This window comes from Schistocerca piceifrons, chromosome 11, assembly GCF_021461385.2.
Source record: "Schistocerca piceifrons isolate TAMUIC-IGC-003096 chromosome 11, iqSchPice1.1, whole genome shotgun sequence".
NCBI classification, from domain to species: domain Eukaryota; kingdom Metazoa; phylum Arthropoda; class Insecta; order Orthoptera; family Acrididae; genus Schistocerca; species Schistocerca piceifrons.
Genome location: NC_060148.1, coordinates 55,579,027 through 55,651,115, shown reverse-complemented (window position 1 = coordinate 55,651,115; position 72,089 = coordinate 55,579,027). Strand labels below are relative to the sequence as shown.

The following is a 72,089-nucleotide window of genomic DNA, read 5'->3' as shown; positions in this document are numbered from 1 at the left end:
CTCCTTTATCTCTTGTATACTGCTGATATGCCCAAGCCACCCCCACCAGTCCACCTTCTCCAGTATGCTGATGACACCGCCTTCCTGGCTCTCTATCCTACCCTTCAACGGTCTCAACGTACCCTCCAAACCCACCTTAACCAGTTCACCACTTGGTGTAACCAGTGGTTACTCCGTCTCGACCCCTCCAAAACCCAGGCAATCATCATAGGCTGCACCACTCGCTCCTTTCACCTCCATGATTTCTGCCTCACCCTTTATGGTTGTCCTATCCAGCACACCCCCACCCTGAAATACTTTGGCCACACCCTCGACCGACACCTCACCTGGACCCCTCATCTCCTGACCATCCAGCAGAAAGCCCATTCCCGCCTCCACCTTCTGAAACTCCTGTCTCGCTGGACATGGGGATTGCATCCTTCTACCACCCTCCGCACCTACAAATCCCTCATCCGTCCTATCCTCTGTTATGCCAGCGTCACCTGGATCTCCGCCCCCAGCCGCTTTTACAAGGCCCTCCAAATCCTTGAACGCCATGCGCTCCGCCTTGCCTTCCGTATCCGCCTTCCTTCCCCCACATGGCTCCTGTATGAACTGATCCCCTTCCCCCACCTCCTCCTGTTCCTTCAACATCTCCGCATCCTTTACATTGTCCGCAGGCTTGATCCCCCCCACCCTCTGGTTTCCTCCTTCCTCTCCACCCCCCGCCCGTTGCCGCACCTCTATCGCTGTATCCCTCCCTCTCTCCACCTCCACACCCTCCATCTCCTTCATCAGGGCAATGTCCAACGCCTCCCCCTCCCGGATGACGAACTTCGCCGTGACATCTACCCTTCCTTCCAACTATAACCTGGCCTTGTTCCCCCCCCCCCCCTCCCCAGGGCCCCCTTTTTCCTCTTCCCTCCTTCTCTGAGAGAGGATTTTCCTCCATCCCCCCCTCCCCTGAGACCCTGCACCCCATACTTGCCTCTTTCCTTCCCCCATCCCTCCCTACCTGGCCCTCTTCAGCGTGCCCCCCGCTCATCTCCCCCATCTCTTCCCCTCCCTCCCTTCTTCAGGTCTCCTTCCTCTCCTAGCGCCTGGCAGATCCTCTGTATTGATCATCATCAGTGTGCCACATCAGTGTTGTGTTTAGTGCTGTTTCTCCTGTGCGTCAAGATGTGTGATTTTAATTGTGTCCTGGCTTGAAGTTTGCCATCAGTGTTACGTTATGTGCTATGCCATCCATCGATACCTTTATGCTCCAGTCATACTGTGCCTTGTGTTCTTTTAATCGTCGGAGTGTGTGGCTTTTTGTGTGTGCTACTTTTACACACTTTTTTATCTCCATTTTACAGTCACCCCGTTTTTTGTCTATTGCCTTCCATGATGTTCCCCCTTTTTTATATCTATGTTCACCTTATTCTCTCCTTTGCTGTTTTTAAATGTCTTCTCTTGTTTTTGTTCTATGTCTTTCGGCTGAAGAGCAACGCATATGCTGCTGCCAGCCCGCCCCAATGGGGAATTGAAATACAATAAAGAAAAAAAAAAGCGTTCTCGCCAGTACTACTACAGTGGCATTCACCTGAGGATGGCCAGAAGACACTGCGCCGAAATGTCGTGGCAGGAAGTTACTGATATCCGGCTGTTCTCCCGTGTTTTTATGGATGAACCTGGATTAATCGGAAAAAATGACGTTATGCCATTCGTGCACCCAGGTTCGTCGTCGAGTACACCATCGCAGGCGCTCCTGTCTGTGGTGCAGCGTCAAGGGTAACCGCAGCCACGGTCTCCAAGCTGATAGTCCGTGCTTCTACAAAAGTCGTCGAACTGTTCGTGCAGATGGTTGTTGTCTTGCAAACGTCCCCTTCTGTCGACTCAGGGATCGAGACATAGCTGCACGATCAGTTACAGCCGTGCGGATAAGATGCCTGTCATCTCGACTGCTAGTGATACAAGGCCATTGGTATCCAGCACGGCGTTCCGTATTACCCTCCTGAACCCACCGATTCCAAATTCTGCCAACAGTCATTGTACACTCCTGGAAATTGAAATAAGAACACCGTGAATTCATTGTCCCAGGAAGGGGAAACTTTTTTGACACATTCCTGGGGTCAGATACATCACATGATCACACTGACAGAACCACAGGCACATAGACACAGGCAACAGAGCATGCACAATGTCGGCACTAGTACAGTGTATATCCACCTTTCGCAGCAATGCAGGCTGCTATTCTCCCATGGAGACGATCGTAGAGATGCTGGATGTAGTCCTGTGGAACGGCTTGCCATGCCATTTCCACCTGGCGCCTCAGTTGGACCAGCGTTCGTGCTGGACGTGCAGACCGCGTGAGACGACGCTTCATCCAGTCCCAAACATGCTCAATGGGGGACAGATCCGGAGATCTTGCTGGCCAGGGTAGTTGACTTACACCTTCTAGAGCACGTTGGGTGGCACGGGATACATGCGGATGTGCGTTGTCCTGTTGGAACAGCAAGTTCCCTTGCCGGTCTAGGAATGGTAGAACGATGGGTTCGATGACGGTTTGGATGTACCATGCACTATTCAGTGTCCCCTCGACGATCACCAGTGGTGTACGGCCAGTGTAGAAGATCGCTCCCCACACCCTGATGCCGGGTGTTGGCCCTGTGTGCCTCGGTCGTATGCAGTCCTGATTGTGGCGCTCACCTGCACGGCGCCAAACACGCATATGACCATCATTGGCACCAAGGCAGAAGCGACTCTCATCGCTGAAGACGACACGTCTCCATTCGTCCCTCCATTCACGCCTGTCGCGACACCACTGGAGGCGGGCTGCACGATGTTGGGGTGTGAGCGGAAGACGGCCTAACGGTGTGCGGGACCGTAGCCCAGCTTCATGGTGATGGTTGCGAATGGTCCTCGCCGATACCCCAGGAGCAACAGTGTCCCTAATTTGCTGGGAAGTGGCGGTGCGGTCCCCTACGGCACTGCGTAGGATCCTACGGTCTTGGCGTGCATCCGTGCGTCGCTGCGGTCCGGTCCCAGGTCGACGGGCACGTGCACCTTCCGCCGACCACTGGCGACAACATCGATGTACTGTGGAGACCTCAAGCCCCACGTGTTGAGCAATTCGGCGGTACGTCCACCTGGCCTCCCGCATGCCCACTATACGCCCTCGTTCAAAGTCCGTCAACTGCACATACGGTTCACGTCCATGCTGTAGCGGCATGCTACCAGTGTTAAAGACTGCGATGGAGCTCCGTATACCACGGCAAACTGGCTGACACTGACGGCGGCGGTGCACAAATGCTGCGCAGCTAGCGCCATTCGACGGCCAACACCGCGGTTCCTGGTGTGTCCGCTGTTCCGTGCGTGTGATCATTGCTTGTACAGCCCTCTCGCAGTGTCCGGAGCAAGTATGGTGGGTCTGACACACCGGTGTCAATGTGTTCTTTTTTCCATTTCCAGGAGTGTATCTCGACCAACGCGAGCAGCAATGTGGCGATACGATATACCGCAATCGCGATAGGCTACACTCTGTCCTTTATCAAAGTCGGAAGCGTGATGGTACGCATTTCTCCTCCTTACACGAGGCATCAGAACAACGTTTCACCAGGCAACGCCGGTCAACTGCTGTTTGTGTTTGAGAAATCGGTTGGAAACTTTCCTTATGTCAGCACGTTGTAGGTGTCGCACCGGCGCCGACCTTGTGTGAATGCTCTGAAAGCTAATCATTTGCGTATCACAGCATCTTCTTCCTGTCGGTTAAATTTCGCGTCTGTAGCACGTCATCTTCGTGGTGTAGCAATTTTAATGGTCAGTAGTGTATTATTCCTCTGTCACCTATCGTTCCACAAAAATTTGTCAAGGCAATCCTTTTTTCCAAAGTGGTGTTACCTCTTAAAACAAAGATGATAGATTTGTTATGGCTGTAGAATATTAATGTGTGAAACTGTTGCTCATAAAGGCACATTTGAAAACATGTTTTTAATCACATCATTTCCACCAAAGTCAGCAACATATTGCCAAAAATGTTCATCGTTGCCCCCCAACCCCCTTTTACACTGGCGACAAACATTTCTAATTATGTATTCGTATCGTCTGCACTGAACTGGCAGCAAACATTTCGTGTTGTGTATTTGCAATAGGGCAATGCTACAACGATACTGTACTGAACGATACAAATACATAATTAGTACTGGTACCGTAGAAGATGTGGCGGAAACGAAATGCTGTGTGAGCTGAATTTGGAAGTGGTTCTGATGGCTGTAAGGTGACTAAGATGTCGCCAACTGATTTCAAAATTCTAATCAGTATGATAGGGTCAGCTGTTCCAAAGAAAAACACAGATTTCAGAAAAGTAGTCCTGTGAAGCAAAGACATGTTGTTACTCTTTGGTTTTTGCCAAAACGAGGTTCCTATCAAAGCCTTGCACATTTATTCCAAACTTCAAAGCCAGTCATATTTTAAATAGTTTCTGCAGTTTGTGAAATACAACAGAGCATAAAGAAACACTATCTCTGCACAGTGAGAGTAGACCAGTAAAGTATTCTTTTGATCTCTACCGACACAGCCATGGACGACCGTTTTTTTGTTCAGCCAGGACGATGTGAATGTCACTAGTCCAGTACTAGCCTTGAACAATGTTCCAAACGTTGTTGCAGGATGTGTTTTGAACTCAGTGTAAACATGCCTTAATAATTCCTTGTATATCCTTTACAACTAAATAATGGATACACGTAAAGCAGTGTATTACTGGATGAGCTTTCAAGGGGTAAGACTAGCGCCAATGTACACTATGTAACCAAAAGTATCTGGACATCCCCAAAAACTTACATTTTTCATATTAGGTGCATTGTGCTGTCACCTGCTGCCAGGTAATCCATATCATCGACAACAGTTCTGATTAGACATCGTGACAGAGCAGAATGGGGTGCTCTACAGAACTCATGGACTTAGAATGTGGTCAGGTGATTGGGTGTCACTTGTGTCATACGAATGTACGCGAGATTTCCACACTCATAAACATCTCTAGGTCCACTGTTTCCAATATGATAGTGATACAGCACAAAAGCGTACAGCCGAACTTGTCTGTTGACAGAGACTGCTGACAATTGAAGAGGGTCGTAATGTGTAATGGGCAGACATCTATCCAGACCACCACACAGGAATTCCAAACTGCACCAGGATCCATTGCAAGTGCTATGACAGTTAGGCGGGAGATGAGAGAACTTGGATTTCATGGTCGAGCAGCTGCCCATAAGCCACACATCACGCTGGTAAATACCAATCGACGCCTCGCTTGGTGTGAGGAACGTAAACATTGGTCGACTGAACAGTGGAAAAACGTTGTATGGAGTGACGAATTACGTTACACAATGTGAAGATCCGATGGCAGGGTGTAGGTATGGAGAATATCTGGTGAACGTCATCTTCTAGACTTGAAGTTCCAACAGTAGAATCTGGAGGTGGTGGTGTTATGGTGTGGTCGTGTTTTTCGTGGAGGGAACTTGCAGCCCTTATTGTTTTCCGTAGCACTATCACAGTACAGGCCTACATTGATGTTTTAACTACCTTCTTGCTTCCTACTGTTGAAGAGCAATTGGGGGAAGGCTATTGCATCTTTCAGCACGATCTACCACCTGTTCATAATGGATGGCCTATGGCGGAGTGGTTACACGACAGTAACATCCCTGTAATCCATCGCCTCGCACCCGACGCCTGCTGTTGCTAAGGATCCTGAAAAACACAATATCATGCGGCGCAAAGCGGTACTTCTGCCCTTCCTTCGACACTGGATGCTGACGACAATGGAGCAGTGGCGATGGTCCATCTCGTGGATGCGACTAAAGGAGGCGAGAAACAGTTGCAATGCTTCATCCAGTGCAGTGGTTGATTATTTCCCCTTAGCCTAACAGAACAAGACAGCTTTCTGTCACTATGGCAATGTGTTGAAAGATTCTGACATTTACCAAGGTAATTCACTTGAGTAGTTATTTATGCAGTGGCTTTGGCTAACTTTCATAAGTAACCATTTAAACGGTGTTTAAGAGAGTTCACATTAATATAGAACATTCTCATGCAGCATGCTAGTCTTTTCTGTCTGATTTAACTTTTTGCTCCAGACGTAAATATTCAAATAATATATTGAGATTTTTATTAGCTGCTGCAACATTGTCCCATGCCGTATAAAAGTAGTGAAGTGTCTACGGTAACAGTCCAAAACTCACAACATAATTCAGCTCATTTTTGCAGCTTCACCTTCTGCTGCTAAATCTCCCATGTATTCTTGAAACTGCATACAGTTTGGAATAACTGCCTTAACTAGTACCACATTTGAAGCTGAAGAAGTTCCTCTGCAAACCTTCAATTGTTGAACTGGATTTCTTTTCATACAGTGTTTCTAATTTTTTGAGCATTTGATTGACTTACTTCTAATTTGCTATTTTCCTGGCTGTCTTGTTGCCGACATTCAAACCTGTAAAACTGTGCGAGACAAGATCTCAGTTAAGGACTTTACATGTTCTGTTCCTCCACTTGTTGGTTTAACTTCCTGTCCTGTTGCTACTGGATTCAATTTTTTTTTGACTTAAAGTTAAATCTAGTTTAAATCACCAAATCACATTTGTGTGGGGGGGGTCCTCTGACAAGTACCAGTAATGACTAAATAGAATCTACTGATAACACACAAATTTGCTGTCAGTGAACTTAAAGCACACAGCTGGTTTTTCTGATTGCTCTTTGACTGATGGCTGACAAAATGATTTTGCAACTTTTAATTTACCAATGCTAACTTGTCAGCTTTCCAACAGAGTGGAGCACACATATATTTGTACATATCCTGGAACTGGGAAAGGGCCCATCCGTGGTCTCTTCCCATTAACCTATTCCCTTGGCATGCATCTGTTCGGGTTGTCAAAGCTCACATGGAATGGGAGTTAGAAAAACATGCTCTCTTACCACAGACAGTATAGTTTTTGAAAAGGAAGTACTACCATAGATAATCTCAGTATCCTAACACTGGACATCAAACACACGTTTCTGGTAAAAGAATATCTAATAATAAAATTCATGAATTTACTGCCCTCCAGAAAAGTTCTGGTGCTCAAGTTATTCTTGGGTCCGAGAGCTGGCTGAAACCAGAAGCGAAGAGCTCTGAGATATTGAGGGAGCCACGGAACATATATTGGAAAGACAGATTAGAGGCCGTAGGGGGAGGAGTGTTCGTTACAGCTGACAAAAAATAGTGTGTCTGTTGAGGTCGAAATTCAGAGTGACAGTGAAGTTGCCCAGTTGCGTATAGCAGGTGTAGCTGATACCGACTTAATTGTTGGATGTTTTTACCAGCAACCCAACTGTGCTGTAACAGTTTTGGAGTCATCCAAAAAAGTCTACAATCAGTAGCACAGAAATACTAAGATGATGCAATCCAAGTTCGAGGTGACTTTAACCTACCAAGTATAGATTGTGTGTGGGGGTACAGACAGACAGTAATGCGAAATACCTTTGAGCATGTTTTCCGAAGACTGTCTCTAGCAGCTGGCTCAGCAGCTCACACAGAATGGAAATATCTTAGATGTTGTAACTACAAGTAGACCACATCTTACCCACAGTGTCAGTACAGAAACGGGGATTGGTTATTATTATAGCAATTATGGTTACAATTCCGTAGAAATGTTGGAACACGTGAGGCAGTACTGACCCTACGACTTATCTTAGAAACTAGATTAAGGAAAGGCAAACCTATGTTACTAGCATTTGTAGACTTAGGGAAAGCTTTTGACAGTGTTGACTGGAATACTCTCTTTCAAATTCTGCGGGTGGCAGGGGTAAAATACAGGGAGCAAAAGGCTATTTACAATTTGTACAGAAACCAGATGGCAGTTATGAGAGTCAAGGGAAATGAAAGGGAAGGAGTGGTGGGGAAGGGAGTGAGACAGGGCTGTAACCTCTCCCCGATGTTATTCAATCTGTATATTGAGCAAGCAATAAAGGAAACAAAAGAAAAGTTCAGAGTAGGAATTAAAATCCGTGGAGAAGAAATAAAAACTTTGAAGTTCGTTGATGACATTGTAATTCTGTCAGAGACAGCAAAGGACCTGGAAGAGCAGCTGAACGGAATGGACAGTCTCTTGAAAGGAGGATATAAGATGAACATCAACAGAAGCAAAATGAAGGTAATGGAATGTAGTTGAATTAAATCAGGTGATGCTGCGGGAATTAGATTAGGAAATGAGAGGCTTAAAGTAGTAAATGAGTTTTGCTATTTTGGGAGGAAAATAACAGATGATGCCTGATGTAGACAGGATATAAAATGTAGACTGGCAATGGCAAGGAAAGTGTTTCAGAATAAGAGAAATTTGTTAACATCGAGTATAGATTTAAATCCCAGGAAGTCGTTTCTGAAAGTATTTGTATGGAGTGTAGCCATGTATAGAAGTGAAACGTGGATGATTAATAGTTTAGACAAGAAGAGAGCAGAAGCTTTCGAAATGTGGTGCTACAGAAGAATGCTGAAGATTAGATGGGTAGATCACATAACTAATGAGGAGGTATTGAATAGAATTGGGAAGAAGAGGAGCTTGTGGCACTACTTGACTAGAAGAAGGGATCGGTAGGTAGGCCATGTTCTGAGACATCGAGGGATCACCAATTTAGTACTGGAGGGCAACGTGGAGGGTAAAAATCGTAGAGGGAGACCAAGAGATGAATACACTAAGCAGATTCAGAAGGATGTAGGCTGCAGTAGGTACTGGGAGATAACGAAGCTTGCACAGGATCGAGTAGTGTGGAGAACTGCATCAAACCAGTCTCAGGACTGAAGACCACAACAACAACATGGTTATGAAAATTAATAAGTACATCAAGAAGGCTTGGAGAATGTTTCTGCTAGACAGAGCAGGTAAGCAGTTATTAGCACCTCACTTAGTGAATAGATTTCACTTAGTTTCAGTATGATGGACATAGAGAAATTATGGGGAAAGTTTAAGCAGATTGTAAATGATGGTGTGGGGAGTTGTGTCCTTAGTAAACAACAACAACAACAACAACAACAACAACATGCTCAGTGAAAATACGGTTATCTGCATCAGCAAGGTGCCCCTTCTGAAATCTAAACTAAGTATCCCATGCCTACAGGATGAGTGACAACCCTTGGGTAAGTTATCTTTCCAAGTATCCATGGAGTGATACTTGGTGACATCTGTCGAGACCTTGTTCAACTTAGAGGCTTAACAATGGCATGTTTTAAGGGCTCTGGGGAAAAGAAAAAACAAAAATAATGAACCCACCAGAAAAAATGTTGCTCAGAAATTAGGTTGGGTCTCTCATTCAGGATGAGAACTGAATGAATCCAGTCTGGTTATTGTAAACAATGGATGTGCATTTACATGGGCCATATTTTATGGCAACTTGTGGTCACAATAGTGTTGTCATCAAAACTAGTGCAATACATGGCAATATTGCAGTATGGCTTGGCAATATTGCTGACAGAGCAGGCTAATGAGGAGGTATTGATAGAATTGGAGAGAAGAGAAATTTGTGGCACAACTTGACTAGGAGAAGGGATCGGTTGGTGCGGCATATTCTGAAGCATCAAGGGATCACTAATTTAGTATTGTAGGGCAGCGTGGAAAGTAAAAATCGTAGAGGGAGACCAAGAGATGAATACACTAAGCAGATTCAGAAGGATGTAGTTTGCAGTAGGTGCTGGGAGATGAAGAAGCTTGCACAGGATAGAGTAGCATGGAGAGGTGCATCAAATAAGTCTCTGGACTGAAGACCACAACAACAACATGGTTATGAAAATTAATAAGTACATCAAGAAGGCTTGGAGAGTGTTTCTGCTAGACAAAGCAGATAAGCAGTTATTAGCACCTCACTTAGTGAATAGATTTCACTTAATTTCAGTATGATGGACACAGAGAAATTATGGGGAAAGTTTAAGCAGATTATAAATGATGGTGTGGGGAGTTGTGTCCTTAGTAAATGGATAAAGGATGGAAGAGACCCACCATTGTTTAATAATGAAATTCAGAAGATGCTGAGAAACAGAGGCTGTTGCACTCAAAAGAAAACGCACAAATGACAACAAGCAAAGGCTAGTAGAGACTCATGCATCTGTGTAAAGATCCATGTGCAAAGCATATAGCAGCTGCCACTGTCACACCTTACCAGAAGATCTGTCAGAGAACCCGAGAAAATTCTGGTCCTATGTAAAATCGCTAGGCGGGTCTGAGGCTTCCATTCAGTCCCTCGACCAGTCTGGTGTGATGATTGAAGATAGCAAAACAAAAACTGAAGTTTTAAATTTCATGATTGAGAACTCATTCACGCAGGAGAATCGTACAAACGTACCATCATTTGACCATTGGACAGTCTCCTGTACGGACTACGTAGTAATATGGATCTCTGGCATAGAGAAACAATTTAAAGATCTGAAAGCAAATAAATACCAGGCTTTACGAAGTGTACTCTGTGACATTAGCCCTTTACCTTGCAGTTATCGCAAATCTCTTGCCTAGTACAAAGTCCCAACTGGCTGGAAAAAGATTAGATGAGATTCAATTTTTGTTCCATTGACCCAGAAAATGAGATGATTCTCATGGGTGTGGAACATGTCGGGAAGTATAACATAAAAACACAAAACATTGGAATATGAGGGCTATGCCGAAAGATTTTAGCAGAATGTGTGAAAAAAAAATTATTTGCAAAAAAACGTTTACAACTTTTCAAAATACTCTCCATTAGCATGTATACATTTTTCCAATCTCTTAAACCACTTAGAAAATGTGTCAGTCCAAGCTTCTTTTGGGACTTCACTTAGTGCACTCTCGTATGCTGCAATGGCCTCTTCATCTGATGAAAACCGCTGCCCTCGGATTTTTTTCCTTAGTCTTAGGGAACAGAAGGAAGTCACAGGGAGCCAGGTCAGGTGAATAGGGGGGGATGGGGTAATATTCGCACTTTTTCCTTCTCCAGAAAGTCCATCGTTCTGGTAGCCCTGTGTGCAGATGCACTGTCATGATGCAGCAGAAGGTGCCCACTCTTGGACTTTGGATGCTGCGACTTCCATGTGGCGATGACTTTTGGAAGACAATTGTTCACGTGCCATTCAGCATTGACTGTACGACGTGTGTCCAAGGTCACAGAGGTGAGATGACCGATCTTTCTGAAAAAAGTTGCCACCATCTTTTTTTTCCAGAGCTCCGACTTCGGCGAAGTTTTGTGAGTGGTTCCTCCCCTGGAAAGTACCACACAGAAGACTGTCTCTTCGTTTCAGGGTCATAATGGTAGACTCACGTTTCATCACCTGTGATGATATTGTAGGTGTCTTGGGACTTCCCTCCATTGAATTTTTCGAGCATGAAAGGACACCAGTCCACTCTCGCCTCCTTTTGGCTTTCTGTCAGGGAATGTGGCACCCAATGGGCACATCTATTAGTAAGGCCTAAGTGACTATGAACGATAGTCTGTGCTGCTGTTGATCCAATATTTAGGGTCCTTTCAATATTGCAAAATGTAAGATGTGGATCTTCTTTGATCATTTTCCTCACAGCACCAATGTTTTCAGGAGTCACAGCCGTTGTTGGCCGACCAGGACGAGGTTCATCTTCAATTGACTGCCGACCCCTCGAAAACTCGCAAAACCAATTTACAACTGTGGCCCTAAAAGGGGAAGCTACACCAAAAACACGCAGCAAAGAAGAATGGCATTCTTCAGCACTTAAACCCTCTTTATAATCGTAAAAAATCATGGCGCGATAGTCGCGGCGCGACATCGCCATCCTGCACCGTCTCTGACTCAGCACTGCCTGTGCAGTGTGCTTTCTTACCGCGCTAGGGGGGGGGGGGGGGGGCTAGCCAGGGGCTGCGCGCGCACGTCCCAAGGTCGAAAAACATCACTCTTTCGAATGAAAATAATCCCATTGTCCTCTGCCTTACGGTTTACAGGTTGCTAAAAACTTTCGGCATAGCTCTCGTATAATACTCACTACCCTGATCGTTTGTGAAGAGATTGTCGAAATAGGTGAATACAGGTGACTCCAGTATAAGAAGGGTAAAAGAACAGACGCGCAAAATTACAGACCAATATCCCTAACCTCAGTTTGCTGCAGAATCCCTGCAAATATTCTCAGTTCGAATATAATAAACTTTCCTGAGACTGAAAAACTTATGTCCATGAATTAGCATGATTTTAAAAAGCATCACCCATTCAAAATTCAACTTGCCCTTTTCCTGCGTGATATACTGTGAACTATGGATGAAGGGCAGCAGGCAGATTCCATACTTCTAGATTACCAGAAGACATTGTGCACAGTGCCTCATTGGAGGCTGTTAATGACTTTTAAATTCTTTTAATTTTGGTACTTTCTGCAGTCCATTTTCCTGGAAGTTCTTTATCCTTTTCAGAAAACTACAGAGATTTTTTTAAAGCCAAAATAAAAAAAAGAAGATTTTTTGACAGTTATTCACATACAAATCCCCTTAATTAATCGAACTCAGTATATTGTCCTTGACAGAAAGTGTTCATCAGAGGCAGTGGTATCATCAGGAGTGCCCCCGGGAAGCGTGATAAGACTGCTGTTCCCTACGTACCTCTTCCGGTGTGCCCCAAGGCTCCGTCCTCTCCCCCCTTCTGTACCTTTTGTACACGGCGGACATGCCGCCGCCGTCAGCCCCCGTCCACCTTCTCCAGTTTGCCGATGACACCGCCTTCCTTGCCCTTGCCCCCACCCTACAGTACTCCCAACACCTTCTCCAATCCCATCTTGACCGGTTCACCACTTGGTGTAACCAGTGGTTGCTCAAGGTCAATCCCACCAAAACCCAGGAGATCATTGTAGGCAAAACCACCCCTTCCTTCCGCCTCCTTGATTTCTATCTCACCATCTATGGCCGTACTATCGCCCTCACTCCCACCCTTAAGTACCTTGGCGTCACCCTTGACCATCGCCTCTCCTGGACTTCCCACCTCCGGACAATCCAAGCTAAGGCACGCTCCCGACTCAGTCTCCTCAAGCTCCTCTCCGGCCGTACGTGGGGTCTGGACCCCTCCACCATCCTCCACACCTATAAATCCCTCATCCGCCCTATCCTTTGTTATGCCCATCCGGCTTGGATCTCCGCCCCCCTACCTTTTATCAATCCCTCCAAATCCTTGAACGTCATGCTCTCCGCCTCGCCTATCGCATCTGTCTCCCCTCCCCCATGCGGATCCTGTACGATCTCATCCCCTTCCCCCACCTCCTCTTTTTCCTTGAAAGGATACGGATCCTGTACACCTCCCGCAAACTCGATCCTCCTCACCTGCTCGTCTCCCCGATCCTCTCCCGACCCCGCCCGCTGCTGCGCCTGTATTCGCACGTCCCACCCGGTCTCCATCTCTCCACCGTCCTTACCCTCTCCCAAGGTGGCTTCCGCCAGCTCCCCCTCCCTGATAATGCCCTCCTCCCTCCATCTACCCCTCCTACCAACTTTGACCCTCCCGCCCTCCTCCTATGCTTGCTCCTGTGGGCACCCTCCCTCCCTTCTCTCCCTTTTCCCTCCCTCCTCCTTTTCTCCCCCCTCCTCCCCCGGGCCTCTTCTCCCCTGTCCCTCTCCCCCTGCCCCCGTCTCCTCAGCCATTGGCATCCTTTTTTTCCCCTCTCCCCCACCTCACCCCTGTTCCCCTCTTGGCAGGTCCCCAGACTCGCACATGCTAAGTGGACATTCGCACGCCGGAGATCACCGCCATCAGTGTTTCGTGTGTGCCGTCATGTTTAATGTTCAGTGTTCACCGTCACACTCCATCGTTCACCAGTGCCATCTGAGACGGTGAGGAGGACAGGGAGATGGTCGCTACCAATAGGCTCCAGGACATCCACCGTTATGCGGCCAAGGAGGTTGGGGGAGGAGAGGATAACATCAGGAGTGGAGTTGGATACGGGACGAGTGTGCTGGGGGATGGGGATGAGGGCGCCTTGAAGGGAGGAGAGGAACCGATGCCACTGGGCAGCGGAAAGACTATGGATGTTGAGGTCGGCAGCAATCACGTAGGAGGAGATGGTACGGTTGATGTGGGAGAGGAAGTCGAAAGGAATAGGGGCGTTGGGGTGGACATAGATGGTGGCGCAGGTAATGGTAAGGCCGGGGAAGAAGAGACTAAGGATCAGGTGTTCGGTGGGGTCAGGGAGGAGAGGTTGGAGCCGAACGGGGATCTGGCGGTGGTGACCAATGGCAACTCCGCCACGCGCAATTGGGAGGGGATTATCAGAGCGGTGGAGGAGATAGGGTGAGGTGTGGATGGAGTGGTGGGGCTGGAGGGAGGTTTCATTGAGGAGGAAGGCATCCATGCGGTGGGTGGCAAGGGTGTGCAGGAAGAGGTTCTTGTTGGCGGAGAAGGAGCGGATATTGTTGAAAAGGATACGCTGCTGTCGCGCCATGACAGGGATTTAGACGAGGGTGTCAAGACGAGAGAAGGTGAAATGGGCCTGGTTGTTGGAGTAGGAGGCGTACATTTTGAGTTGGAAAATGGAACGGGTGGCGATGGAGATCTGTTGGAGGGTGTGGGGGCGCTGAAAGGGATGGACATTCTGAAGGACAATGGTGAGGAACCTGATGATGTCCTCAGCGGTGGGGGGGGGGGGGGGGGGGGGGGGAGACGAAGGGAATTGCCAGGAGGGGTGGGGGCGTCCAGAGGACGGACAGGGACGGTGAGTTCAGGAGAGGTCGGAGGGGGTCGGGCTTTACACTTTTGGGAGTAGGTGGGATGGGGGAGATTGCAGGTATTGCAGGAGGGAGGGGATTGAAGGTTAGGGCACTGCCGGAGGAAGTGCGCTTGCCTACAATGCGGGCAGGTGGGGGCCTCGCGGCACTCAGCTGTTGGGTGTGCGTTATAGCGCAGACACCTCTGGCAGCGCAGGGATTGAGGAGGGGAACTGGAGGGGTCGACCTTGTAGCGCTGGTTGAAGAGGAGGGCACCCTCCTTCAGGAGACGGTCAGTGGAGGGGGCGTCCTCGGAGAAAACCCACATAAGGCGAGTGGGGCCGGCCGAGTTGAAAATGCGGCGGACCGCCCGCACCTCCAGCGTGGAATGCGCCTTGAGCTCCGCCAACACCTCCTCCTCTGTGATCGACGGACTGAGCTGAGTGATCATGGCATTGAGGGGCGGCGGGCGACGCGGGGGTTGGGGTTGGCGGGTAGGAGACGGAGAAGGAGCAGGGGTGAGTGAGGCGTTGGGGCCAAAGCGGGTGATGGGGAGGCGGGAGAGGATGTCAGTATGGAGGGTTGGGCTGGGAGAGGAGATGAGAACAGAATCCCGTCTGGGAGTGAGGAGAGAGATGGGGGCACCAGGGAAGTGTTTGCGGAGGAGGAGGGAGAGATTCTGGGCCTCGAGAAGGGAAGAATCGGGACGGGAGAGGAGGTATTTGTATAAAGAGGGGGGGAGGAGGAGGAGGAGGAGGAGGGAGCAGGGCCAGGTGGGGAGACATCCATGGCACCCTGGGGGGAGAGGGGGAAGGAAGACGGGGTGGGGCCTTTTTGGGAGTGGAGGAGGTGGTGGTGCCACTTGGGCGTTTTATGGCGGCAGAAGGGCGGGTGGTGATATGAGGGACGGGAGCGATAGGGAGGTGGTGGGAAGGGACAGGTCCCGGCGTGGACGCAGCAGTCGGCGCCGGAGATGGTGACGGTGAAGGCGACGGCGGCGGCGATGATGGCGAAGGCGATGGGGAGAGCTGGGCATGGACAGTGGCCCGACGGGCCACCACCCTAGCTGGAGCGTCAGTGACAGGCTGGGGGAGTGGGGGGAAAGGATCAGATCGAGAGGAGCGGGAGGAAGAAGCTGGAGATGGGGCGACAAAGAGCGAGGGCGAAGGGAGAGTGAGAAGAGGTGGGATGGAAGGAGGGCGGTGTGACTGGGCACACCATGTTATAGTGGTGGCAGAGATGGAAGGGGAAGTATAAACGATGGCTGTGGTGGTAGCGGTGGCGGTGGTGGTGGGGGTGGGGGCGGACATGACGACAGGGAGAAAAAACGCACAGTACAAAAAAGAAAGGACACAAACTGGGGATAGACGGACGAAGACCAGGGACAGCGACGACGGGTGGCAGGAACGCCGCAGCTGCTGCTGCTGCTGCTGCTGCCGTGGACGGGGCCGAGGCTGCTGCTGGCTAGCTGGACCGCCGCTGCTGCTGCTGCAGGAGGACTGGTTGGCTGCTGCCGGCTGGACCGCTGCTGCAGACCGGGACCGGGACCGGGACCGGGACCGCTGCTGCTGCTGCTGCTGCTGGACTGCTGGCTGGCATCTGCAATACACCTAACGCTTCGGTTAGAACCGAATGGTCAATCGAAGGTCGGTATCCATACGGATTACTGCCGAAGATGAGAGTACGAAGATACAAGACAACTTAGGGAAAATTTGTAGTTGGTGTGATGAATGCAAGTCCGAATTGCAACATTATGTATCCATCGGTGTTAACTCACTTTAATGAACGGACAGAGCAAACAGAGAAGTGCACCATGACTTCTATATACAAATGATTATGCCACAGTTAGTGTTGCGAAATTTTTGCAGTAACGATTGTGTCGTGCTCCCACAGAGTAGATAGCGCTGCTGCGCTGCCATCTGTTGGCCACACTGAGCAACTGCTCTTTGTGGCACGCCGCTCAATTGCATCCAAAGGCAGTAGTTAATTTAATTTTCTATTTTGAAGTTCTGTATCACATTAGAGGAAGTAAGACCCATATCCACAAGTACACATGTCTCTGTTGTTCATAGAATGACTGTAAAGCGTCTCTAGTGAATATATTTCATACTCGCCTAACGTCTATCATGGTGAATGCTATATAGTATATACATTATTGATGTGCAATTGGTCCCTCCAGCTCAACTCCCGTCGCTCCGCCATTTTTGTTTCCCTTGACCTCCAAAATGCCTATGACCGTGTATGGCATCCCGGTCTCCTCTTTAAACTCCAAACCTACCAATTTTGTCTGTCTGGTCGCTTCCTTCCTCTCGCACCGTCCTTCCTATGTCACCCTCCACAACACCAACTCCCATATCTTTTATCCCACGGCTGGCGTCCCCCAGGGTTCTGTCCTCTCCCCTCTCCTTTATCTCTTGTATACAACTGATATGCCCAAGCCACCCCCACCAGTCCACCTTCTCCAATATGCTGATGACACCGCCTTCCTGGCTCTCTATCCTACCCTTCAACGGTCTCAACGTACCCTCCAAACCCACCTTAACCAGTTCACCACTTGGTGTAACCAGTGGTTCCTCCCTCTCAACCCCTCCAAAACCCAGGCAATCATCATAGGCCGCACCACTCGCTCCTTTCGCCGCCATGATTTCTACCTCACCCTTTCTGGTCGTCCTATCCAACTCACCCCCACCCTGAAATACCTTGGCCTCACCCTTGATTGACACCTCACCTGGACCCCTCATCTCCTGACCATCCAGCAGAAAGCCCATTCTCGCCTCCGCCTGCTGAAACTCCTGTCTGGCCGGACATGGGGATTGCATCCTTCTACCATCCTCCACACCTACAAATCCCTCATCCGTCCTATCCTCTGTTATGCCAGCGTCACCTGGATCTCCGCCCCCACCCGCTTTTACAAGGCCCTCCAAATCCTTGAACGCCATGCGCTCCGCCTTGCCTTCCGTATCCTCCTTCCTTTCCCCACACGGCTCCTGTATGAACTGATCCCCTTCCCCCACCTCCTCCTGTTCCTCCAACATCTCCGCATCCTTTACATTGTTCGCAGGCTTGATCCCCCCCACCCTCTGGTTTCCTCCTTCCTCTCCACCCCCCGCCCATTGCCGCACCTCTATCGCTGTATCCCTCCCTCTCTCCACCTCCACACACTCCATCTCCTTCATCAGGGCAATTTCCAACGCCTCCCCCTCCCGGATGACGAACTTCGTCGTGACATCTACCCTTCCTTCCAACTATAACCTGGCCATGTTCCCCCCCCCCCCCCCTCCCCATGGCCCCCTTTTCCTCTTTCCTCCTTTCCAGAGCGGATTTTCCTCCGTCCCCCCCTCCCCTGAGACCCCTGCACCCCATACTTGCCTCTCTCCTTCTCACATCCCTCCCTACCTGGCCCTCTTCCGCGCGCCCCCCGCTCACCTCCCCTATCTCTTCCCCTCCCTCCCTTCTTCAGGTCTCCCTCATCTCCTTGTGCCTGGCAGATCCTCTGTACTGATCATCATCAGTGTGCCACATCAGTGTTGTGTTTAGTGCTGTTTCTCGTGTGCGTCAAGAGGTGTGATTTTAATTGTGTACTGCCTTGAGGTTCGCCGTCAGTGTTACGTTATGTGCTATGCCATCCGTCGCTACCTTTATGCTCCTGTCGTAATGTGCCTTGTGTTCTTTTAACCGTCGCAGTGTGTGCCTTTTTGTGTGTGCTACTTTTAAACAGTTTTTTATCTCCATTTTACAGTCACCCCGTTTTTTGTCTATTGCCTTCCATGATGTTCCCCCTTTTTTATGTCTATGTTCACCTTATTCTCCCCTTTGCTGTTTTTAAATGTCTTCTATTGTTTTGTTCTATGTCTTTCGGCTGAAGAGCAGCGCCTATGCTGCTGCCAGCCCGCCCCGATGGGGAATTGAAATACAATAAAGAAGGAAAAAAAAAAACAAAAAAGGACGTGCAATTGTTACTTATGTGATTGTTTCCTGTTTGATGTATGTTCAACATTTGTGTAAACGGATTAGAAACTCGTTAATTTAATACCGACTGTTGTGGAATTGTTCTGTTGAGGTAGGGGATTTGAACAGTCGTTACTAATTAACTATGTAGTAGTGATGGGTTAAACTGCGATTTTCCGATATGAGTGATTTCTGTGAATGCTACGTCAGTACTTTATGTAGTGAGTGAAATGTTTGTAGTGTGTCTGCTAAATCATTTGGTAATTCAGATGGCCAAAATGTATTACGATACAAGCAGGTAGGCAATATCGCAATATTGAAGGTCGGTCGGTCGCAAAAAGCACTTACCAAATGACACTGAGAAGCCACAGGGCCCATATACGCAGTTGAGCTAAAAGTATCTCCGCGCGAAGGGAGAGAGGAAGTCGTCTAAGCCAAGCCGTCGGGAGGTGCTTCATTTCCCAGCGTTTTTTCCCATATAGAGAAGACCAGTGTTCATCCCAGACGGCCACAATGTTCCTTCTTGCGGCAACACAGTGATCATCTGAAGGAACAGAATAGGTTAAAGGCTTATAGGTACTGCGCGCCACTCATCAAAGAATTTCACCCGGAACAAGTCCCACCCACCCATTCACCCCTGGTTTTCCCAATCTTTGTTGGTAGCACTGGGTATCGTTAACTTTCAGTTCACCCACGTGGTTTACCGCGTTCGGCTGTACGTTGCGGTTTAACGTTGTCTTTTGACCCGTTTAATATAGTGCACTAGTGCAGTATTTGTGCGTTCGGTTGTCGTGCGTTATAGAACTATTTGCGTGTGAAAAGTGTTTTACTGCTCTATATTGTATCTTATATTAACTTTTTGCGTTTTTCCGTGTGTCGTATAATTTAAAAGTTTTTTACAATGAGTTCTTTTAAATGTGAAATTTGCGGAAACGAGCATAATTACCGCAAGACTGAAGAGACGTATTTCCGCAGTCCACCCGTGGAAGCTGAGCGAAATGATGCCCCCTGCTACAAATAATGAACGTTCATGTACACACCAGTGCTACTTATACGACAAGGATTTTACTTCTGAAGGTAAATTAGAACGCCAACAAAATATTCATGGCGAGCCGCAACGAAAAGGTTTAGGTGTACGTTTGAAACCGATTCTAAAAAGTGCTGGATGGATCATTTCCAGTCTACACATGCATTTAATGTGTGAAACCACAAGTTTTAGAATTCCCAGTGAAGAATCTTTAAACTGGACAGAAGAAAAGCAATGTGCGACATATTCCAAATTCGTTAAAAGCTGTGGCACTAAATTTGGCCCCACATGTTGTTATGTTTTCCATCGAGCAGGTCATTTTGTCTCCTCAGGTGATAAGAGGAGACATCTAAAATTGACAGGGGGCAGCAAAATCAATGGAAAGTGCCCTGAAGAGATTAAAGTACAATACAAGTAAAACGCCACATTACTTTTGTGTCCACTTACGTTGGCTACGATCTGGACCTAAGTCATCTGAATCTGACAGAAAATTAACAGACGAAGATAGCTGAAGACATTGCTGTAGGAATCCCATTCCATACTGTCCTCCAAAAAATTCAGTTAATAGCGCAGAATTCAAATTTGCAGAGAGTGCAACTTCCAACGATGCAGGATTTGCATAACATTGCAGCTGCATATAACCTGTCTTCGAAGTCAGTCAGATATCCCAATGATGCAATCAGCATTGAAGCTTGGGTGTAAGAAGTGCAGCAAAGTGACAATCCACGTGTATTGTCCTGTAGGCCTCAAGGAACAATTAGTGATCTGCACCCTGTACCGAGAAGTGAAGACTGTGTTAATTATAATGAACAACGCACAAGCTGCAATATTAGCAAAATACGGAAGTGATTTTATTTGTGTTGATGGAATTCATGGCCTGAACGGCTATGATTTTAAATTTACCGCGTTACTTGTACCGGATGATATGAGACAATGATTTCAGAGTGCTTTGAAGTCTCAGATTGGACAGATTCCCCCAAAAGTATTCGTGACAGATCTGGCAGAATTGTGTAGTATCGCTTGAACAAAACAATGCAACCTCCTGAAATGACTTTTCTGTACCTGGAATGTCGATAGAGCCTTGAGGACCAATATTAACAGCAAAATTCGAAATTTGGACAAGAGAAACGAGGTCTACAAACTTGTTAAGTAGTTAATGCTGGTAAGAGACGTTACTCTGTTTCAAGAATTGTTGATAAAAGCGCTGCAGAAACTCAACAGCGATTCAGAAACGTCAGAATTTGGTCACTGTTTAAAGACGTATTATGAGAAAAATGTGAAGTGTTGGGCATATTGTCATAGGATGTGAGCCAGAATCAACACAAACATGCAACTAGAGAGTATGCATAAGACCATGAAGTATATACACGGTAATGCAGAGCAGGTGAAATCTTTGGATAAAGATATATCCGTATTGATGTCACTTGTAGCAGCAAAGCTGTTTGACAGGCTTATTGTCAATGTGAAAGGAAAATTAACAAGTAAAATGAAAAACATTCACCGTAAGCACAAATCCAGTATTTTGATAAATAAGGACTCAATTAGGAATGCAGGCTGAGGTTGCGAAGTACCAGCCACAAAATCACATGAAGTTTACCTTGTAGAAGAAAATAATATCCATTGTAACTTCAAATTTAGTGTGTACTGACAGTAAAGTGTGCATTTTTACTAGGCATTCCTGCACTTGTATTGATTATAGCATTAAGTTAAATATGTGCAAGCATATACATAATGTTCGCCAACTAGAGAGTACAGAAGAAAATACATTTTAAATTTCTGACTTACCATATGTACTAGCTACAAATGTTGGAGACATGTCTCTCATTAATGAGAGAAAAGTGATTCTGAATCAAGTAGGTGGAAATGCTAGTTCCTGCACCCCGGAAGCCCTGGCAGAAGACAAGTTAAAAATTATTTCCAGGTTTTCAGAAATTGTTTCTAGTATGTCAGCTACTGAAGTTCAGCTGGCCAACAAAATGGTGACTTCATTGAAGGCTAATGTAGGTGCTGTTTTGCACCATAGTGGTATCTCTTACATTAGCCCACAAAGAAGTCACGAGAGAGAACTTGTGCTGCAGAGGAGACTGTTTTCAACAAAGAAGACACTTTCCTCACACCGCATGCTCGTGGCAGTTCCTGGTACAGAAAAAACCAAGATACTGAGAACACTTCTGGATGAAGGTTTGTACTATTAATTTGCAACTATTTGCTGTTAATATTAAAATATTTTAAATGTTCATGTGCACAGGTCTGTTGTGATTAGTTCTACAATGCTATGTAGTATGAACATTGTGACATGAAAATCAGTTCACATTTTTATCATTACATAGCATGTCTCATACAAAGAAAGATAGTGACATAAGTGCCCTGTCAATTCCATCTCTTTATACAAACTGATAATCATAATCTAGATTATAATACATATGTAGTTACTTCTTTAGGTAGACAATATTTCACGTGGTTATCATTGGAGACAATAATCTATTATGGTAGTGCACATGGTGTTAGTTCTTTAGACAGATCGGCCTACTACTTGACACGATTATCATTTGGTACATTTTCTACAGTATGATATAGTATCAATAACTTTCAGATATCTTCCCATGTCTGCTTTAGTATTATTATTATTATTATTATTATTATTATTATTATTATTTGTCATACTATCCCTTTCAGGCTTTATTTATAAATTTCATGTTCATGTGATGTGTAGTATTTCGATGTAGTTTTAGTCTGTGACCAAATCACTCTCCCTGAAAAACCTGTGGGTTTCTTTTTAGCTCCCATTATGGCCTGGATAGTCTAAAAGCATTTAGGAAGTTAATTTTCTCAGAACTCCAAAAAATAATACTATAGCTACTGGCTGAAATAAAATATGCACAATATATATTTTTTAAACTTTAATCAGTGATATTATTTATAGTGTTCATGACTTTGTTTTGTGGCTTAGTATGCTGCCTACATGATAACTACACAATATATTTTTAATTACTGGTACACATATCTCTTTGACACAGGTTATGACGTACAATTTTTTTGACCAAATAGTGTATATCACGTATAAATTCCACGGGTCGACGGAAGTGTCCAATTCCACCCGTCGGCTTTGACCCGTGACGTAAGGCTGTTGTGGTGTGTGACGTCACAATGGCACAAAGTTTAGTTCGTGAGTGTCGTGTGGAGTATTGGGTTCATTTGAGTGTTAGTCGTTGACTGGTTTTGCCATGGTGCTGACTGTGTGTCTAGTGGAATATTTTGCAGTGAGTTGACAGTGTAGTTTTTTTTATGCCTAAGTTACTGTAGTGTCGTTTTTGGTTCGCCATGTGTGAATTTTTTATATTACTGTTGTTATGTCTTTGTTAGGTATGGATATGACCCAGAAGATTAATAGTTTTCGGTTATGGGGGCTTATGGGCGACACTACCTTGTCGCTTATAAAGTTCCTGCAACTTTTCGGTCTTTTGGCTGAATTCGTGCAATGTTCGTTGTGTGGAGAACCTATGAGGCTTACCAAAGTTCTGGCATCGCGGACCAGGGACAGCTATATGTGGAGATTTAGGAAGGGATAACATATGGTGCTCCATACGTAGAGGTTCCTGGTTCGAGATATCTAGGTTGGGCATGCGTGACATTGTGTTGATGAGTTATCATTTTTGTTATCAATCCTCACACTGTTTCTGTGCACATGAGATGAGTGTGAGTGAGTAAACGGTTCTTGACTGGTATTCTTTTTGCCGTGTGGTTTGTTCTGAATATATTAAATACACAGGTAAGTTGGGTGGGCCTGGGGTAGTTGTAGAGATTGACGAGTCACAGTTTGGGAGGAGAAAGTATGGGAGGGGTAAGCCTATGGTTGGTATATGGGTGTGGGGGGGGGGGGCTGTGGTATCAGGGGCTGGGTCTTCAGAACGTGTTTTTAGGGTTGTTGAGCGACGTACAAAAAGGGAGTTAGTGGGTTTGATTCAGGAATATGTAGAAGAGGGTAGTAATGTAGTTTTGGATGGGTTTTCTTCTTATAGCGGTTTGGGTCGGGAAGGGTACCAGCATTTAGTCGTTAACAACAGTGTCGAGTTTAAGAATTATGGGAGCGGAGCCTATTCTAGTACTATAGAGGGGTTTTGGGAGGCTGTTAAATCTGTTATTGGGAGGGGGATAAGGTGCTCTTTTAACCTTCAGGCTCATTTAGATGAGTACTGTTGGCGGAAGAGCATCCCCGAAGGCAATTGTATTTTTAGATTTTCTTTAAGGGCTGTCAGTAAGGTGTATTGGCTGGGGTGTTGGCTGCAGCTCGGGGGGGGGGGGGGGGCTGTTGGTTAGGTTTGTTTGGAGAGGTAGGTGGGTGGGGGGTAGTCGTGGTTTTTTTAAATTTTGTTGTGGAGGATTTGTTTTGTTGTAGTTTTTTTTTAGTTGTAGTGTGTGTTTGTGTGTATAGTTGTGTTTGTGTGTGTCCTCAGTGTGATTGTGCTGTCGATGTTTATAAGTGAAGGGAAGTATTCAGTTTCAGTGCGTGGTTGTAACTGTTGTTGGTTTGGTATTGGTAGTTTCTGTTGATCTATATATGTCAAGGGAAGTGTTAGATTCCAGTTTTGTTGGTTTGTTGTGTTTATTGATGTAGCGATAATTGTGGATGTCGTTGTAGTTTTGGGTTTCATTATTTGGTAACGGTAGTTTCTGGTGACGTATATAGGTAAAGGGAAATGTTCAATTCCAGTGGATATTGATTCTAGTTGTTTTTGGGAAGGTTGTGGTCATTTTGTTTTATCATTTTTTTCGTTCGGTTTATTGGCGTGTGTTTATTTTTAGTTTGTCCCCACCCAAAAATCCCAAATTTCCCCTGCTTGTCTCATTAGTTTCATTATATTTTTGGAGGGATTTTTGTTTGATGGTTTTTCAATCTATTTTTGTGTTTGTAGTCATGTTTACATAATGACGTCATAGTCGTGACATAGGAGTAGTTGGGAATGGTCATTTCCGCCATATTGGTGAGGTCATTGGTCAAAGCAGACGGGTGGAATCGGACGTTTCTGTTAACACAATTCCACAGACTATTTTGTGGTAAAGTGAACTATTTCTGGTTTTGCATAGATTTCTGGAACCTGCAAATAAATTCGAACTAAGGAGTACGCAATGATATGTCATGCTTGGTTCAGTCTGATATCATCCTCTACGCAGATGACTCACAAGTAATAGGCTACTATAACACATGAAGATTTAATCTGCGATATTGAGTAAATACTTGGAGAATCAAGTGTTTTCTTAGTATGGCAGATTAAGTATTAGCAGGTTCTAGCAGAACTGATAGAATTACTGATTTATCTTTTATTTCTCACATATGCAGCACCATGTTTCTGTTCTATGTATGGAAAATGATTTAAAATCCTATACCTGTCAGTACGTGTGTGCAACAAACTTTGAGTCAACCAAGGCAGCAACAGCTCCAACATAGCACACCAAATATGAGTTTAAATCTGTGTTACGCACAGTACTGAAATGCCTTGAGAGTCATCCCTAAATTCACATATGCTCAATGTTACTTTTCCGATCCGATGCAGTATGCCTGCATTCTGATTTAATTTTTACTTACAGCATCTGTCAGTGAGTCTGAAGAAAGAGTTCATGACATATCATGGCAGCAAGAGCTTCCACACGGCACACCAGGTATGAAAGTACACTACTGGCCATTAAAATTGCTACTCCACGAAGATGATGTGCTACAGAAGCGAAATATAACCGACAGAAAGAAGATTTTGTGATATGCAAACGATTAGCTTTTCATTGTATTCACACAGGATTGGCACTGGTGGCGACACCTACAACGTGCTGACATGAGGAACATTTCCAATCGATTTCTCATACACAAACAGCAGTTGACTGGCGTTGCCTGGTGAAACATTGTTGTGATGCCTCGTGTGAGGAGGAGAAATGTGTACCATCACATTTACGACTTTGATAAAGGTCGGATTGTAGTCTATCGTGATTGCAGTTTATTGTATCGCGACATTGCTGCTCGCATTGATCAAGATCCAATGACTGTTAGCAGAATATGGAATCGGTGGATTCAGGAGGGTAATAGGAACGCCTTGCTGGATCCCAACGGCCTCATATCACTAGCAGTCGAGATGACGGGCATCTTATCCGCATGGCTGTAACGGATTGTGCAGCCACGTCTCGATCCCTGAGTCAACAGATGGGGACATTTGCAAGACAACAACCATCTCCACGAATAGTTCGACGACGTTTGCAGCAGCATGGACTATCAGCTCGGAGACTGTGGCTGCGGTTACCCTTGACGCTGCATCACAGACAGGAGTGCCTGCGATGGTGTACTCAACAATGAATCTGGGTGCACGAATAGCGAAATGTCATTTTTTCAGAGGAATCTAGGTTCTGTATACAGCATCAGGATGGTCGCATCCCTGTTTGGTGACATCGCAGTGAACGCACATTGGAAGCGTGTATTCGTCATCGTCATACTGGCGTATTGCCCGGCGTGATGGTATGGGGACAGTGGACGTTACATTTCAGGTGTGTTACGACCCGTGGTTCTGCCCTTCATTTGATCCCTGCGAAACCCTACATTTCAGGATAATGCACGACCGCATGTTGCAGGACCTGTACGGGCCTTTCTGGATACAGAAAATGTTCGACTGCTGCACTGGTCAGCACATTCTCCAGATCTCTCACCAATTGAAAACGTCTGGTTAATGGTGGCCGAGAAACTGGCTCGTCACAATACGCCAGTCACTACTCTTGATGAACTGTGGTATTGTGTTGAAGCTGCATGGACAGCTGTACCCTTACACGCCATCCGAGCTCTGTTTGATTCAATGCCCAGGTGTATCAAGGCCGCTATTACAGCCAGAGGTGGTTGTTCTGGGTACTGATTTCTCAGGATCTATTCACCCGAATTGCATGAAAATGTAATCACATGCCAGTTCTAGTATAATATATTTGTCCAATGAATACCTATTTATAATCTGCATTTCTTCTTGGTGTAGCAATTTTAATGGCCAGTAGTGTAATTCAGTGTTACACACGATGCAGAAATGCCCTTTGAGTCATCCCCAAATTAACATATGCTCAGTTTTACTTTTATGTTCCAATTCACTATGTCTGCACTCTGATTTAACATTTACTTTCAGGGCCTGTCGGTGTGTCTGTGTGACACAGTGTCACTGAACTATGGCAGCAACACATCCATCCCTGTAACTGTATGGTCAGAGAGATCAATAGCTATAAAGTGGCCCAGGTGTAATTCTCGGTCAAGTCGGAGAATTTATCCTCTCGGGGGCTGGGTGTTGTGTTACACTTACCACCATTTTACCTTCTTTTGAGATGCAAGTCATCAAAGTTGTATCAACTCATGAAGACTTGCAGTTGGCGGCTGAATGGTCCTGCATATTATCTCCCGGTCAGAAATGCCATACGGTCATTTCATTTCACACTAGGTATGAAATGGATTCTATGTTATCCACGTTACTGAAGTGCATCGTAAGTCATTTCTGGATTCCTATATGCTCAGTCAGTTTAATACAGGGTGATCAAAAAGTCAGTATAAATTTGAAAACTGAATAAACCACGGAATAATGTAGACAGAGAGGTAAAAATTGACACACATGCTTGGAATGACATGGGGTTTTATTAGAACAAAAAAAACTTAAGTTCACAAAATGTTTGACAGATGGCGCTGCACAGCGAAACGTCAGTGACAATCGTGTATAAAAGGAGCTGTAATGAGAGAGAGAATCAGATGCACTAGCAGTCGCAGCATGTTGACATTACCTGAAAGGCGCTTTTAGTGAGGCTGTATTATCAGAATGGGGAATGTGCTAGTTCAGCATTGTGATCCTATCACTATAGGAAGGGGATTCGAACGGGTAAAGGTCCTCTGACAAATGCAGCTGTGGCGAGAATGATTTCGAAGTTCGAAGCCACGGGTTGTTTAGACGATAGACCCCGTAGTGGCCGACCGAGAACAAGGTGTAATGCTGCTGAGACAGTTCATCAAGAAATGGAGACTGTAGCGGGTTTGTCTATGCATGGGGAAGTTGGCGCTCATCCAATCGCACGTTGCACCGGCATTCCATACACTACTGTTTGGTTGGCACGTAGGCGTACCCTCCGATGCTGTCCGTACAAAATCCATCGGCATCATGCACTGTTACCTGGCGATTTAGTGAACCGCAGGGCATTTACGGTGTGGGCGTTTCAAAAAGATGGTGGAAGATGACGATTGGTTGAGTAACATGTTGTGGACCGATGAAGCTCATTTCACACTCCGAGGGTCTGTCAACGCCCACAACTGTAGAATTTGGGCTACCGAAAACCCTAGAACTGTCGTGGAAACTCCATTGCATGACGAGAAAGTCACGGTATGGGTTGGATTTACCACATCTACCATTATCGGGCCTTTTTTCTTCGAGGAAATGCGTGATTCTGGTTTTGTAACTGCTACCGTGACGGGTGATATGTTACAGAATCGCATCATCCCCAGCCTGGCTGATAAACACCTGCTGGAATGTACGATGTTTATGCAGGATGGCGCTCCACCTCATATTGCTAGACGCGTGAAAGATCTCTAGCACGCGTCGTTTGGTGATGATCGTGTGCTCAGCCGCCACTTTAGTCATGCTTGGCCTTCCAGACCTCAGTCCGTGCGATTATTGGCTTTGGGGTTACCTGAAGTCGCAAGCGTACCATGATCGACCGACATCTCTAGGGATGCTGAAAGACAACATCTGACGCCAATGCTTCACCATAACTCCGGATATGCTTTACAGTGCTGTTCACAACATTATTCCTCGACTACAGCTATTGTTGAGGAATGATGTTGGACATATTGAGCATTTCCTGTAAAGATCATCATCTTTGCTTTTTCTTACTTTGTTATGCTAATTATTGCTATTCTGATCAGATGAAGCGCCATATGTTGCACGTTTTTTGATCGTTTGTATTTTTTTGGTTCTAATAAAACCCCATGTCACTCCAAGCACGTGTGTGAATTTGTACCTCTCTATCTACATTACCCCGTGGTTTATTAAGTTTTCAGTTTATACTGACTTTTTGATCACCCAGTATATTAACAATAAATTTTAATATTTTTAGGAGAAAATGCATAGAGTGCTTCATCAGATCTTGGTTGTATGTTGTTCATATTATGGTCTCTCCATTGAAAACTTAGTAGCTTATGAATTTTATTTTCATGTTATTTCTTCACTTACAATTGCACAAATGTTATGTCCGTAAGGATGGAGCTGTCCACAGATGTTTTAAAAAAATTATAGTATACCACTTAACTCTCCCTCACACTCTAATATCAGCACTTTGTCAGTGAAATTAATTTAAGTTGTAGAATATCCAGTGACAATGGTACTGCCATACATATAATAACAAACAATTTAAAATGAGAAGTGCTTTTTCACTCATATTGTGGTGAAGTATGCATGTACAGCTCAAAAGTTTTTCCAATGTGTTGAAAATTGATTTCAAGTCACTGTTGTGAAATTACAATAGATTTAAAGCTTATGCCAACATACAGAATTTTCAGACTATTTGGAGTGAGTGTTAAATTAATAAATTGCTAGGTGTTAGATTTTGCCAGATAATTAAGACACATTACAAAAAATGTGCACAGTTGGCATCAGCTGTGCCAGGTACGTACACGGCAAATGTAAGAGAAGACAATTTAGCAATGAATTGTTTAAATACAAGAACTCAGTATTCAGGTGAATAGCCTATGAAGAAACATACATCTGTGAGAGAAAAGGCACTGAAAGCTACAACTGAAAAAAACCTACTGTCAAAGAATAACCTGCTTGGAGAAAGTGGAACCATAGTATACTTGACACCTAAGTTTCAGAACTCAGACAGTATATGTGAAACTAGCACAAATATTGACTATACTTCCAAAGGGCATCAAAATTACTTTGTTCTTGCTACATCGATCCAAGCTATTTTTGCATGTTATTCACCGAATAGTTTTGCTGAAAAGTTTTAGGGGTGGAAGAAGAACTAGCACAGTTTGAAGAATGTGTTACAGCCGTGAAACACTAGCATTTATTTCCCCCATATGTGCTCTGTGACAAACATACACAACATCATTATTATTTTTAAAAAAATGGTTTGAATGACATTTACGAAATTAATAAATCTGTTGGTTAACAACAGACAGATTATTGTATTGGAAAGTATTTGTGCATGTTTCTAAAAGGAAATATTTGAGCCATACTAAATTTAGAGTACAGTGAGTACTGTTTTTAGTTAACAAGAATAAATACAATACTAACCACTGTTGATTAGTATGTTTATGACTAATGTAGAAGAGAAGCAAATTCTGCAGAGAATAGGGCATTAATAAAAAGAAAAATCTTTATATGCACATTAAAATAAGAGTTTGAAACTGCATCAGAGTAATGGCCACAAAGGACGAAACTCAATAAATGTACCAAGAACTGTTCTTCACTGTTTGATAGGAAAAATAAAACTACTATAATTTTTTTTACAATGTTAATTACCATCCCACAGTTGGAATACAGTCATTTTTTGAGTACTCTTCCTGCCTATGTAATCTCAAATAAGCCAAAAAGCTGTAGTCATCCTATAAGCACTCAACCATATCTTCTGCTGTACTTTATCCACATTCCCCAAGCATGTGTTCAAATTCTCAGTATGAACTAATAATTCCAAACAATTCTCACAGTCAAATTCATGATTACAAATGCTGAATGCAGTCCTTGCAAAAGCAATGTGGTGAACATTAGCCAATCACCATCAATATTTCAGCGTCAATATTTGGGCACAGTCTGACAATGTTGAGACAGTACACAGTAGTTGAACTGGCTGTGGCAACTTCTGTGAACTACATTACTTACCATGTTTTGGTGCAGGAGCAGCCTTATGTCAGTTTTATTTTGCATTTTAAAGAGCTGTTGAATAATAGTTAAAATAAGATGCATCTTTAAACCACGTATTTGTAGTGATTCTTCAGTTTCTCCCAGCGTATTTGTTGCTCGAACAGTCCACGGGTATACTGCTGGTTCATAGTGTCCAACGGGCACAATATTTTGGTGATCAGACATGTCGCCATTGTCAGGTGCGCTGACGAACTGAGCTCCATATCGGCCGCCCGCCCTCAGGAGCTCAGTTCGTCAGTGCACCTGACGATGGCGACATGTCTGATCGCCGAAATATTGTGCCCGTTGGACACTATGAACCGGCAGTATACCCGTAAACTGTTCGAGCTACGTATTTGTAGTTCGTTAATGCATTGTTATAAGTGAATATGGATTCGGCCTACAATGAGAATTATTACACCCGTTGACATACTTCTCTGGAAATGCTATATAGTTTTGTTTTGAGGAACATTCCATCTGCTGAGTTGGAAGCAGGTTGTCCCCTACTGAAGGAGGCTTACCACCTACCGAACAGTCTACCACCAGCGACCACAAGCAGAGTCGCGATCGATGCAGGTTAGCACACAAATGGGTGTCATGACGGCCTCCTAAATTAGAGATTGCTCTCAACAACATCGAGAGACACAGACACCCCAGGTAGATAACCACAAAGGTCACCCTGAGACGAAAGGCAAAAATGTGATATCGGCTAACTGCACGACACAGACGATGGAGGCTACCTGACGAACAGAGCCTGATCAACGTGAGTGGTGAACATTGACCAAATAGTGATAACTGATGAAGTGATTGACTACGAAGGGTGGCTGGCATAGCAGGAAGAACTGAATCATAATATTAGCAACTTCGAAGAAGATGAGACAATGGAGACTGAGTCATCTGTGAGACAGACACTACAGCAGATCATTTTGGCTACCATACTGGAAAGGAAAAGATTAGTCCCAGCTAAAGCTGGCACCTGAGAAAATACCTCAAGGCATAACATTATTTACTTGCCACTTTCTTATCATATTCTCTTTAGATAAACATGTACTACATATAAATTCAACATTCTTGTCATTTCCTTAGCTATGTGTATTATGTATGTGTAAAATTTGTAACAACAGTCTAAAGAAATAACTTAAAATTGTAAGACTGAACTAAACAAATTATGTGCTTTTCCAAGAAAAGGGATATAAATGCAATAAAAATAAAATTTGTTAAAACCTATTGCTTGGAAAGGTAGTTAGTGTGCTCTCAAACAGCTTGCTCCTCCCCCTCATGGAGGAGACTGAGGGGAAAAAAAGATAGTGTTAAGGCATGTTGTTAATGACATGCCCATACCCATGGTTCTAAATATGTGTTACTCAGGGAATATAATTGATAGTTTCCAGAATGAGATTTTCACTCAGCAACGGAGTGTGCGCTGATATGAAACTTCCTGGCAGATTAAAACTATGTGCCGGACCGAGACTCGAACTCGGGACCTTTGCCTTTCGTGGGCAAGTGCTCTAATTGATAGTTCTTTATCTGTGTTATTTCTTTGAGATAACATATTTTAGAACAGTTAAGAATATCAGTTAATCAATGGACAGCCTGTAGCTTGCTACCTTTCTTATATCCCAGGCAAATTAAGAAAAATAGGGGAAATAATTTATAAGCTTTTGACTCCTTAGAAAAATACTCATACTTGATGTAGTAGCAAGAAACAGAAGAGCTCCGTCATATAGTGGGTGAGCGTCTGCCTCCCCAAACCCTTAATTCAGTTTTTTTAACCTTAGTTTTCTGTTTTTACGAAAAACAGTTCATCTATTATGACAAAAAAATATTTCTAGTGAAATCCTGCAGGAATGTGGGAGGGAGCAGTGGCAGGTATATGGGGTGGCATGATTGTAGCGTACAGCAGGAAGGCACACATGCTGAAGGTGACTTAACTTGGGAGGGGTGATAGGATGGAGGGGACAGAAATTGTTGGGTGTGGAGACAGCAGGTTACTGTAGACTGAGGCTGGGATAATTTCAGAAACAGAGAGTATGTTGTAAGGATAACTCCTGTCTGTGTGATTCAGAAAAGCTGGTCGTGGAGGGGAGGATCCAGATGACCTGAGTTGAGAAGCGGCCATTGAAATTGAGCATTGTATGTTCAGCTGCATGTTGTGCCACAAGTATGGTGTACTTTGCTTATGGCTGCAGTTTGGTGGAGGCATTGATCCTGGTGGACAGCTGGGTGGTAGTCATACAATAGAGAAAGCTGTTCAGTGATTGCAACATAGCTGGTACATGATGGCTGCTTTTGCAGATGACCCAGCCTCTGATGGGGTAGGATAAAACAGTGACCGGACTCGAGAAATAGGTGTCGGGTGGGTGGATTACGCAGCCCTTGTACTTTGGTCTGCCACATGTATGTGATCCCTGTGCCATGCTGTTGGGAGTGGTATAGAGATAGAGTAGGACGATGTGTAGGTTGTATGAGCAATGAAACACCACTTTAGGAGGGATGGGAAGGATTTTGGGTAGGATGTCCCTCTTTCAGGGCAGGAAGAGAGATAAAGCCCAGGTGAATGATATGGTTCAGTTATTCCAGTCCAGATATTGGGTGAAGAGGGGGCGTTCCTTTTAGCTGATTCTTTGGGTTGGTGGGAGGATTGGGGATGTGTGAGGATGTGGACTGGAAATTGGTTAGGGACTAGATTTGTGGAATGTTGCTGTCTGTGAAGGCCCTTGTGAGCCCTTTAGCGTACAGGACGAGAGAGTTCTCCTCAGTGCAGATATGTTATCCACAGGTGGCTAAGCTGTATGTGGGGGGGATTTTTTGTGTGGACGGAATGGCAGATGTCGAAATGTAGGTACTATTGGTGGTTAGTGAGTTGGATGTAAACAGAGGTGTGGAAGGAGACATCAGAGAGGTGGAAGTCAGCGTCCAGGAAGATGGCACATTGTGTAGAGGAGGACCAGGTGAAGCAGATGGGAGAAAGGGCCTTGAGGTTCTGAACGAATAAGGATAGGGTGCCAAATTGTGAAGATGTATCATCAATGAACCTTAACCAGACTAGAAGTTGGGAGTTAGATCACTGTATATTTGTGGAGTGACTTCATCACCATAGCGTTCAGTTAGTTTGTATTCTAAGAGTTTTTATAGTCATTTTATCTCAGTTTGGGAGTCATTCATTGCCTCTCTGCAATAAATCATGCAGTAAAAATTGGGATTTCTCTGAAGAATCTAGAAAATTGCATACTTCTTCCAATCAGCATCAAAATTGGTACCATGAGTGTGGGCCCCTTTTCAAACAGAGGAGGTGTTTGACACCAATTTAGCATAGCAATCTTGATGATAACAGTCCTCTACAGCTACCAAACTCAAAACATTGTTGATGTGTTCAACAACTTTTCTACAAAATCGTAATCACATTTCTCTGCTTTTTCAGGCAGTGTGTGTTTCAGAGTTAATTATATCATTGCCATTGTTATCTTAGTGAAGCTCTTGAAAGTGGGGTTCAGTGATCAGGAAAAGTGCCCAACACCATTCAGACCTCAGCAACATCTTTAGACAAAGATGTTGCTGAGGTCTCCCATCACAGCACTGCATTGCACGAGAGACATCAGACAGACATTGAAACTCTGTGGCAGCGTCATGGTAACTGCAACAAATAAACTACAGTGGTGCTATCTTTTTGTTTGGTCTTCAGCCTACTCAGTTATAGATGTGAGATGACGGTGAAAACTTTCACACGAGGGCCTCTCCCCTTTCCCTAATCCCCTCCCAAAACTCTAGACATGGCACTCACCAGCCATATGCCACGAAGTGAACTGTCCGTAACCATCTCTCAATCACATCATTTACATTTACAATAGCTAAAGCTCAAGTTACACAATCACAAGTCAGTGCCGCCAACTGGACATTTCCATTTCAGTCACAGAGGTGTTGCATTAATATTATCTTGTGAAATACACAGAAGCAGAGTCTCCATAAAGAAGTTATTTTTCCTAAACATGCTTGCAGAAATAAGTAAGTTATTGCCCAGATCATCCTAAAATGATGGATTTATTGCATCAGAAGACTTGCAGTTCTCACAACCTTTGCTCCTGAAGTGTAAACCAGGTAAGTGGGGATGGGAGCAGGGATTCTGAACAACACACACATAAAATGGGACAATGTAACATATGTAAGAAACATAACTCCTTTTGCAATAAACAATTTTATTTTACTGTAGTTGTTTTTAACATGTCATATTAAAAAAATCACATTTGTTACAACAATTACTCCAACACACAACATACAATTGTCATCCACTTCAAAAAAAACCTTTTATGACAGTGGGTTTTCACAGCGGAGTGCAACTCATTTCATTTTCTTAAAGTGTATCTATGATACTACTACTGACAGTTCCATAACGTTTATGTAACCAGACGCAGAAATTTGGCACAAATGGTAAAATATAATATAATGAACTAGGCTACTGGCCATGGCCTACCCTTAGTAACCATCCCAGAAAATAGAGGGTGGTGGCAGAGAATGTTTGATTGTGCAATACTGTAGTCGTTCTGGTGTGGTACTGGATTTGCGATGTGTTTCTGAAAATAAATCAAAGGTATATTGAATGAATTATCGAATATATTTTGATAGAGCCTGGTATTAAGGGAAAGAACAAAAGTAAGTAGAATAACATCACTACACGTCAAATTAGAAAAGAATTAAGTACTTGCTGATTAGTAACATGAATTTTGTATGTAGAGTACACCACTTCATTGCCAATGAGGCGCAAATCAATCTCAAATTAAGTACCTAGGAGTAAAAGCTCCTGAATTTGAGCAAATATTAAGAATGGTGAAGCATATAATCAGCTAATCTGATCAGGTACTCCATTCACATTGTACGTGGGCAGCTGGAGACAGTGATTCTAGCACTTACTGACGGTCATTTTGTAGGTGCATCTGCAAGGCATTAAGCAGTCTAACTGCATGTGTACAATATATTCATTTAATAATGAGACTTGGCATAAATTAACCCTCAAAGTTTCAAAAGAAAGTGATTTCTTCCACTGATAATTCACAAGTTGAGAGTACTTTCAACAATCACATTCAAAATTTAACACCAAAAATAAGACTAAATGGTTCAGCTGAAGCAGTAAGAGATTATACTAAAAAGGTCATTCCATTTAACTTTAAGCACCTAGAAGTAGCACCAACATCATTCATGGAAATTAATAGAACTTAAAAATTCTAAAAAACAAAGGCTCATATGTTGTTCAAGGAATTTCAAGCTGCCTTCAGAAAAGCCATTCAAAATTAATAAATACTGTCCTTAGTAACATATACGATGCCTCACTGGTAAAAAAATTTGCCACACAGGTTAAAATATGCAATTGTTCATCTGTGTTATAAGAAATGTGACAAGACAGACTTAAACAATTATTGTTCAATTTCCCTATTGACATCTTTTCCCAAAATATTTGAAAAAGTAATGCACTTGTAAAATTTTGATAAACATTTTTGGAATACAGTGATCAATAGATTATCATATTTTGACTAAAGTTCAGTCTTGATCACACCATTTATGTTTCAATGACGTAGGTAACCGGTTTCGGTTATTTTTACATAACCATCATCAGACCCATGGCTCCCTTAGGATGGTAGGCGGAGCTCTCCTCAGCTGCTATGAAGTCAGTTGACTTCGTAGCAGCTGAAGAGAGCTCCGCCTACCATCCTAAGGGAGCCATGGGTCTGATGATGGTTATGTAAAAATAACCGAAACCGGTTACCTACGTCATTGAAACATAAATGGTGTGATCAAGACTGAACTTTAGTCAAAATATAATGCACTTGTATTTAATACAAAACAATTTACCTGGCATATCACAATTTAGAATCCAGAAGGAATACTTAACAGAGAATGCTATTTACAAATTCACCCACCAAATATTAAATGTATTAAGTAATAAAATATTGCCTGTTGGTATATTCTGTGATATTTCCAAGGCACTTGATTGTGTAGATCATGCTACATTCTTATAAAAATTTAAGTTTTATGGAATTGACGGCTTTAACACAGCTGATTTGAATCGTACTTACGGTAACAAACAGAATGCAGCCGGAAGTTTTAACTGAAGGATGCAATGATACAGCCAGTGTTAGAAAAACAGAAATTTCTGTGGGGAGAAGCCACAAAGGTGATCCTGCAGGGTTCAATTTTTGGGTCCACTCCTGTTTCTTATATGTGTGAATGCTCTTCCACTTAACATTCAACAAGCAGTGTTACAATAAATCCTACTAGAGAGAAATAATCAATTTTTGACAATATAATTTAACTGGATAGATGAAAAATCTTTCCACCAAGCAGCGGCAGGAGAAAACACATAAAATAAGCTTTTACATATGCAAGCTTTCGGAGCCAGTGGCTGCTTCTGCTGTCATAAGGGCATTGGGGGGAGAAAGAGGGGTGAAGGAAATCCTCCTACCAGAAGAAGTAACCACTGGCTCCAAAAGCTTGCATACATAAAACCTTTTTTTTATACGTGTATTCTCCTGCTGCCACTTGGTGAGACTTTATCATCTATTCAATTACATTCTATTAGAGAGAAAGCAACAGAAGAGATTATAATGATATTTTTCAAAGAACTGTTAAGGGATTCTGTGAAAATTGACTCTCCCTTAATTTTGAGAAAATTCTCTTTATTCAGTTCTGTGTAACAGTCATCCCAACAACTGATGAAGCACATGAACAGGAGCCACTAAATATGGCAGACTGCTCCAAATTTTTGGGTGTACATATTGGTGAAAAGCTGAACTGGAAGAGGCATATTACTGGGGTTCTCAAACAATTAAGCTCAGGTACTTTTGTTCTTCACATAGCTGCTGCTCTTGGAAACTAATGAGAGTGACACAAATGACAGTATTCGTACACCAAAAGTGTTGTCAACTTAAGAAAGAGTGCTCATATTAGCTACATTTGTAAGTAGTACTCACCACTAGATAAATAAGATTTAACTGTTTCTCACATTATCAAGCTAAAAATTTTGAGAAGCTGGTGGGTTTGTCTGCTTGTACATGTTCAGATGTACAGAGTTGTACAGTGTTACATAGCGCTCCAGAGGACAGGTGTGTCCCTACATATTCTTAATGACAAATGATACTAGCGAATGAAAACCCTGAAGCAAGATAGTCTACAAGAGAGCTCAACTATTGAGAAAATTTGTTATTTTGTTTGCATGTTGATAACTGTGACAAAGGACCATGCATGTCTTTCAGATTGGATGGTGATCAAGTAACTCTGCAAGTGAATATATGGGCTCCAATCATTGCTGTCCTACACTGGAAAAGCATGGTATCCTCAGAGAATATATATAACACTTACAATGGTTTTGACTGAACTCAAACAAATAAACTGTTAATGAAATGACATTTTGATCCCATCTTTCCTTGTATAAACTTACTTGTAGAGGTTGCGTGTTTGGCAATTTGATCTGATATTTACTGTTACCTAAAAGACACTTTATATGTTTGTGGACAATACACACATTATGCATACACAAAGTCTCTGCATAGTTTTTCAAGAAAGGTAGATATTGCAGTGTTGTATTGCCTTTCAGTAAGCAGCAGGCAAAGATGAGACAAAGTCTTCTCGCAACATCCCATATGACAGCTGAACAGAAGTAAGAGGTTAAGAAAAGCCAAATTAAATTTTCGTTAGCTAATTCACATCTAACTCAAGTGGAATGCTGCAAGCTGTAAATTTTAATGCAGCACACATTCATTCAAAAGTGTTCCACTGAAATTGCCATATTGTTGTATTCAACTTAAAAATATGAAAAAATACCACTTACCATCAAATTTCTGAGTCAAGTGACATAAGAAAAATGAAATTTTAATGTTATTTATAGAAGTAATGATTATAATAATTGGTAGTACATTACAGTCTGCTTATTTTATCCAGTTCTGTATCACATAACATTTGTGTTTACGGAAAGCATCCACCATGTAAGCCAAAGTTGCACCTTCATTCTTTTTCACCTTTACTAGTACACATGCAGGAAGCTTCACTTTGTTGTCTGGAAGTTTTCTCAAATCTGGGGAACCAGTAGGATTATCATTTACAGTAAATAGATGTTTGGTTCAAATGGCTCTGAGTACTATGGGACTTAACTTCTAAGGTCATCAGTCCCCTAGAACTTAGAACTACTTAAACCTAACTGACCTAAGGACATCACACACATCCACGCCCGAGGCAGGATTCGAACCTGCGACCACAGCGGTCACACGGTTCCAGACTGTAGTGCCTAGAACCACTCGGCCATAGATATTTGGAATCATTTTTTCATCCTTTATTGTGTTATTTGTATAACATGTACGGGTTAAACGCCATTCATAATGCTGAATGATACTTCCTTCTGGTAATGGAGAGTTCTCCTCTTATCCAAACAGGCACACAGCATCGTGTCATGTGTGTGTATTCCACACGTGTCGTATTAGTCTTGGCTTCCTTGCTACTTGACATTAATATCACCAACAGCAGTAAGTGGACAGAGGTTCACTGAGAGTTTCTCTCTCAGTATGCACAAGCTGGTATTGGACCTCACCTATAGTAAATCTTTTCCCTAACTGCAACTTTTTTTTTAATTGTTGTGATAAAAATTTCCTGTTTTTCTTTGCAGTGCCAGTAACATTGGTATCTACTTTGAATAAACTTTTTACAAGTGGTACAGACATTATGAAAAGTTGTGTACAAATATGTGATAATGTTTGTTCAAATAATTACCCAGACAGAACAACATAGTATCCTTACACATGTTTTACAATTTCATTCTTATCTTATTGACTTTTGGCATCTTTGTGAGTATAAAACTCAAGACAATGAGTGTGTCACAAAGCATCCAGAAGTTGATTCCCCAGGCACTGGTTGTGTGTGCTTGGCAAATATTGTAATACGGAAGGGTGACATTTCGTACCAACTAGACATTCATCAATACTAAGCTGTTTATGTGGCATGTAATGATGCCTGAATATGTCACTGGCATTATCAGCCAATGGCTGGTATCTGATTCACGGCTCATAGTCAGGATGACCTCGTGCTCGACATTTCTCTGGATCAACAAGATCAAAGTATTTCATGAGACGTCTACATCGGAGAGCAGAACTCATTTTGCCAAACCACAGAAATGCCCGAGATGGTCTTGTGCTCCAGTATGAAAGCATTGTAGTCTTTTGTTGAGTTCCGTGTTCGGCAGGCATCCCATAAAACTCCTTACCTCAGCTATTGTGACAGGTTTCAATCTTTTATATGGGCTGGGTGAAGTAACAGCACATTTAGCCATACACTGCTTATCTGTGTGAATTGTTTCAGTGGCAATTAGTTGAAGTAACAATGCTGCAAAAAATAAATTGAAAAGTTCAATTGCAGATGTTGTGGTGGCATATTCTTTGGTCCAGGCAGCTCATGTTACCAATGGGAGAGCAATGTAATGTCTGAGGTGCAATCACTCAGGCAGAGCCTAGCCACAGCTGCGGGTGAGCTTTTTTGGGTGTTTGTGTGGTCGAAAGTGTGTACTTGTGCCAGAGAAAGTGCGACTACTGTTTTTCATTGTGTGTTTTTATGCACCGCACATCACCCAGCTATAAGGTGAGGGGCTCTTTTCCTTTATTTTATGTATTATTCCATACACGAATTTCCATTGTTTTTATACTTTACGTACAACCTGGACAATGAAGAAAAAGTAATGACAATGATGATTATATATTGTGATATTAACAAAACTGATTTAATTAGAACAGCTGTTTTAGTTGATACAGTAATCTGACTTTACAAGAAAATTAAAAAGTAATAATTATGATGAATAACACAGGGGAATATGTATATACTTACCTGATGTAAAGCCTAATACTAGCTTTTAAGAATCATAAGATTATAATGTTATGAATGTTTTAAATACAAAAATGATTAAATAATGAAAATAAAAGCAAGTATGAATTATATTCAGATATCATATATGAATGAAAAAATGTTCTTGATGTAATATTTAATGTTTGAGTTGGATTAGCTAGAAAATAGTAACACACCTATTCATTTATACAGGTGTGAGGGTAGAATTTTGGTAGAATTAAATTCAGGGTTTTTCCTTTTGTGAGTATAACGTGTGAAGTTTTGTGTACCCTAGTTGTACATAAATGATTAAACTTGTTGGTAGTTAATTTTATTTTAAAAGTTATGTCTTTTAAATAATACATGGGTGCTTATTTCCACATACAGTATTGAGTGTCAGTGCAAATATTTGTTTGTGCTGTGTTATTTGTATGAGGTTCTCCTTTAGAAGTATGTGGCAGATGAATTTCACCAGTCAAAGCCTTTACATCACAGCATGGAGTTTCCAATACCACATTGGCTGCTTACGCAGAGCCTCGGAGTAGGTAACATTAGGACTCGTCAATCAGGACATTATTCAACAATAGACTTAGGAATACTTCTGTAAAATAACTGCAAATTGTTTCAGTGTGAATGATATCTCCTCTCAGAACGCATCCCTTTGCATGGTTATGTAATAAAAGTTCGTGTTTACATGAATCAATTGAAAGCTATTTCAGGAGTGTGGAAGACACTTCAGGATTAAAACTAAACTAATATGTTTCAACAATTTTGCCATGCTTGACCCTCTCAACTCCCAGCCATGAACAATCATTTCTTCCCGTTCTCCTCTCAGCCTGTATGGAAAACGGGGTCAGCAAATTTTGTGCTCGGGAGAATAACAAGTCATTACTATCATGGGCTACAGATCTAATGTGCCAGTCAAACTGGGTCAGACAGTAAAGATGTGAAATGGAAACATAGGTTTGGTCAAAAATGGGACAGCATGTCAAAATAACATGTGGATATCAAGTACAATAATTCATTGCTCTACATTAAAAGGTATCTTAATTTATGCAAGTTAATATAAATAGAGCATTATTCATTCATTCATTCATTCATTGTCATTTAGTGATCACCAGAGCCCAGATTTATTTAATTATTTATTTTTTCAGTCACATATATGAAAAGTTTAAGTGTTCATGAATCACAGGATATATTTTATTTTATTGTTATAATGTGACTGTATACATAGAAAATCTACTCACCAAGCGGTGGCAGGAGAATACAAATAACATAGGTATTACATATGCATGCTTTTGGAGCCAGTGGCTTCTTCTTGCTGTCATTTTTACTCAGGCAATTCATATGAAGAGGTTCCTGACGTGATTGTGGCCACATGATGGGAATTAGCAGACTTTGAATTTGGAATGGTAGTTGAAGCTAGATGCATGGGACATTCCGTTACAGAAATCGTTAGGGTCTTCAATATTCTTTGGTCCACAGTGTCAAGAGTGTGCCAAAAATACCAAATTTCAGGCATTACCTCTGACCACGTACAATGGAGTGGCCCATGGCTTCCACTTAACAATCAAGGGCAACAGCATTTGGGCACAGTTGCCAGTGCTAACAGACAAACACTGTGCGAAATAACTGCCAGAATCAATGCAGAATTTACCACTAATGTATCCATTATTACAGTGTGGTGAAATATGGCATTAATAGGCTATGGCTGCAGACAACCAACACGAGTGCCTTTGCTAACAGCACAACAATGTTTGCAGTGCCTCTCATGGACATGTGACGATATTGGTCGGACCCTACATCACTGGGAAGCTGTAGCCTGCTCATGCGAGTCTCAATTTCAGCTGGTAAGAGCTGACGGTAGGGTTTGAGTGTAGTGTTGACTGTATGAAGCCGTGGACACAAATTGTCAACAAGACACTGTGAAAGCTGGTGGTGACTCCATAATAGTGTAGGCTGTATTTACATGGAATGGACTGTGTCCTCTGGTCCATCTGAAACAATCATTGACTTGAAATGATTACATTCAGCTACTTGGATACCGTGGACTTCATGTTCCAAACAATGATGGAATTTTTGTGGGTATCAAAGTACCATGTCACTGGGCCACAACTGTTCGCAACTGGTTTGAAGAACATTCTTAACAATTCGAGTGAATGATATGGCCATTATGGGACATAATCCAGAGCTCAGTTTGTGCACAAAATCCTGCACCAGCAACACTTTCGCAACTATGGATGGCTGTAGGGGACTTCCCACGACTTGTTCAGTCTGTGTCATGTCAAGCTGATGCACCACACCAGCCAGAAGAAGGTTTGGCACATCAGTAGGGGGTATCCCACGGCTTTGATCACCTCAGTGTATATATTATTGCTATTTCAGCCTTTTTCATATTTTCCTACAGCTTACACTTTCCCTGAACATTATGTTCTGTTGCAATAAAATGAGGCTAAGTGCACTTCAAGTTTGATTCTGAAGGTGTGCCTCTGCTTAATTTTCTTAGATTCCGAATTTCAGATCTCATAAGCAAAACACACACAAAAACAATACTGTGTATACCACTGTAACTGGAATTACTGTGTGTAATAAGCAACTTCATGAGACAGTGAGATAAACAAAAGGGCTAGCAGCCCACAGTTTTCCAACTGCTAGTGACTTCTGCAGAACTAGAGAGTGTGTGTGCTCCAAAAAAGGTCTGCCAATTAGTACTTCTTAAAATTAAATTCTGAGGCTGTGCAGATGATGACTCCTGCTGCATCAACATTATCATCTAAATTAAGATCTCAGGTTATGATGGGTGATGCTTTCACTACCAGTGAACAGACTGTTCTATGTCAATTGGGTATTAAGTAGATCAGGTGTTCTATGAAGTCCCAAATAGTGACATATGCATAATGATACACACAGAAAGAACAAAGCAATGCAATTGTGTAAGAAGCAAATTTGATATATGCAGATACCAAAGGCTCCAAACTCCACAAATGTGTTTGTCTTTGATGAGTGATCCATGATCCACATGTAAGGTTACTGCTAGGTTTTAGAAATGGGGTTTGTCTTTGATGAGTGATCCGTGATCCACATGTAAGTTAACTGCTAGGTTTTAGAAATGGGGTTTGTCTTTGATGAGTGATCCGTGATCCACATGTAAGGTTACTGCTAGGTTTTAGAAATGGGGTTTGTCTTTGATGAGTGATCCGTGATCCACATGTAAGGTTACTGCTAGGTTTTAGAAATGGGATCACTTAGGAAAGTAATTCTGGATATGCACTGATTTAAGAAAAATGCCCTCTTGTATACTAAGTTTTGGCCCACGAATCAAATTTAATATCTTGACTACAAAGAACTGAAAGGATCGGAAGAAGAGAGTGCTAACCGAATTAAAATTAGTCTGATCACACTATATGTCTTGGTTTCAACTGCACTGCGTGTTGACAATACATAGTTCCATTTATTCCATTAGAAAGCATTGACAGCTACATGTATTATTTTGTCCTATTCTAGTTGAACTCTTATCTTTGGATAAAACAATCCCATGCCATAGTGTAATTGAGTAAAAAGGCAGCTGTTCGGCAAGGACATTAATGACGACTGTGATCCATTTACTGAAGACAGTACTGGAGAACCTGATAAAATGCCAGGGAATAAATCCATTACTGCAAATAACATGTGTGTGACCTGGCATATATTGCCAGCAATCTAACCTCATATGGTTTAGGTTTAACATTTATTAAAATTTTGGAAGCTTTATTAACATTAAGACTATATACCTTTAATGTAATATACATTAATTAATGCTTTTAAGGTAGACACAGTCACTTTTTTCACTTCACCTTAACAAAAGAATAAGGTGTTATACATATGATGGAGAGTTAGCATTGTTTTGATCCTAACATTCAAAACTGTGGGTTATCATCTTTTTCTTTTCTGTTTTACTTCTTTACAACTATTTGCCTATGTTTATTTTTAAGCACAAGCACAGTATATATCTACTGAAAGAGAAGAAAAAGTAGATCACCACACCCTACACTGTATAGACCACAACACACCAGGAAAAGAAAAAGAAATATTACTAAGAGGGCAATAAACAAGCAAAGAAGAAATGAAGGCAGGGCTTATAGAAAATGCAAAGACGAAGTAATTGCTTGGACACACTGTTGAAGAACTGTGTAGTTATCCACTAAAGTGTGAAGGAAAACAGTCAAGCACGCTTCTGGAATAAAGCTGAACACAACAATGAAAAACTGTGATGACAGTCAAGATGTCAACTTCAAAAATGATAAATACCTTAAACTGTATGCCAAAAAACTGATGATGATGATGATGATGATGATGTGCAATCCTCAAGAAAAAGCAAACATTTTAGAACAGGGGGAGTGAAAAAATTTTCAACACGTTAACAGAGGTAAAAATATATGATGGACTACATCCTATGAATAAATACAACTGAATGAAATAAGACTCTTGCATACATACCACTTATGCATCATGACTATTTTGAAAGTCTTCAAGTGCAAAATGAAGAAACTGAAGATTCGGTTATTATTAGTTTTGTGGCTACACTTAACTATAACTCCTTGTTTCATCATGTGTTATACACATTGCATTGTAGTTTAGTTAGGTTTTAACTTTTAGATTTCAGTTTTGTAATGTAAAAGAAAACTAATATGAAAATTTGGAAACACTTTGTGAGTGACTAAATTGAGGATAATTTCTTGTGTTTAGTAGCTTTGGTATGTTGTTCTCTGATATACGATAATAAAAGTTGCATATTTGCTCTCAAACATTTTGCAGTACTTTTTGGTGAAGACAGAGCTAACCCACAAAAGTAGAGGCAACATTCCAAATAAAATATTTTCTGTGATTGTTCAAGAATTTTGGAAGCATGTATCATATTACATAGCTGAACAAATAGTGGGACAATTTGTGGAAAAAGTTAAAATTAAGTCTGCTGTGATTTACAATTTATAATTTAACCAAACATATAATTTGCAATAACTCTAAACTATGCTTGTGTAGAGAAGTTTGGCAGCAGGAGGAACCATCTCCAGACTGGTGAATATAGGACTATAAATACAAAATTAAATACGAGTAATGTAGGATTAGGTTTAACAGTGAATAAGAAAAATGCATGGAAGCTACTACGAACAGCATAGTGAAAACACTATTGTAGTCCAGGTGGACATGATGTCCACACTAACCACAATAGGAGAAGCTTACATGCCAACTATCTCCAAAGACAATGACGAGATTGAAGAACTGTATGATGAGATAAAGGAAATGGTTCACACAGTTACCAGACACAAACATTTAATGCTGATGGGGAACTGGAATTTGATAGCAGGAGAAACAAGAGAAGGAAGAACAGTAGGTGTATATGGACTGGGGAACAGGAATGAAAGAGAAAGCTGCCAGGCAGAATTTTGCACAGAGCTTAACTTAATAATCACTAACACTTGGTTTAAGACCCATGAAAGAAGGCTGTATATATGGAAGAGACCCGGTGATAAGGAAGGTTTCAAATTGATTATATAATGGTAAGACAGAGATTTCAGAACCAGATTTCAAACTGTAAGACATTTCCAGGAGCAGATACGAACTCTGATCATAATTTATCGGTTAAGAACTTTAGATTAAAACTGAAGAATTTGCAAAAAGTAGGAAATGAAGGAGATGGGACCTGGATAGGTTGAAAGAACCAGATGTTGAGAGTTTTACTGGGAGCATTAGGCAATGATTGATTAGAAGAGGGAAAAGGAATACAATAGAACATGAATGAGTACCTCTGAGAGAAAATAGTGAAGGCAGGTGAGGATTAAATAGGCAAAATGACAAAGTCTAGTAAAAATCCTTGGATAACACCGGAGATATTGTATTTAATTGACAAAAGAGAAAATATAAAAATGTAGCAAACGAGGTAGGCAAAAGAGAATACAAAGTATAAAGAATGAGGCTGACTAGAAGCGCAAAATGGCTGAGCGGGAATGGCTAGAAGACAAATGTAAGGATTTGGAAGCATACATGAATATAGATACTGCCAATAGGAAAATTAAAGAAGCCTTTAGCTATATGAATATCAAGAACTCAGATGGAAAACTAGTCGTAAGAAAAGAAGGGAGAGCTAAAAGGTGGAAGGAGTATTATAGAGGTTCTATACAAGGGAGATAAACTTGTGGGCCATATTATAGAAATGGAAGAGAGTGTAGATGAAGATAAGATGGGAGATGATACTGCAAGAATAATCTGACAGAGCACTGAAAGACATAAGTCAAAACAATGTTGCAGGTGTAGTTGACATTCTGCAAGAAATACTGACAGCACTGGGGAAGACAGCCATGACAAAACTCTTCCATCTGATGTGCAAGATAAATGCGACAGGCAAAATACCCTTAGACTTCAAGTAGAATATAATAATTCCAATTCCACAGAAAGCAGATTCTGGCAGGTGTGAATATTATCAAACTATTTATTTAGTCAGTCATGGTTGTGAAATACCAACATGAATTGTTTACAGAACAATGGAAAAGCTGTTGGATGTTGACCATGGGGAAGATCAGTACGGATTCTGGAGAAATGTAGGAACATATGAGGCAATACTGACCCTACACTGTATCTTAGAACTTAAGTTAAGGAAAGGCAAACCTAAGTTTATTGCTTTTGTAGACTTAGAGAAAACTTTTGACAGTGTTGATTTGGATACTTTCTTTGAAATTCTGAAGCTAGCAGGGGTAAAATAAAGGGAGTGAAAGATTATAAAACTTGCACAGAAACCAGACAGCAGTTACGAGTTGAGTGGCAAGAAAAGGAAGCAGTGGTTGAGAAGGGAATGAGACAGGGTTGTAGCCTATCCCTGATGTTATTCAATATGTAAATTGAGCAAACAATAAATAAAACCAAATAAATATTCAGAGAAGGAATTATAGTTTGAAGAGAAGAAATAAAAATTTTGAGGTTTGCCAATGACATTGTAGTTATGTCACACAGACAGGACTTGGAAGAGCAATTGAATGGCATGGACAGTGTCTTGAAAGAAGGATGTAGAATGAACATTAACAAAAGCAAAACAAAGGTAGAGGAATGTCGTTGAATACAATTACATTATGCTGAGAGGATTAGGAATGAGGGCAGTAAAATAACTAATGAAGGCCAAAAAAGAGCAGATACATAATGTACACTTGGAAATGGCAGGAAAAACATTTCAGAAGAAGAGAAATATAAATTTAAGTGTAAGGAAGTCTTTTTCTGAAGGTACTTGTCTGAAATGTTGCCTTGCATGGAAGTAAAACATGGATGGTAAACAATTCACACAAGAAGATAACAGAAGCTTTTGAAATGTGGTGCTACAGAAGAATGCTTTAGATTAAGATGGGTGGATTACATAACTAATTAGGTGGCACTGAACACCACTGGGGAGACAAGAAATTTGTGGTCAACTTGACTAGAAGAAGGGATCGGTTGATAGCATACATTCTGAGATATCAAGGGATTACCAATTTAGTATGGGAGGGAAAGATGGAGGGCAAAAATCGTAGAGGGAGACCAAGAGGTGAATACAATAAGCAGACTCAGAAGGATGTAAGTTTCTGTAGTTGAGCTGAAAAGGCTTGCACAGGATAGAACAGCATGGAAGCTGCAGCAAACCAGTCTTCAGGCTGAAGAAAACAACAACAAAAACAACATGGTCATAATGGCTACAAAAATAAAGAATCAAATTTATTGAGCCTGTAGAAATTTCTCTTCTGGCTCCCATTTTGAAACATTAAGTACATTAATGAACAGATATTAATGTTATTAGCTGAATAAACAACTTTTAGTGTATGATTGGTCCTCATTAGATCAAAATCTACTATCTCATTTTAGGAATGAAATAAGCTACTAGGAATAGTAAACATACATTATTTACTCGAATCTAAGCCGCACTTTTTTTCCGGTTTTTGTAATCCAAAAAACCACCTGCGGCTTAGAATCGAGTGCAAAGTAAGCGGAAGTTCTGAAAAATGTTAGTAGGTGCCGCCACACAACTAACTTCTACCGTCGAATATATGTAGCGCTACACAGGCATGTTTTGCAGGGACAAAGATAAATACTGGTGCCAAAACCTCTGCGTCAGTTACAAAAAAAAAGTGGAAGACGAGCTTTTTTTCTCCGCCCCGAGTTTCGAACACTGTATATTCGTACATTATCCAATGAAGGAAATACAAATTTCGTATTATTCATCTTCGAATGTAGCAGCATTTCAATATACTACAAAAATCCGACTGGCAAGACTGTCAGAGATGTTTGTCAATATGGGAAACTCTTTCCTGAATTTTTTCCTACCTGTGAAAGGAGATGGTTGCTAATAGGAACTTATATGAATTGTGAATAACATGCAGTATTCTCTTCACCATAAGAATAATACGAATATAAACATTTTGTCATGTATTATTTCGTGTTTGCAGCTATCTCATTTAAATCCTGTCTGCCTAATAAACTACGAAACTAGAGTGAGACAACAGCAAACGCGGAAGAATACACATATCATCCCATGTTTATATTCGTATTATTCTTGTGCCTTAAATCTAAGATGACTCTAATTTCGGTGCAGAATGTAGTGTACTAAAAGAGGCGTGTGCAAATATTTTCAAACGGAGAAAAATTTTCGTTAAACTCTCGTTCAGAACATCTATCATATGCAGTCTATTATTTGGTTCTTGTTGATCATTATCAAAGAAAGCAGTAGTGTAAGTAACAACAAATAGCAGTCTCTTGCCATTGTTTCGCTAATGAGACGATTCCTCTCTCTCTCTTTTTTTTAACTGGAAGCGGCGGTAGAGCGCACATGCGGCGAGCGGCGACAGGCCGTAAACACTAATTATCAGAAAGCGACAAACAATGCACGCACAATACATTAATGCATTTTCAGCTTAGAGTGATGTAAACACCTATAACAAAGAGAACGGCACTTATCAGATCAAAGAAAAATAAGCAATCAATTCAAAGCAGAGGAAGCACGTGAAAAAGGAAGGGTACCCGTATAAATACGGACGGAGGACTTGATGCATAGCAATGGCTACCTGGTAAAGCTTAAGTGCTAAGCTTATGACTCGAACCAAACTACTGTAGCTGTATCGTCATTCATTCGACCTAAATTATGTCTCATATTATAATGGGCCAACTTTGTTTTGATTTGGAGGTGCGGCCTAAAACTTTTCTCTCACCTTGAATTTCGAGTCTCATTTTTCAGGTGCGGCTTAGATTCGAGTAAATACGGTATGTTATGAATTAATAAATAATTTTTTTTTCCACTAGCATTTAATTTAAATGCAAATAGCGGTAAGGCTTGGACACATATTATATGATATAAACCTTGAATGCCCATTCAGTGCATCATAATTTTTTTATCCTCACAACAGGATGATTAAACCTATAATTATCATGGTTCAAATGGCTCTGAGCACTATGGGACTTAACTTCTGAGGTCATCAGTCCCGTAGAACTTATAACTACTTAAACCTAACTAACCTAAGGACATCACACACATCCATGCCCGAGGCAGGATTCGAACCTGCGACCATAGCGGTCGCGTGGTTCCAGACTGTAGCGCCTAGAACCGCTCGGCCACTCCAGCCGGCCAGCTATAATGAAGTCTGTGAAGAGTGATTGATAAGAAATGTCATGCTTCTGTTAACATACACTACGTTATTTTGTTTTTGTCATTCCTAAGATGTTTTCAAATGACAGGAACTGCTCACATATATAGTAGTTGTGAGTGTAACAACAACAAATTAAATGTAACCACTCAGTATTTTGTAACTGATGCTTTGCATTTCTCCTCCACAAATAAATTAACTGGCTTGTACTTTAATAACCTTAATATACCTAAAAGAAAAAAATGTGACATGAGTTTTCTTAGTTGTAAAACCCGTAACTGAATAAAACAAACCACTTAACTTGAGTCTCAAGATATTCTCAATAAATCATCCTTCCATTGTTTCTTGTCGTATCCATCGAATGGTGGTAATAGTGATGGGGAAAGACTAGTAGTACCACTAAGTCAAAATGATGATATCTCTTAAGGTGGATTCACACTCGTCAGAAAGGAATAAAACCTCAAAATATATCACAGTGCATTTCAAACAGAGAAAGTAACAAAGCTTCTCAATGAACTGGATTATCAATTTCAAGGTTTCTCTGGAAGAACGTTGTGATATTGAAAACGTTGGTGAGATGTTGCTTGTGCCCGTTAACATTGGCAGTTAACCTATACTCATCACGCTCACTACATAGTGGTAGTAAATTTTGCATTATTTTATTGTCTGCTTTATTTTTAGGCCAGGTTACATAGGTTCCATGGGGACATGAACATTTTTCCTACCTATTCTGTGAAAGAGACCACATATCTGATGGCGATGACACGATTCTCAATAAATCATGGTTATAACAGCGGCTCTGTCAGCTCTTTCAAAGGAGAAAAATGTTTTTAATGTTAGAAAAAGAGGTGACTTTTACGGTAAAAAGATTCTATGCACAGACACCCTTACCAATACTGTTTATATTTTCTGTAGCTTTAGTGTCCCCACCAGTGGACACTGCGATGGAGGCAGATGAGCTAGCCTGGGTTGCACCACGGAAGAGTGCGATAACCTGTCAGGCAGGGCACACAAAGTGCATAGTATGGGCAGACCCACTGACGAAGGTGTTTTACCTGTGGTTGGCAGTAATCAGAGACCTTGCTTTGTGCCAGCCATGTGCCACGTTATCCCTAAGTACATCTTTATGAGAGTTCGGACTTTCTGTTTCCTGTGGTATCGTAGTGCCTACATTGGTAAGAACGATGCACTGTTCCTTCAGACGTGCAGTCACATCCGAAGGAACAAGCACTGCAGCAACTGCAGCCATTATGAAAGGCACAAAATGTATTCGCAGTTGCAAATATGAACAACCATCAGCTGTAGATGGGAATGTGAAATTTTGTGCCGGACCGGAACTCAAACCGGGATTTCCCGCTTTACGTAAGTGGTCGCCTTAACCGCTTTGACTGTGTCACAACTTACCGCCAAAACCAAACTTCCGTAATTCATTGTCCCTGCATCCCAACATTACTCATACACACATTACGTAATTCCTGTACAAGGAAGGACATTTTAATTGAAAGTTGCTGCCTGGTGTTGGCAGATAAGTAGGATTTTAAAGTGCTTGTGTTGTTACAAAGACTAATGTTATGTTCCTTCCGAAATGTGTGCACGTCATTCCCAGCAGATAGTTATTTGTATTCACAACTGTGAATACATTCCATGTATTTTATAACAGCTGTAGCCATTGCATTGCCCATCCTTCTGGGGCATCGTTCTTCTTAACGACACAGGCATTGCGATATTGTATTTATCTGCCAATACCAGCCAGGAATTTTCAATAAAAATGTCCCCCCCTGTATGGGAAATACATAATGTTTGTATGAGTAAAGCTACATTTTCCTAGCTGCGGGAATTCGTCGCAGCATGCTATGTGAAATGTTTTCCTAGGTGTAGAGTGGTGTATGCCAGAACCTAAAAAAACGATTTTTTTTAATTTGGCAACTACCTGGTAGAGTGATATGAGAACTACCTCCTCATACGTTTTTTTTTTAACTCAATGAAAATTTTGTGCTATTGAAATAGATTACTATTTACGATTTTTAGAAAAGTTGATTTTTCACACTTCTCAATATTTACTATGCCATATCTCCTAAACTAAGTGTCGTACAACAACATAACTTTATAATTACCTTCAGTAATATATGTCAATAACATCTGCAAAAGTTCTGGCCAATAGAGTCAGTAATAGTGAAGTAAAATGTAGCGTCTGACACGGAATTTTTACCAAACCAACATCCGAAATATGTGTGTGTGTGTGTGTGTGTGTGTGTGTGTGGGGGGGGGGGGGGGGGGGGGGGGTAGGCTGAAAACGAGAAGTAGTTTCGTAAAGATTTGAAATAATTTTTACAGTTTGTTGGAAGTCGGTGGGTGCTATAGTTTCCTCTAGATGAGAGCAGTTTTGTGCAGTTCACTGGCATGACGCTATTTCCTGCGCACTGCAAGGAGCTTTCTGCTAGGCCCGGGGCAGTGCAGCACGACAGCAGCAGCGGAGAAGTGAAGTCCAAACATGCAGCGCAGTGCTCGAGCTAAAACACTGTTAATTTTGGCACTCTGAAAGTACATGGAAGATAGGGAAGAGGAGGACAGTATGTTATCGGAAAAAGTACTCAGAAAGCAGTAAGACAAAAGTTCTTGCATCATGAAGAAGGAGTGTATAAAATTTTAGTTACAAAATATTTGCTTGACGATGTGGAGAAGTTTACGGCATTTTTAAGATTCACACCCAACCAGTTTCATTACCTTCTTTCGCTAACTGAAGACAAACTGAGAAGTAATTCCTGTAATGGAGTGGCAAAACTGATTACATCAGCAGAAAAACTCACAGTTACATTAAGATAAGTTTCTCAATCATAAGAAATTTTAATGTAAGTTGTTAGGCTACGGAATGTAGTAATGACTGTTATATCTCCGGCTGTGCCACTATTTCAGTACAATCGATTGTTACAATACGCTTTGCACTGCCTTGCAATTGTTCCAGTAGAATAAATGCTAATTTGCAGAACTTCTATTACATATATACGTGTGGTTTATACTGTTTCTGACGGCAGCAAATGGGACTGAGAATTGGACAAAAATATTGGCTCTGTAGTTTGAAGAAAATAATACTAATGTCGAAAGCATGTTTCACTTACTATAGGTATCAAAGTTTGCAGCAGTAACAGTATTGTCATAGTTCCTAGGTCCTTGCTCACTGTCAGCACTTTGGATGGAAGCAGGATGGCTGCTGTTTGCGTTCCAAAATGTGGAGTTGTTGCCATATCCTTGATCTCTCTGATTTATGGTTTATATGTCCATCACAGTATTTCAAATCTGTTTTTTGGCTTTGCAAATAAGGTTGGGTCTAAATTTTTTTACTGTTGCTGCCATGGATTTGAGGAACAAACCAGTTTCGTCCTCAGTCGATAAATTTGGAAGAAGTCTGTCGATCTTCAAGTCTTTCCTTAACGAGTTCCTGTAGCACACTGTTAGGAAAACATTTTCCTTTCAACCTCCATGCTATTAAGGAATTGAAGCCTGTCCCGGTACACAGCTCTTTTCTTCGTGGCTACTGATCCACTTGTCGCAGACCTTTCTAGTTTCCGTATCTCCTAAAATGATCTCAGATGTTTCTCCATCACCTTTTGCACTGCTCACCTGAAATAACAACCGTTAAAAATCTTGAAAAGAGCAAACAGTTAAACTATGTCTAAACACATTCCATTTATAACATTAGCATTGTTATTCAATTTCAGAAATGTTTTACATACTGAATTTTGTGTCAGTTTCAAATTTATGTGCTTACTTTTCATCCGAAGTAATTTACTCCCATAATTTTTTCAGATACCTTGTAACTGGGGAATCTTTCCATTCTCAACAATTCTCTCATCGCATTTCAGCGTCTGAAATAAGACCATTTCTGCTCCATGTTCTCGAGGCTCTTGAACAAGCACTGTTACCTAAATTTTTACCACCTCCAGACTAGGGGGAGGAAGGCAGAAGAATTCTGGACTTGTTGAAAATTACCTAATGCTGTTGCTGCACTTGATGGTAAACACATTAGGACTGTAGCCCTTAACCAAACAGGAAGTCAATATTATAACCACAAGGACTACTTTTCAATAGTTCTCCTTGCCATAGTGGATGCGAACGTAGCTGACGTAGGTTCTTACGGAAAAGAGGGAGACGCTGGAATATTCGATAAATCCAAAATTGGGAGACTATTAAAAAATGAATCAATTTTCCCACTGCCACAGGTATTGCCACAATCAAACCTGCTGTTGCCTCACGTCATACTTTGCAACGAGACCTTTTCAGATTAGACGAAAATAAGATGAAACCTTACTGCAAACAACAAATGCTAGAAGATGCACGTAAAAGAAACTTTAATTACCAGTTAAGCAAAGCACGAAGTTTCCGAGAAAGCTTTTGGTATCATGTTCCACATTCAGAGTTTTCTTTACTTCTATAAATATTAAAGTTGAATCTGTAGACAAAGTCATTTCAGTTTGCTGCTGCTTGCACAAGAGGAATACCAGTCCCCACAGCCTTATAACGCAGATCTATCAGAAATTAATGAACTGCCCAAGGAAAACATGATACGCTTGGCAGGAATGGGCGGTTATGTCAAAGCTGAGGGATTCACTGTGAGAAGCGGAACCACTGATTACTTCAATGGACCAAATTTTAATTGATGTTCACAGTATTGATCACAATAACAACATCCAACTCATGACAACTATGGTTAAAAAATTAGTACAAACATATTTATAAATGTTATACACGGATGTAATAAAAGACATTTCTACTTACTCGATTTACTCATTTTTCTTCCGATTTTTGCCCAAATTAAATCCTTTTTCATTTGATTTTTCCACTCGGTGTTGGCCAGATTCCAAAAATTTGCTTTTTAGAATCCAGTTCAATAAGTTGCTTATCCTCTGAGGCAGAGAAGCGGTCAGCCGACATTTTTGGTGATTGTTTCTATAACAGTTCTCTTAAAAATTGTCTGTTGTTACCTGTGCATGTGAAACAAACAGTGCAGCTGTCATCTCGCTGCTCCCCAGTTTGACAACACCCACTCCTCCGGCCAAGTAAATCGTTGCAACATGTGGGATGGGCTCCTCCTAAAGCATAGTGTTTCTTGCAGGTGGAGCCTACTGGGGCACTGCGTTGTCCCCACCCTAGGAAAACTGTCCCGTACATTTGCACTGTGTGAGTAGGCAGTGGGGTCTCGCATGCATTTTACGCAGCACACCGTGGGAAACTCCCGCAGCTAGGAAACCACAGCTTAAGGGTTGTGACGAAGGAATGATGACATATGGAAGTTTGGGTCTGCCTGTGAGTCGTGCGTGGTTAGCCAAACTGCTTAAGGCAACAGCTTGCGTAAAGTGGAGAAAGTGGGTTTGAGTCCCAGTCTGGCATAAATTTTCATTGTTGTCATTCCCTTATATAGCTGACTGATTTTCATATTCGCAACTGTGAAAACATTTCATGTATTTCTGCTTCCTGTAGACCAATTCCCATGTCGAGTTTTCTTATCCCTCACAGGGTTCCGTTCCCTGGCTGTTATGGAGCCACCTATGGCCAGTGAAGCACTTACACTGAAAGTATAGTATAGCGGTGTTGTCATGCCAATGTAGATACTAAATTAGCAAATAAACATCAAAATTTTGAAACTTTTGGATAACTCTTTTCCTGAAACTTCCTGGCAGATTAAAACTGTGTGACGTACCGAGACTCGAACTCGGGACCTTTGCCTTTCACGAGCAAGTGGTCTACCAACTGAGCTACCCAAGCACGACTCACAGCCCCTCCTCACGGCTTTACTTCTGCCAGTACCTTGTCTCCTATCTTCCAAACTTTACAGAAGCTCTCCTGCGAGCACTTGCCCGCGAAAGGCAAAGGTCCCGAGTTCGAGTCTCGGTCCGGCACACAGTTTTAATCTGCCAGGAAGTTTCATATCAGCACCCACTCCGCTGTAGAGTGAAAATTTCATTCTAGAACTCTTTTCCTGTTGTTTCACTTCTCGACTATTTAATACATGTGTAAACTTTGCGAAGAACACCCAGTTTGAATAATGCTAGGTCCATCAATAATTAATTAAGCCTTACCAGACACACTAGCAAGTCCCCAGCACTATCACTTCATGTCAATAAAAAAACTAACAATAGAGGCTAACAGCTAAGTTGTAAATTAACCTGTAATCTGCATAAAACAATACACTGAAAACCATGTACTTAAAAAGAGCTCATGTTTCAAATAAAGCGTTACAAAAGCATAATACCAAGGCAGACTGTTTCACTCAAACGTACCTGCACTTAGGGTCAGCTGCACAATCAGCGGATAAATCCCAGATAGCTAACTGAGGAACACCAACTATGGTAGTAATAGGAGGTGCACCATATGACAGCATTTTATTCCCTGGTTCCCATCCATGCTGTGTATTTTTGTGCATGTCATTAATTTTATCTAGTCACCGTCTACAGAAACAGCTCGTCTGAAATGAGCGCTAAGCGGTCCAGGTCCCAAAACTATTTGCCCGAGATACTTTGCGGCTGGTCAAAGCTGTAAACAAGTTCGTGAACATAGTAGAAAACAAAGAAAACTGATGCAGTTTCCTGCAAGAAAAGGTAAGTGCAAAATATGTAATTAAGCTTGTAAGGTACTAGTATATGTAACACAAAAATCTATCTTTAAGTTACTCGAACGGTCAGGTATTTGTTGTTTGACCACGAACAAATCTTGATAAATTTCAGAATAAAGCACGGCGGAAAATATGACACAGATTCAATTCACAAATTACTTAGTATCGACTAGTGGATTTTGTATTTACATTTTACATAGTAATAGTAGTGGGTGTTCTACAAAAAGCACATTTTCTGAATTCACTGAAAACTAATTGTACATCAAATTTTGCTTTCCTCGAGTGTATACAATCCAGTTTCTACGATGTGACGGTTATTACTAATTATACTGGGGTCGTATATGGAAAATAGGTGAGCTTTACAATTAAAATACTAATTATTATTTATTTATCTATTTCACCGGTTCTTAATATCCTTGGCTGGTGATAGCATTGCTTTCAGAAATACAGCAACCAGACACTATTTTATTTAGACCTTTCATTCATCTTCAATTTATGTAATGTATATTTAAATCACTCAAAGTATCAACTGCAATTTGGATGCTGCAGCTGCCTTCCTATCCCACCACTCCCATTTTCTGCATTTATGAGTGTGGTATAAGCACTGTTTCTTTGTTGTATTGCACAAAGCAGGACAGTATTTGCCGTGCCACACTTGTAAATGTGGACAATGGGAGCAACAGCAAGCAGAACAGAAAGGCAGCACCTGCATACGAGATGCAGTTGTTGTTTTTAATAATATGTCAACTGAAAATTTAAATACATATTATGCCAAATGAAGATGGACAAAAGCCTGATGTGTGTATTTGTATAAATACAAAATACATAAAATGGCTATTCCTATATTGCTGGCGTAGAAGTGTACTCGCAGCACACATCTGAACTAGAGGCTGCTGTCGTGTCTCACCTAAATGTTGAAGGTACAGTAACAATGGCATACATAATTTTGACCTTTGCAATCATCCCAAGCATCTAAATGTAATGTACAAGGGCAGGGGAAGTAACTGGAGATGTCACACCTACAGCATGATCTTCCTCATTTAACGTATTTACTCGAATCTAAGCCGCACTTTTTTCCGGTTTTTGTAATCCAAAAAACCGCCTGCGGCTTAGAATCGAGTGCAAAGTAAGCGGAAGTTCTGAAAAATGTTGGTAGGTGCCGCCACAACTAACTTCTGCCGTCGAATATATGTAGCGCTTTGCTGGCAGAAAGATAAATACTAGAGCCAAAACCTCTGCGTCAGTAAATAAATTTAAAAAAAGGTGGAAGACGACCTTTTTTCTCCGCCCTGAGTTTCGACCATTGCATTTTCATACATTATCCAACGAAGTAAATACAAATGCTGTATTGTTCATCTTTGAATGTGGCAGCATTTCAATGTACTACGAAAATCCGACTGGCAAGACTGTTTGGGATGTTTGTCAATATGGCCAACTCTACGTTCTGAATTTTTTTCCTACATGTGAAAAAAGATGATGGCAAATAGGAACTTTTATGAATTGTGAATCACATGCAGTATTCTCTTCACCATAAGAATAATACGAATATAAACATTTTGCCATGTATTCTTTCGTGTTTGCTGCTATCTCATTTAAATCCTGTCTGCCTAATAAACTACGAAACTAGAGTGAGACAACAGCAAACGTGGAAGAGTATACATATCATGTCATGTTTATATTCATATTATTCTCATGCCTAATAGTGATACAGAAATGAAGCACGGCAATTGACTAGATCTTTAAGATGACTCTAATTTCTGTGCAGAATGTAATGTACGAAACAGGCGTCTGCAAAGATTTTCAAACGGAGAAAAATTTTCGCTAAACTCTCGTTCAGAACATCTTCTATCATATGCAGTCTATTATTTGGTTCTTGCTGATCATTATCAAAGAAAGCAGCAAAGAAAACAAATAGCAGTCTCTTGTCATTGTTTCGCTGATGAGACGATTCTTCTTCTTCTTCACCTTCTTCTTCTTTTTTTTTTTTTTTTTAAAAAAAGAAGCGGCGGTAGCGCGCACAAAAGCAAGCCATGCTGCAAGCGGCGGCAGGCCATAAACACTCATAATCAGAATGCGACAAACAATGCATGACACAGTAAAATAATGCATTTTCAGCTTAGAGTGACGTAAACACCTATAACAAAGAGAACGGCACTTATCAGATCAAAGAAAAATAAGCAATCAATTCAAAGCAGAGGAAGCACGTGAAAAAGGAAGGGTACCCGTATAAATACGGACGGAGCGCCTGACGCATAGCAATGGCTACCTGGTAAAGCTTAACTGCTAAGCTTACGAGTCGAACCAAACTACTGTAGCTGTATCGTCATTCATTCGACCTAAATTGTGTCTCATATTACTATGAGACCAACTTTGTTTCGATTTGGAGGTGCGGCCTAAAACTTTTCTCTCTCCTTGAATTTCGAGTCTCAAATTTCAGGTGCGGCTTAGATTCGGGAAATTTTTTTTCCCTTGATTTCGAGTCTCATTTTTCAGGTGCGGCTTAGATTCGAGTAAATACGGTAGTTGTGTCCAATCATCTCAGCTTAAATTTGTCAATTTTATTCTCAAGATAAATGTACTGTTGTCAATTTTATTTTCAAGATAAATGTACTGTTCTCAAATGTGTGATGTCAATGTGCCATTGCGTGTGGAGACATATTCAGGGTGGCTACTCAAACTTGGTGAAAAAATTCTCTAAGAATTCCAGCTGGGGGGAGGTTGGTTGGTTGGTTTGGGGGATTAAAGGGACCAGACTGCTATGGTCATCGGTCCCTTTTCCAAAGACAAAGAACACCCACAGAGAATAAAAACGAGGAACAGAAGAGATCACAGACGATACAGAACAAGAGAAACTGAGACAAAGACAAGTCAAAACGAACTAAAACCACACAGAGTGTGACGGTGGTTGGCCGACCATAGAAATAAAAAAGGAAAAGCCAACCACTTAGAAACACATTTAACAAAAATCTGTTGAAAATCATAGGCCAAAGGCCAGAATCAACACAAAACAATAAAATAAAACAGAAACACTCAGATTAAATGATAAAATCCCCCTGCCCGAATAAAACGTAAAACTAAGTCAGCCATAGTGGAGTCGTCTGTTAAAAGGGCAGGGAGCGTATCAGGCAGCGCAAATGTCTGCCTGACCACAGCTAAAAGGGGGCAGGCCAACAGAATGTGGGCCACTGTCAAAGCTGCCCCACAGTGACACAGAGGAGGGTCCTCCCGGCGCAGTGAATAACTTTGTGTTAGCCGGGAGTGGCCAATGCGGAGCCGACAAAGGACGACGGAGTCCCTGCGGTCGACTCGCATGGATGACCGCCACACAGTCGTCGTCTCCTTAATGGCACGGAGTTTATTGGGTGTAATCCGATCGCGCCATTCAGCGTCCCAAAGCGCAAAAACTTTTCGGCGGAGGACTGCCCGCAAATCAGTCTCTGGGAGGCCAACATCCAGAGATGGTTTACACGTGGCCTCTTTCGCCAGGCGGTCAACATGTTCATTGCCCGGGATACCGACATGACCGGGGGTCCACACAAAGACCACAGAGCGGCCGCAACGCGCAAGAGTATGCAGGGACTCATGGATAGCCATCACCAGACGAGAACGAGGAAAACACTGGTCGAGAGCTCGTAAACTGCTCAGGGAATCTCTACAGATCACGAAGGACTCACCTGAGCAGGAGCGGATATACTCTAGGGCTCGAAAGATGGCGACTAGCTCAGCAGTGTAAACGCTGCAGCCAGCCGCCAAGGACCGTTGTTCGGAATGGTTCCCTAGAGTTAGCGCATACCCGACACGACCAGCAACCATCGAACCGTCAGTGTAAACAATTCCAGAGCCCTGATACGTGGCAAGGATGGAATAAAAGCGGCGGCGGAAGGCCTCTGGAGGGACCGAGTCCTTCGAGCCCTGTGCCAAATCGAGCCGAAGGCAAGGGCGAGGAACACACCACGGGGGTGTACGCAGAGGCGCCTGGAAAGGAGGCGGAACAGGGAAAAACCCAAGCCCGCAGAGAAGCTCCTTGACGCGTACAGCGATCGGACAACCCAACCAGGGCCGACGGTCCGGCAGATGCACGACCGACTGCGGGAACAGGACACGGTAATTTGGATGCCCGGGCAAACTAAAAACATGGGCAGCATAAGCAGCCAGTAATTGTTGGTGTCGTACCCGCAGTGGAGGTACACCTGCCTCCACTAGTACGCTGTCCACAGGGCTGGTGCGGAAAGCACCAGTGGCAAGGCGTATCCCGCTGTGGAGAATTGGGTCCGGCACCCGTAACGCAGATGGGGATGCTGAGCCATAAGCCAGGCTCCCATAATCCAGACGGGACTGGATTAACGCCTGGTAGAGCCGCAACAGGGTAGAGTGGTCGGCGCCCCAGCGGGTGTGGCTCAAGCATCTCAGAGCGTTTAGATGCCGCCAACACGTCTGTTTCAGCTGCCGGATATGAGGCAGCCAAGTCAACCGGGCATCGAAAACCACCCCCAAAAACCTGTGGGTCTCCACCACAGCAAGGAGTTCGTTGGCAAGATAAAGCCGCGGCTCAGGATGGACTGTTCGGCGCCGGCAGAAATGCATAACGCGGGTCTTGGCTGCCGAAAACTGAAACTCATGCGCTACAGCCCAAGACTGCGCCTTACGGATAGCGCCCTGTAGCTGACGTTCAACAGCTGCAATGCTAGTAGAGCTGTAGGAAAGGCAGAAGTCGTCAGCATACAGGGAAGCGGAGACAGAATTTCCCACGGCCGCAGCAAGCCCGTTAATGGCTACTAAAAACAGACAGACACTTAAGACAGAGCCCTGTGGCACACCGTTCTCCTGGACGTGGGAGGAACTATACGAGGCCGCGACTTGCAGGCGGAAGGTACGACACGACAGAAAATTGCGGATAAAAATCGGCAGAGGACCCCGAAGACCCCATCCATGAAGCGTAGAAAGAATGTGATGACGCCATGTCGTATCGTACGCCTTCCACATGTCGAAAAAGACAGCGACCAGGTGCTGACGGCAGGCAAAAGCAGTACGGATGGCCGACTCCAGGCTCACCAGATTGTCGGTGGCGGAGCGGCCTTTACGGAACCCACCCTGAGACGGAGCCAGAAGGCCCCGAGACTCCAGTACCCAATGCAAGCACCTGCTCACCATCTGTTCAAGCAACTTACAAAGAACGTTGGTGAGGCTAATGGGACGGTAGCTGTCCACCTCCAGAGGGGTCTTTCCAGGTTTCAAAACGGGGATGACAATGCCTTCCCGCCATTGCGACGGAAACTCCCCCTCGACCCAAAGACGGTTGTAAAGATCGAGAAGGCGCCGCTGGCAGTCCACTGAAAGGTGTTTCAGCATCTGACAGTGGATGCCATCTGGCCCAGGAGCGGTATCAGGGCAAGCAGCTAGGGCACTGCGAAATTCCCACTCACTGAATGGAGCATTGTAAGATTCCAGGTGGTTGGTGCGAAACGAAAGGCTCCGATGTTCCAGCCGCTCTTTAATGGAGTGGAAGGCCTGGGGGTAATTCGCAGAAGCGGAACTCATAGCAAAATGCTCTGCTAAGCGATTTGCAATGACGTCGGAGTCAGTACAAACGGCTCCATTCAGTGAGAGCGCAGGGACGCTGGCAGGGGTCCGATAGCCGTAGACGCGCGAATCTTGGCCCAAACCTGCGAGGGAGTGACATGGAGGCCAATGGTGGACACATACCGCTCCCAGCACTCCTTCTTGCCCTGGCGGATAAGGAGGCAGGCCCGCGCACGCAGCCGTTTGAAGGCGATAAGGTGGGCTAAGGAGGGATGTCGCTTGTGACGCTGGAGCGCCCGCCGGCGATCTTTAATCGCTTCAGCGATCTCAGGCGACCACCAAGGCACAGCATTCGGCCAAGGGGACCCAGAAGAACGGGGAATGGCAGATTCGGCGGCAGTAACGATTCCGGTGGTGACCGAGTGAACCACCGCATCAATGTCATCAGTAGAGAGAGGCTCAAAAGCGGCAGTGGAGGAGAACAAATCCCAGTCAGCCTTATTCATATCCCATCTGCTAGGGCTATGAGAAGAGTGACGCTGTGGTAGTGACAAAAAGAGCGGAAAGTGGTCACTACCACACAGGTCGTCATGCACACTCCATTGGACAGACGGTAAGAGGCTATGGCTACAGATGGAAAGGTCAATGGCGGAAGGTGCCATGCGCCACACTGAAGTGTGTGAAGGCACCATCATTTAACAGCGAGAGACCGAGCTGCGACAATAAATGCTCAACGATGGCGCCTCGACCTGTGGCCACTGACCCGCCCCACAGAGGGTTATGGGCGTTGAAGTCGCCCAATAGCAAGAAAGGTGGCGGCAATTGGGCGACCAGTGCAGCCAGGACATGCTGCGAGACATCACCATCCGGTGGAATGTAAAGACTGCAGACGGTAACAGCCTGTGGCGTCCACACGCGTACAGCGACAGCCTCTAAAGGCGTCTGGAGAGGGACAGACTCGCTGTGCAGAGTGTGAAGGACATATATGCAGACGCCACCAGACACCCTTTCATAAGCTGCTCGGTTCTTATAATAACCCCGATAGCCACGGAGGGCAGGGGTTCGCATCGCTGGAAACCAAGTTTCCTGGAGAGCAATGCAGAAGAAAGGGCGAAGGCTGATAAGTTGGCGGAGCTCAGCTAAATGGTGGAAAAAACCGCCGCAGTTCCACTGGAGGATGATATTGTCCATGGCTGAGAAAGGCGTGAAAGGACTGGGAAGGCAACTTACGCCGCTTGTTCACTCACTGCCACCGATTCAGTACCCGTACGAGAGGCATCCATGGCGTCTGAGGGACCAGCGAGATCAAGGTCCTCAGCGGACGCTAGAATCTCGACTTCATCCTCAGACGCAGAGCGCGAAAGGTGCGGTGGGGTTGGTGCCACCGCAAGTTCTTTGGCCTTAGAGGACTTTCTCTTGGACTTCTCTCGCTGAACCTTGGGTTTCACCGGCTGGGAAGGCTTCACCGATTCAGTCTCCGGGACAGAGGACGATCGTGAAGCCCTGCGCCCGGCCGCTGGTGAGGACTTATGCCACTGGCGGCCGTCATCCTCCCCGCTGGTGGAACCATGGGAAGGGAGGGTCCCAAGGGAACTCTTACGGGCGAGAGTAGCCGAAGAAGTTAGACGCTTCTCCGGCTGAGAAGCGGGGACGGACGTCCCCGACGGGTGGGAGGAGGTTGCTCCTGAGGTAGGTGGTGCAGGAGCAACCGGTTGGGTAGAGCCCCCCACGGGCAAGGGGGCAGGAGGAGTCTTACTGCTTATCGAGCTGGCTGGAAGTCTCGAAACTGATGGAGCTAGCACAGTTGTTGTAGCAGCTGCATTAGAAGATTTCATTCTCACAGGATGGAATCTGTCATATTTCCGTTTGGCCTCAGTATAGGTCAGCCGGTCCAGGGTCTTATATTCCATGATTCTGCGCTCTTTCTGAAAGACTTTGCAGTCAGGCGAGCAAGGTGAATGGTGCTCCCCGCAGTTGACGCAGATGGGAGGCGGGGCACATGGAGTATCGGGGTGAGATGGGCGTCCGCAATCTCGACATGTGAGGCTGGAAGTGCAGCGGGAAGACATATGGCCGAACTTCCAGCACTTGAAGCACCGCATCGGGGGAGGGATATAGGGCTTGACGTCACATCGGTAGACCATCACCTTGACCTTTTCCGGTAACGTATCACCCTCGAAGGCCAAGATGAAGGCACCGGTAGCAACCTGATTGTCCCTCAGACCCCGATGAACGCGCCGGATGAAATGAACACCTCTACGTTCTAAGTTGGCGCGCAGCTCGTCATCAGACTGCAAAAGGAGATCCCTATGGAAAATAACACCCTGGACCATATTTAAACTCTTATGTGGTGTAATAGTAACGTTAACATCCCCCAACTTGTCACAAGCAAGTAACCTGCGGGACTGGGCGGAGGATGCCGTTTGTATCAGTACTGACCCAGAGCGCATTTTAGACAAGCCCTTCACCTCCCCAAACTTGTCCTCTAAATGCTCGACGAAAAACTGAGGCTTTGTGGAGAGAAAAGACTCCCCATCAGCTCTCGTGCAAACTAAGAATCGGGGCGAATAACAGTTACCTCCATCCCGAGACTTACGCTCTTCCCACGGCGTGGCCAGGGAGGGGAACGTTTTCGGATCGTACTTCTGAGCATTAAATTGAGCCCGAGAACGCTTAGAGACTGCTGGCGGCTGGCCGCCAGCGAGAGATGATGTACCACGCTTCATTGCGGGTCATCCGCCCTGATGCCACCTACTCCGACCAAGGGCCCTCCCCACGGGCGCCACCCAGCCACAGCAAGGCCACCTGGCAGGATGGCCGTTGCCGGGAGTCCCGATGCCCCAGGGAGATGGGCATCTACTCCTTGGCATGCGTGGGGAGTTAATGGCGCAGGCATCAGTAGAGCGATCCCTGTGTTGTCAGGGGGCTACAACCAAGAGGGTACATGGTGGCCCCACCACAACGGACTGGCTACCGTGCTGGATCTTAGGTGCAAAAATGTCCAAGGTCGTCGTCGCAGTTAAAAGAAACACTGCAGAGTGCAGAGTGCAGCGTGGTACTCGCACACAGGGACGTATCCTCGCCCAAGAGATCGAAAACGAGCGGGACACCATTGCAACGACGAGAAATCCGGCTAAAGGTCTAATTGCACGACGGAAACAGTGCACCATGTAAGGCGCCCTTCCCCAATTGGCTCGCTCTTCGGATAAATTTAGAAAGATGGAGGTCAAACCCGAGAGGGGACCATCACATAAGGCCGAAACGTTGGAGACTCCTTTTAGTCGCCTCTTACGACAGGCAGGAATACCGCGGGCCTAGTCTAACCCCCGAACCCGCAGGGGGCAGCTGGGGGGAGGAAGATGGCGTCCAGAACCTCCTGATAAATTAATGGTGGGGGAGGGAGCAAATACCGCAATAATCACTTTTCTTTCCTTTCAGTTGAGCTATATACCAGCCATAAGCAGTAGTCTAACCATAGTTTTTAAACACTGATAATTTATACGGAATAATACGAATGTAATTAACGCACTTTGAAATAGTAAGTACTTTAAAATTTGCAATTTATAAAATTAAATAAAATTCAATTTCAATGTCAGATTAAAAATGCAGAATTCCTTAAGATTTTACAAAATTCATGAAATTCCCTGAACTTTAGCCATGTTTCTAGGTAAAATGTAATCCCTTGAGAATCCCAGGTTTTCCAGAATAATCACTACCCCGACATTCACAAAAGCTACTTTAAATATACAGTAGCACTTCATGCCATTGTCACAAACGTTAATACAGTAAAATCCTAGCACCCAGTGTCTCGTCATTATAAAACAATATAGTAGCTTCGAATGACGTATTACAATTACAAATAAAATCTTTGAGTGTTCCTTATTCTCAAGCTGTATACATATCATATTCTAGCAATTATGTTAGTTAAACCTCAACTGTGCGTGATTTGTTGAGCAGCAGCAAGGACAGAGTGTCATAAATTACACATAATGTAGTAAGTTTGTGTGCTGCAGATTAACCAAGTGTTTCATCACCTAAATTTATGTGAATTGTATGCCCAAAGAAGTGCTAATCTGATAAGCCCTTCCAAGTTTTTTTCAATAGTGTGTTTTGACTTCAGATAGGTTTCATCACAGAAGTGTGTTACTGATCTTAAAGAGTATTCAATTGAATATAATAGAGGGAAACATTCCACGTGGGAAAAATATATCTAAAAACAAAGATGATGTGACTTACCACACGAAAGCGCTGGCAGGTCGATAGACACACAAAAAAACACAATCATACACACAAAATTCTAGCTTTCGCAACCAACGGTTGCTTCATCAGGAAAGAGGGAAGGAGAGGGAAAGTCGAAAGGATATCCAACCACACATACAAGGGTGTGTGTGCGAGTGTATACCTGTCCTTTTTTCCCCCTAAGGTAAGTCTTTCCACTCCCGGGATTGGAATGACTCCTTACCCTCTCCCTTAAAACCCACATCCTTTCGTCTTTCCCTCTCCTTCCCTCCTTCCTGATGAAGCAACCGTTGGTTGTGAAAGCTAGAATTTTGTGTGTATGATTGTGTTTGTTTGTGTGTCTATCGACCTGCCAGCGCTTTTGTATGGTAAGTCACATCATCTTTGTTTTTAGATATATAGAGTATTTAATTGGATAGATAAAAAATCTACTCACCAAACAGAGGCAGAACACACACACATAAAAGACGGTTGTAATTGGCAAGCTTTTGGAGCCAGTGAAGGAAAAGGGGTAGAATCCGTGAATATCACACAGAGTCTTTCCTTCTCATGCCGTACAGTTAGTCCTCCCTGACCCTGGGTAGCTTTCCCAAAATCTACCCCTTTTTCTAGACCTCTCCAGTCCTTTTCCTTCACCCCTCTTCCTTCGCCTTCAATCCTTCTTCTGTTGTGTCTCCTTCTTATCCCGTACGTTAAGTACCTGCCCCCCCCCCCCCCCTTCCCTCTCCTCCGCCCCATGGTTCCGGGTGACTTTCCCGAAATCTACCCTTTTTGCTAGACCTCTCCAGTCCTTTTCATTCACCCCCCTTCCTTCCCTTTCAACCCTTCTGCCTGAAGAAGGTGTCACTGGCTCCAAAAGCTTGTCAATTACAACCGTCTTATATATGCGTGTTCTGCCACCGCTTGATGAGTAGATTTTTTATCTCTCCAATTAAATGATCTTCAAGAGTTCTAAACAGCCTGCAACAGATATAAGTGGAAGCTGATTAAATATAGCTGACAGTTGTCACACGTGTGGCAGAATTTGCAGCTAGTGTGAAATGAAACACTAATTGTAATAAATGAACATACCTTTAATTTATTTTCTTCAATGTGTTGACACAGATGCAGTGATTGCTTTTGGAGAAGGCATATTCCCTTAACAAGTATTAAGTATACCACAGTAATGTTCTGACATACTGTACTCACAAGCTTTCACAGTTCTCATGCATAAATGTGACAATGTTTGACACTAAAGCTCAGAATCCTCATTGTAGAGTACTACTGTGCTCGCATTAAAATTATACTTCCCTTCTAAAGATATGCCAATCTCAAATCTTTTATAACAATAAAGTCTGTCTCATTTCCAATGTCAGGCACATATGCTTATTTATGTTTGTTTCAGGAGACCAATTAGCAACAACAGATGTAAATCAGCAACCAGAAGACAAAGGGTACCACCGTTTGCGACTGCCGAGCAGATGGGTTCACAGACCACATGCTAAGAAAGACTTAGGAGAGTTGCAGATGGTGCTGCTTCACAAAGCTGCACAAGGAGACTCGAGGAGTAAGGGAGAACTGAATTGGTTAAAGAAAAATTGAAAACCCCGCAGTCAGGATTAGAAAAGAAAAATTAAAATGAATATCAGAATAAAAGCATGAGGGCTATACGGAAAGTATGGAAATGGAAATGACAATGAGAATATGATGAAGCTTTGCACAGATGTTTTGGGCAGTGTCTCTAATATACCAGTATATAGTGTCACGTTGCTCTTCCCAGTTACGAGTACACAGTGAGCATGTAAAAATGCATAGAAAATAGTGTCTCCCACCAAATATGAGTGCTTGCATACAGATTTCACCTGATTTCATGCAACCCCACATAATGTAGCTGTCACACATTTTCTTCTTCACGACAGTTCTCGGCCGCACACTGCAGGGAAATGAGGACGCTCCTGCAGCGTTCTCGATGAGAAGTGTTTGTCGCCCACTACACATCCTGGACTCTGCTTCCTCTGATTTTCATCTCTGCTCAAATGACAGACATTCTGCCACAGACGACAAGCTGCAGTGCAGCGTAGAAAACTGTCAGAAAGCACAGGAGGCTGCCTTATGTGAGGAGGGTATTGGAAAGTCAGTACAAAACTGTGCCATATGTCCAAGTCAGAGTGGCAACTATGCAGGGAAGTAGCTGGAAGGTGCAGCTAACTGCTGCAAATAAACCAACTTTGGTTTTCGCTGTGGTTTCTATTTCACAACCGTTCCTTATTTTCCAAATAGCCCTCGTATATTAACCCGTATCTATTTATTTATTTTATTTTCATTTAACTACAATGGAGATGGAAGTAAGTAACAAAAGACACTCTTATGGCGTGTTGTAGATTGTCATATTCAACATGCCATCTTTCATCTACGATAGACATTGCGGTGGATGCCTGAAAAACTGGTTTGAGTGGAGACAGTACCTCGTTCATTTCAACTGTCACACTTTGCAATACAGAACGTACAAAGATGATCACCTCCGTCCTGTCAGCCTGCAGTCTTATATCATTGGATAGCACTGGGAATCCTCTCTTCCACATGCCATGTGACCTGTCAACAACATTTCTTGCTTTTATCTGTGACTGTCCTCGAGTTAATAATCGGCAGAACATGATTCGACACTACATAGCCCAAACTATACTGTGACACACAATTGCCCATTTCATCATATGAGGTAAGCTTTCTGGCTAGAATTAATAAAAAGTTTTTGCTGAACCAAAAACATTCAATATTTTCAAATTATAGGTGGTCACCATTTACAGACTAAAAGAAAAATAGTGTTTTCTTCTGCCACACTCTTCTGCATTGTCACTTTATTCTTACTTGTATGCAATCTATGGCACCACAGACTCCTGTGTTCCAGCAAAGTCCTCATATGTGTTCAGAAATTTAATGTATCCCAAGGTATACAATAATCCTGTCAGCAGTCCCCAATGGACAGAAGGCAATCACCAGAACTGAAATATGTAATTCTCAGTAATAGCTGGTTGATTGATGGAACATTCATTTCTGAAAGAAAGAAAACAATTGTATCGGACAAGCTGTGTGAGAATTGACACGTTAACTGCCGTGTGGCCGCCAGTGGCCACAGCAGGCACCTCTGCTGCGCCGCCAGGGGATGCACTGCAGTCGACATGTTAAACTCGTTTCGTAATAAATAATGTTGCTTATAGGCTTCTCTGAAATTGAAAGACATTCTTTAAGTTCTAATGTCACATAGACTAATATTCATTCACATGTTGTGCTTTGTAAATCCATTGTGAGAAGCATTACAGGTAGTGCAGTAAGTCAAATTATTAGTGGGCAGTAACAGCTGCAGTAAGCTACTTCTGTAAAGGATACTAACAACAAATTATGACTGGTGATAACCTACCCACAATCACAGAAATTACTTTACAAATGTCTGCTTGCATCAGGAGAATAAAGGAATTAATTTGGGTAAAAAAAGGCACTGCTTTTCCACTACCACCCAGCTGCGTTCAAACACTGTTGTAACTTTAGATGGACTACTATTGGCTCACTATATAGCCCTACTGGAAAAGTCTAGAAATGTCCAGTGCAAACAGACATTCAAAATTTACATCTTCAAGTGCATATATGGACATAAATTGCAGGAATGGTTGATGAGACACTTTTTAACTTTGGTTTTAAAAATCTGGAAATTTTGATTTCCTGTCTGCCATTATCAGATGTTGTATACTTTTGCATCAAAATATAAAACACCATTCAGAAACCAAGACAGGGAAAGTTTTTTTACTCCAAGTGTTGTGGCTGTAAATTGCACAGTTCACTTCAAGTTCACTCGTTTTACTAACCACGAATGACTTTTCAGTTGAGAAATATTAACAGTCACACACAAACAAATAATGAGCGCAAAATTTCTAAGGGTCTAGTTTGATAATAAGTCAAAAAGTAATGATTGTGTAAACCAACTAGTCTGGATGGTCTGTACAGCATGCTTTGCATTTTTAAGTATCTCTCACTGTGTTGACCTGAAGATTAGGGGTTTTGTCTAATTTTGTGTCAACCTCATTTTCTTATAGGATTAACTAGTGAGCACTGCAGCTACAGTGAGTAACAAATATTACTGCGGTGTCGTGACAGCTCACGTGTCGGTGACAATGCAGGATTTCTGGTCAGGCTGCAGGCGCGTGGACACAGATGGACAGCTATCGAAAAGTCGTAGAAGCTGTGAGAGAGTGACAGCTAATTTATTCATTACACGTCGTACAGCAGTGAAAACATCACCTCACAGAGGTCGGTACCCGGCGGAGCAGACCTGCTCCGGACAGAGGTGCGTGCTTAACTCGGCGAGTGACAGTAGGAAGCGCCGGCAGGATCGAGTCACCAGCCGCACGGGCAGCGACCGAAGAAACGATGACGGCACCTCGGCGAGTGTAGAGCGACGCCGGTCTGGGCAGGTGGCAGGCACACAGTGATGCTGGCCTCTCTTCTAAGGTGGTCACTCCGGTCATCACAGGTGTGTGACCAGTTAACAGCCTCAAATGGGCCTAGTGCAGGGAGCAGCCGAGTGCACAGACGAACCGTGGACTCCGGCGTAGGATATGGCACCAACGTCGGTCGGCCGGCAGACAGTCTCCACCTGGAAGGCACTTATTCGATTCCCAGCAGCATCGGGACTAGGGCAGCACCGAGACTGAGCACACGCCCACAGTTAGCGGAAGTGACCTCTAGTAGCAGTGGGCCAGACAACTCCTTTCAGGTCGACAACTACCGTGGTGTGTCTCTGAGCTGGCTGCAGACGATTACAGACGCCGCACGAGTGGGGCGAGCAGTATTTACGGTTGCTGGACTCGGCCCCGACGTGACGGGACACTGTTTCTGATTTCGCAGACTCGAGAAGTGGTGCGCGCTGGACTCCGACACGGCGCAGTCTGGGTCACCACTGCGAAAGGCTGGCCTTCGTACTGTGCCATGTCAGCAGTGTTACACTGGCAGAAATAGGAACGGGGGTCGGACTTGCGGTAACCAGCCTCACTCTAGAGCCGGGACGGAGACTTCCCTCATGTCGGCATGGCCTCCCTAGAGCCTCTCACGTCAAACTGCAGCAGCAGCTTTGCCGCAGGTTACAGGTGCTGATTTGAACGGCCGTTGTGGAACAATATATTCAGGAAAATTGAGCACTGAATAAGCCTTAAAAGTAAATGGGAAAATATTGCAAGCACCAGCTTCAGAAAAATGGTACTTCACACAAGTGCGATATACGAGAGCTGCTCAATAAAGAATGATCGTAATTTTCTCACGGTCATAATTACTCGTGCTAAAATTTTATCTATGATATTCTGTGAGCTTAATGTGCAACAAACACGCCATAGTAGTTTCACTGTTGGGACTCCCGGCTGCCGCCTGTGAGAGGCAGGCGAGGTCAGACAAGTCCAGTATCGCCTACTGCTGCTATGGAGGTAACTCGTGAGGAACAATATGTGGCTTTGAAATTCTGCTTTCGTCTTAACAAATCTTCAGCTGAGGCCTATACAATGTTACAGGAGGCCTACAGAGAGTCTGTTCTTCCCTAAAGCACGGCTTGAAGGCCGTTTAAAATGTTTGAAGAGGGGAGACAATCAATTTGAAAGGAAGGTGGCCCTGGTGCTCCAGTTACTGCTCTTACGGAAGAAAACATCGACACGGCTGCTGTCACTGTGAGAGAGGATCGACAAATTATCTTAAGTTCACTTTCTGAAATA

At 43.2% G+C, this 72,089-nt stretch overlaps 1 long non-coding RNA gene across 1 annotated transcript; it reads right to left on the bottom strand.

Moving 5' to 3' along the window:
• Positions 1-34,768: 34,768 nt before the first annotated feature.
• On the bottom strand, positions 34,769-69,683 carry LOC124720516. Its single transcript, XR_007006184.1, has 4 exons — positions 69,208-69,683; positions 56,273-56,525; positions 53,114-53,615; positions 34,769-35,084 (listed from the first exon to the last, which is right to left on the bottom strand). It is a non-coding gene; the product is annotated as an uncharacterized LOC124720516 (long non-coding RNA).
• Positions 69,684-72,089: the final 2,406 nt, after the last annotated feature.